We start from the raw sequence: 69,893 nt of genomic DNA, 5'->3' as shown, positions 1-69,893 counted from the left end.
TCCCTTACTTTTAATATAGTGTGCAAATCAAACTTTATTTTCACTTCAGAGTAGTAGGGTTGAATAGTGCCAAATTGCCCCTGAATCATAAAAGGTTCTCTGGGGTGCAGTGAAAAGGATAAAGTAAATATAAAATGTATGCTGACAATAAAAAATCTCTTGCCTTTTTCATAGTATTAGAAAAAAAATTTCTAATTTACCTATAGCAACATTTCAAATATATTTAAATACATATAATTTTACAAAAGGAAAATATATATATTAAAAAGAAATCCTATTTTGTAACATATAGATTTTTATTTTATATGGGTTATACAAACTGCAGGGGCAGATATTAAAAACTAAGCCAGATTTGTTTTTCTCTTTCTTTTAACGGAGGCACAATAAAACACTTAGCAAAGTTATTTTGAAACATAGGCCCACAAAATTCTTAAAAGGTATGATGCCTTCTTTCTGTTCATTTTATGACTTATCACATCTCTAAAGTTAGTATTACGAAACAGACACAAAAGAATACTGCAAGTTCTTTAAAATGATTGGTCAGCTCGACAATAAGACTCTCTTCCCATTTAAGTTTTCCATCCATTGGACCTTAGTAGACCCGCTCAGTAGGCCTGACAGCCACGCTTCATCTTAGACTAAATTAGGGTAATCGTCTCTCTTCTGCTTTCCAGTTCAGCCTGTTTAGAACAGAAGGTTGATGCCGGTTCTTGAGATATCTTCCCAAACAGTATTCTTTTATTAAGTCATTTGGATTCATTAGAGAAAATAAAAATAAAATCTAATCAGCCCGAGCAGAGGAATGAAACACACTCCAGATGTGATGAGCCCAGAAAATTAAACTTGGCCTTAGTTTAAACTTGTGTGAGAATAATGATGTCATCCTGGATGCCACAGTGTCCCTGCCCAGGAAGGAGTCATTCCCCTCCCGGGTCATTGCTCTTTCCCATTCACTCCCCATTCCGACCCACAAAAGTCTCTCCTGCTAAGCTCCGCATCACTGGGCTTCCCAATAATTAATTTCTACTCCATTAGTGGTTATTTTCCTCTCAGGAAATGAGCTCCTCACCTAGGATTTTGAGACAGCATCTTAAGAACTTCTTTTATCATCTGTCTCCCATCAAGACCCAAAGTGACCAGACTATGTAGAGATCATATGCTCCTTAGAATTCAAAATAATATTTTAAAAGCATCCTTCTGCCCCTGCAAACCTGATGGAGAGACATGAGCTAACAAGAGCTCCCATAGATATTTATGGGGCAGAGACTGTCAGAGTCAAAGAGCTAGTGGAGGAGCGTGGACCCATATATGCAGACTGCAGATGCACATTTAGGAACATTCATCCTTTCTGTATGCCCCAGTCAGAGCAGTGGTCAGGAAGATGATAGGTGTAAGAGGGAGGAAAGAGGACCCCATCCTTCGTCAAATAGAAAAGGCCTCTAACATGACCACGGGATCCAACCGCCTGAAAGCTTCCCGAGCTCGCCCCTACATTCTCTCTCCCAGGTTATATATGAAAACGTTGATATTTGAGATGAACATGGCTTTGAGCCCTCTCTGTCTAGGAAGCAAATGGATTCCCTATGACTATTAGAAGAAAACGCTTTTTCTGTGCCCCAGAATTTCATGAAGGAACAAGGCTCCCATTCTAGGCTGGGTCTAATGGCCAAGCATTCCTTTCCTTTCTAGAAATTAGCTGTTGAGAATAAGCACACAACTGCCCACCTATTGTGAGGCTTAGGCCACAGACCCCATCTCAGAGGCAGAGACACTAATTATCAAACCCGCCATCCTGCTTGGAGGAGACGGTGAAGCCCAGTGGCCTGATCTGGACAGATCCCTCTCTACTCCAGGATGCTTCTACCTAGGGTTATAGCTTCTCTATCAGAAGCAGCTGCTTTTTCACTTGATGGTATGACAGAACTTAAAGGAGGAACATTTGTGCCTGTGTTTGAAACTCCAGCAAAATAGTTTTTACCAAGAGCTTGTTTCCCCAACCCCCTGCGCCTTCCAGGTTCTTCCCCAAGTTTGCTGAGAGCCTTGCTCAATCCTATGCAGTGAAATGCTACCAACCATAACCCAGGGAAGGAGGTAAATAAAAGCCTGATAAGTCCCAGTAGTTTAATAAATATTCTTTAATGTAAGTTTGTAATCTACTCAAGAGAAAGGGAGGGAGGGAAGGAGGGAGGAAGGGAGGGACGGAGGAAGGAAGGACAGAAGGAAGGAAGGAAGGAAGGTAGGACAGAGGAAGGAAGGAAGGAAGGAAGGGAGATTGTTTTGAACTTTAGCCAAATTCCCAGTGCCAAAGGCCTTTATGTGGGACCATTCTTTACAAATATTAGAAAAGTTTGGCTTTAGCTTTAATCACAATTGACATGGCCATTTTCATTTAGATAGCAATATTGTGTTTATTATTTTTAAATACTTGAAAAAAAAAGTGTGGTATGTCTCCGTCGGAGACATAAATGGTATTGACTTCCTGAACTGTCTCAAGGACGTGAGGAAAGAAAAGGAAATCAGTTGTGTGTGTAACTGTGTTGCCTTTATTATACTGCTAGTACTGTCTCGTCACCTCAGATGGGGCTTGTGCACTTTAGATCTGAACTTACAGTGTTGCAAATCAACATGTTTTGCTGTAAAAGCTTGTACAATATATTATTGATGTGTCTTTTCCTGTGTGGTAGCCGTACTGACTTTCTGAGAACCACATTCGCATCTGTGCCCATTAACTCTCTCGCCCGCCCTCTCTCTGCTAAACGGCGTGCCCTCCACCTCAGCTCTCGCAGGGATTACCCTCGGCTCCGCTCGCTGCTGAGAAATCTCCTTTGAGAACTGTGGGATTTCACAGAATGCAAGGAGGATGCTACTTTAGTGTCTCCGAGAACAGAGGAAACCAATATGGAGGGTCACAAAGAGCCAACGTTGCAGGCACTGTCCCTGCTAAGGTTTGGAGTAGGTGCTACTCCTCAGAATATGGACCAAGAAAGCATGGGTGTAAATATTGCAGCAGGACAAGGAACCCAGGAACCTAACAGCCGGTATCATCTTGCACGTGCCCTCCTGTTTTCAAATGCTAAGTGCAAATGCTGTGTATTGATTAGTTACCTGTGCCAAAGTCCTGTTCCCAATCAGTGTTTCTGAAAGACATTGACATCTCCCAGCATCACTCCGTTACTAAAGACAGAAGTCAATAAAAACTATAAACACATGGCAACCTGTTCTTCATACCAAATATAAACTTGTGTATGATCAAAGTATTTTATGTGTTGTTTCTCTAAATCCAAATAAATGTGTAAACGTGGACGTACCTCAGGCTCTGGACGTGTATTTCCGGCTTTGCAGGCCGTGTGAGGGGCTCATTTCTAGTGAATTGCCTGCATCAAAGGCCCTTCACTTGTCACAGAGCTCAGAGCATCTTTGGGTCTTTGCTGGGAAAAAATCTCTTACTTCCACAGTCGCTTCTGCAGGATATTGCTTGACCACTCTGATTTCTCCTTCAGTCAGACCCAGTCTTTAACAAAAAATGTATGTATTATGGAGAATTTCACGTACACACAGAAGTGGGAAAAATAAGTATAATAACCTCCCACGAAGGCTTCACCCAGCTTCAAAAGTTACTAATTCGGAGCCTGAATCTTGTTTCATCCATCCTTCCCCCCCACCGTGTCCTCCCAACACCAAATAATTTTCATGTGAATCCATAAAAGATAAAGAATCCTTTTTAAAAAGTCCTCAGTACAATGATCCCAACTAAAATGATGATAATAATAATAATAATAATGCCATAATGATATCAAATATCTCATTGCCTGGATTCTCAGATCTAAAGCAAAACCCATGGCCCATGGCCTGTGCCCAGGAAGCCCAATGAGGCCCCCATGAATTTCAAGACAGCTGGGACATACTGTATGCAATGCCAGTGCTCAATGCAACGCCGTATAATGTACGTGCGGGCTATGCGTGGGCTGTTGTGTATCTTCCGTTGTGTTGAGTTTATTTCTGGACCTCTGTGGGTTGTGATTCTGGGAGGTATCACATGTTTGGAGGCTTTCCTCCCATGCTCTTAGAGGTTAAGAAGTGCAGGCAGGTTAAAAGCTAGAACGTCGGGCTTCCCTGGTGGCGCAGTGGTTGAGAATCCGCCTGCCAATGCAGGGCACACGGGTTCGAGCCCTGGTCTGGGAGGATCCCACATACCGCGGAGCAACTGGGCCCGTGAGCCACAACTACTGAGCCTGCGCGTCTGGAGCCTGTGCTCCGCAACAAGAGAGGCCGTGATAGTGAGAGGTCCGCGCACCGCGATGAAGAGTGGCCCCCGCTTGCCGCAACTGGAGAAAGCCCTCACACAGAAACGAAGACCCAACACAGCCATAAATAAATAAATAAATAAATTTATTTATTAAAAAAAAAAAAGCTAGAAGGTCACGAGGATTTAATTGGTGGAATGTATCCTGATTTGCCTTATCAGGTCCAGGCTGCCCTATGGTCTTGAGATGCCCTTTAAGGTATTAGCCTGGAGTGAAGAGATAGTATTGATACTTCAAGCAAACAAATGGAGGAGGGGGGAGGACGTAAGAGATGAAGTTTCTGGAAAATTTCAATATTGCTTATAGGGGAACCGATGGACACCAGCCAAATATAGAGGGAACACCTCGACATTCGTGCCTTGGTTTCCATTGTTCCCTCAGGCTGGGAAGAATCTCCCGAAACTCCTCGCATCTTCATGGACGTTGTTATAACAGTAATCTTCACAGGTTCTTGTGCGGCTTAAGTAAAAGGTTAGCAGTTAGTGCAGTGCTTTGTACCCAATAGCGTGCAACAAATCTCGTTATTATACTAATGCTGGTAATTGTACGTGAATTCTATAAACCAGCTCTTGCTGTCTCCTTCCATGCTCAGCGTCCTCCGAATTCCCTACTTTCTCTTGGTCAGCAGTATTCGTACGTAACAGGTTGAGGCTGGAAACGTCCTCTTCTGCATTTTCCTCTGCTCGCCCAATGTTAATCATAAGCAGAGTCTGTTTCTTATCCTTCTGTGTCATCACCCTTCCTTCCTGGCCGCCCTCCAACCACACACATGCCCTGACAGGACTCTCCGATCTCTGGTGCTGTCCTACAGGTAGAAGGCACTCCATCCATCCGTCACCGGCTCTGCCCCTGGTGTGGGACATGTTCTCCGCCAAGCCCATTTCCTCAGCTGAGAAATGAGGTGGGACTACTTGATCACCAAAGGAAAAATGTAGGTGGAAGGTGGTTTAAGATGACAGGTTTATAAACCTGGAAGGGTCCTTAGATGCATTAATTAATTCAGCTAACCTTTACTGACAGGCTACCATGTGCCAGATGTTTTCATATATTAATCCAGCGCCTTTATTTTATGAGTGGGACAAAGGAAGCTCAGAGAAGTGTAGCCATTTTCTAAAGTCAAACTGAATTCATAGCACAAACAGCACTTATATATACGTCATGTATCTAATATAAGACATATACACACCCACATACACACATATAACCACACAGATCAAAGTGTGCACACACACACACACACACACACATCCATTATAATTTAATGGACTTAGTGGTCCAACAATAAAATTCTAATTTATTTCAGTGATTGACACACAACAAAAGCAAACACTAGCTCAGTGTTCAAGTTTAAGGAGAACTGGAGGGGCCGAGTCCCTTCAGCACCAGCAGTGGTGCTACAGAAGCATCTTGTGAATATTTGGTTGGTTAACAGGCACACACCTGTTGAATTCCACCATGAAATGGAGAGGCTTGGAAAGGGGAAAGGCCAGGGCAGGGAGGCTGGGGAGGCTCTAGGGAGTAGCTCTGTGCTCCTGTCACCACCTCGTCAGCTTGCCATTCATTCTGCAACCTGTCCTTCCAGCCCCCACGTGACTGGTACACTAGCGATTTCCCAGGAAAATGTCAAATAGAAATTGCTCTAAAAGGATAAAATAACTACACATGGACAATTTTCTGCCATAGAGAGAGCAGAGGATTGCACGTGAAAGCAAAGATGGGATAAAACTTTTGACGTGGGGGGCTGAGAGGGTGGATAGAAATAGACCAAAGGCCAAGTAAGTGAATATATCAGAATATATCGGATCACCCCAGATCTGGCCTGCTCCTTCCTGAGGGTGCTATGGCCCTTTCTCACAGCTGGACTCGCCTGGTCCACTCCCAGAAGCCCAATCCAAGGGAGCTGCTCCCGTTTTCATTAGAAGAAAATACTATTCCTGAAAAGCCCTGACTCGGTTTCACCTTTGCCCCAAAGCCTCCCTCAAGGGCCCCCAATTAAATACATCACGATTCTAAGGGTTTCATCTGTGTCACCTGCCACTCACTGGCATCCCTGTTGCCTTGAAACTGTTCTCCAGCCATTTCTCATCTGTGAATCTAGTCTTTCTGTTTCACTTTGAGGGCAAAGACAGGTCTTCTGATCACAGGCTTAGAGACCTGCAGAGACTCTGAAAGATCATCCGTCCAGAGTTTTGCAAACTCTGGCCCGGGGACCCAGGGAGAAGGAAGATATCTCTAGTTTGGAGCAGAATGAGAAGTTCAGGATGAGGAAGGGGTTTTGTACAGCTGAAGCCAGTCTCCCATCGCAGATTATGCCCTTGATGCATTTCACTGTTGCTCTCATTCATCAATGCCCTATCATTTCTAAAATGATAGCAATGATATCTTGTTTGGCAAGAGAAAGAGTTAGCAACTCTGCTAACTGCATTTTTCCTATAAACCACAAATCTGAGAACCACTAATGCCATGAAATCTTTCCAGTTCTCCCCACCCCCAAACTCCATTTCATGACACTTAGCTTTTAATGAATGCTATTTAAATTGACTGCAGATTTGTAAGCTAGACTGAAAGCTTTGAAAGACTATGGATAGTGATGTAGTCTACATGTTGTGAGAAGCTACTGATGCCACAATAATATTTTCATTTTCAAATCCACACACATCCCAACATCTCTTGGCATTAGACTCCTGGTACTTGATTGCTTGCATTTTATTGCAGTTTACCCAGATGGGTGCCATCTTTGGCTCCACTCTGGCTGTGCAAAACAATGAGATTTTTTTCCCCCCCAGGGAACCACTTAAAGATATTAGAACCTAAGATCTTTCATGATGCTTCAAATAAACAAGAACCTTCAAAATTGGTCTTTGATAGATGGAGGAGAAGTTGTGACCCTGAAATATCAAAAGCATCTTTTCATTTCACTCTGTTGGCTTCAGAGGAGAGTGAGTTACAGGCTCTTTCATGATCTAGATGTTGCCCAGGCTCCAGTGATTAGAATGGCAATTCTTTTTGTACTTCACATAGTGTTTCCTGGTCCATGATTCAAGCAGATGTACAAATTTGACACCATTTGCATGGAAACTGACAATTCTCAGCAACATATATCGAAATGTCCATTGAGGAAAAAAGCACCTGGCTTAACATCTGTCCTTGTTTATTTGAAGAAAACTCTGATTAGAAATGACTTAATAAACTCAGTTCTTTTCTTTATTCTTACCTTCCCAGTTAATTCTTAGTGGAAGTTTGCAGTAGGGGATAGGTAGGGAGATGAGTAGAAGGAGAGAGAAATGAAGCTGCTATTATTATTATTATTATTACTACTACTACTACTACTATTATTATTATTTTAGGCTGTGCCGCACGGCATGTGGGATCTTAGTTCCCCGACTAGGGATTGAACCCACACCCCCTAAATTGGGAGCGTGGAGTCTTAACCACTGGACCACCAGGAAGTCCCTAAGCTGCTATTATTGTTTTAATCTCTTCATCCCAAAAGGACATCAGAGAGGGTTTTTTTTTTTTTTTTTCTTCTGGCCTTCCATGAGCTGCAATTAACAAATATCTACATCATGGGTATATGTGAGTATTTTAAGACTAAATGATGAAAGAGATTTGTTTTGACTGTAAAAACAATATTACCCCAATGTAGATGAGATTTTTGAAGATGTCCCCATTCCCATACGTCCCCTGATATTTTTTGCATCTGTAATAGTAAAGAGATTCCAATTCCCATGCTAACCCAAGCAGCATTGAAATTACCTGCCCAGCGTTTACGATAAACCACCACAGGTGTTCATTACAGAAGCAGAGGGGTCCCAGGGAAATTTCTTCCTGTCCTTGACATCTACTGAGGCACCGACTCCCATTAACTTCCTTTCCAGAGACTGCCATGGCCAAATAAACACAAATTTGATTTAGTAGGTGTTATGAGTGCTTGTGAGTACTATAATTTCAGGGAGGAGGTGGCCTAAAGGGCTGGGTTTGTGATGGCCAGGAAACCTAGGCTACTTCCAGGAAAGATGGGATCTGTGTGCTCATATTTTCATTCCTCCAACAAGGCAGCTGCTGGAGACATTGCCTGGCCTCAGATGCCAGCTCTGCCTCTGATTAGCTCTGTGACCCTGAGCAAATCACTTAACCTCTCTGAACCTCAGTTCCATCTGTAAAGTGAGGACAAAACTAGCACTTACTGCCTAGGATGATAGTGAAGATTCAGATGAGAAGAGAACCCGTGCCTGAAACACAGTGAATGTTCAGTATGTGTTCAATATATTTTGATTCTGGCCTGCTGCCCGTAAGGACCAGGTTTCCTAGGCAAGCCCTTCATCCTACTTCGCTCACCTAGAGAAGATCATCCTGAACACAGAGCGGACGTGGCAGCACGTCTCCCTGTAGAAAGCCATTCTGTGATTCATCCCTGTGGACCACAGGCTGGGGACTGAGGCGGCCTCGGCCACAGACTCAGCCTTCCCTTTTGCAGAGAAAAGAGACCCAGGAGGACTGGGCAGGGTAGCTGAGGAGAAAGGAAGAACAAGAGGAAGTGAGTTATCTCAGTGGGGCTGAATCATCCAGTAGCTATTTGAACCCGTTTCCCCAGGGAACATCCTTGCCTCAGACAGGCACCCAGCAGAGTTAGAGCCAATGACATGGGCATCAGCTTTGGCTTCACTGGAATGGCTAACATGGTCACGTCCCCAAGCCCTCCCAGCTGCCATTTATACAAGGAGAATGAATCCTTGGCCGCACACCACGAGAAGGAAGAGTGGCTTGGTCTCCCCAAGCCATTAAAGAGTTTCCAGTGCCTCAAAAAGCAAGTAGCAAAGAAGCACTAAAAGATCTGCATTGAAGGTCACCCCTGCCCGGGAGCTGCTGCCATTAGCCCTGGCCTTGTAGCACGTGCACAGAAAAACACAAATAAACACACGAAAAGTGGGATTCTCTACTTGGAATCCTGTTCCCCACTTCTGGAAAAAATGTTTGGGGTCTCGGTTACAGTGTCAGAACTGAGGCTTTTGGCTGTGAAAAAGTAATTAAAAGCTTATTATAGTTGACAAAGAAATGACATTCAAGAGGAATTTTAATTTACTTAAACACGGTAACTTTGTGAATTCCAAGGAAACTCAGTTACACAAACTCGAGAAAAGGAGAGATTCCAAGAGTTTCTTTCAATTCACATTTTAGTTGGGCCAAAGGAAATCTTGCTGCTAAGGCTTTTGCCTTCTCTTTCTTTCCTTAAATAACTGCTTTAGGATGGTGGAGATCAAGATCGTAAAGAAGAGGGATTTTCGTTAGTATTCATTTTATTTAAATTGTTGCTGGACTTCCCTGGCGGTCCAGGGGTTAGGACTCCACGTTCTCAGTGCCGAGGGCACCGGTTCGATCCCTGGTTGGGGAACTAAGATCCCACAAGCAGTGGGTGGCACCACCAAAAAAAAAAAAAAGTGTTGCGTAAGGTGTCCGTTCCCTCTGTACTGTTGAGACATGTTCTAGACGGAGAGACCACCCCTCACCGTGCATCTCCACAGCTGGCTGGGCTCAGGCTGGTGTATCTTCAGGAAAGAGCAGACGCTTCCCGTTATTCCCTAGCAGCCAAGAAGTAAAGAAAGCATTTCCTTCTTTCTGTGTATGTGCTTGTTAAAGTTGCAAAAACAAAGCATCCCTTCACTTCACTTTTTTAAAAGGGTGGATAGAGTTTCAGGTAAAATATCTCTCCAGAATGAGCATCTCTAGTTAGGCATGGGTGGGAAATTAAATTCTGGTATTGATTGATTCTCGCTGCTCCTGTCACAACAAGTTATGATAATTTATTATGAAATGATTCAGTCTAGGAGTAAATCCACTGCGTGATGGTCTCCAACCCACTGACACCATTAATCTGATAATTAGAGCAGTGTTCACTGAGGGAATCCAGGGATGGAGGAACAGGCAAGGCCTGGCTTAATTCTTTTGTCTTGGACTCATTCTGACTCTGAAGCAGATATTGCAAAATGCCACAAGCCCCTTCCATTCTTCCTGACAAATTCCCTATTCCTCAGTAATAGATTGTCTTTTCTCAGGTAAATTCTGAATGTCTTTTCCTCATCTGTAAAATTGGGTTAGTGATACTTATTGCAGGGGATTGAAAGGCTTCAACGAGAAAATATCTGTAAGGCCCTTGGCAATAGGAAGCAGCCAGTGACTGTTCTCTTCTTTCCGCAGCTCTGCGCTGTGACTGCCCTTCCTGCCTGCGGTATTAGAATCACCTCCTGATGGAATTGCTGCGGGCAAGTCAACCGGATCCACATATTCGTTATAAATGTGATTGTTTGCTACCCTGGGTAGCTCTTCCTATAAACTAAGGGGGCTTTGATTTGGGGTTTCTTTGTTTAAATAAAACATCCACTGAGACCAGGCACTTCTGCAAAAAGAGCCAGGGGTTGGTTGGAGCACACTGGGAGAAGGTTTTACTCCAGTAAACTCGTGTATAAGGACTTTATTGGATTCGATTTAGAGAAGGGCCCACCAGGGGCAGATCAGATAATCACCTATTAGCTGGCGAGCTGTAGCCACCTGAGACAGAGGACCCCAGGCGGACAGACGCCACTGCAGCTGCCTTTGCTGCAAAGCGGTGACTCACATGAGCATGGAAAGCCTCGGCAAGAAGGGACAGAATCCATGAGTCTTCGTCTCCCACACCCCACACAGCTTAGGAAGAATCTCGTTCCACCTTCATCAGCCTCAGGCACGGGCTGGAGAAAGCTGCCCCCTCACACCAAAGGCAGCAGTCACCTTCTAATTGGCTTCCCTAATTTTACACTGTCTTGACCTTTCCTAGTAAACGCATTTCAGTCTACAGATTTTCTTCTGTGTACAGCTTTCCCCCTTTTCCATAGATACTAATATATTTTCATTGCCGTTGACTTCTTAACTGTCTGTAATTTTAGTTTTGATTTTTCTTTTACACATGAAATATATTGATCTATATCGAAAGATGTAGAAGAATATATAGTACTCTTACTTTTCACGTGGTGAGTTGTTTTGGGCTATCCCCTTGTTACTTTCTAGTTGTAGTGAACCATAGTTGGAAATGGAGCCTGTATAATAGAATTTAGTGACATTTACTGTCTAGCCAAGTATATGATTAACTACATAAATATTAATGGTCACTTGTATATGGATACAAATTTCTATGTGTGTGTATATGTATGTATGTATGCACATATATCAATATATGTGCACATACATATGTAGATATAAAATTACCATTTTATATATGTACAGAATTTTCAAGGTTTATATCTGTATGTTATGTATGATACTTATATACATGAATATGTAATCTAATTGTAAAATTGCCATTTAAATCCTCTATGTTCACTGGAATATAGCTGCAATACCAGGGATTTTTGCTTATTCTTTCCTTTGCTCTAATCTTGAGCCTATAGAGCAGTTCCTGAAACATGATAGGCATCTAATAAATATTTGCTTGAACGCTAAATATCCATATAGTTTCTGCTCTGTATGTCTGTTTTTGAGAGAGAGAGATTAAAATGTCCCATTAGGGTTGTGGCTTTGTCAAAGACTGCTTGAATGGACAAAATGTTTGTGAGAGAAAGGAGCTGTCAACCTTGTTTAAAAAAACTAAACAAAACTCCTGATTGATTCAACAAAGATTTACTGTATATCTCTTGTTTGCCAGGGACAGAGAGTTTAAAGATGAAGAAGGATCCAGCGGATCCTCTTGGGGAGGCCGGGCCGGGGAGAGGGCGCGGGCGCCGAGCGGCTGGGGCAGCGGGCGGGCGCGGCGACCGGGGCCCGGGCGGGGATCCGGGCAGCGACCGAGGCGGCGGCAGCGCCCCGGGCCCGCCGCCCCCTCCCCTCGGGCGGGGGGAGCCGCTGCATGGGGCCGGGGGGTCGGCCCTGCTGCACTGAGCGGCGGCGGCGGCGGACCCCCCAGGCGGGCTGGGGCTGAGCCCGGGGCCGGGGCGGGGGCTCCGGGGGGACCATGCCCGGAGGCCGGCCGGCCGCAGCATGGCTCACGGGCCCGGCGCGCTGATGCTCAAGTGCGTGGTGGTCGGCGACGGGGCGGTGGGCAAGACGTGCCTACTCATGAGCTATGCCAACGACGCCTTCCCGGAGGAGTACGTGCCCACCGTCTTCGACCACTACGCAGTCAGCGTCACCGTAGGGGGCAAGCAGTACCTCCTGGGACTCTATGACACAGCCGGACAGGAAGACTATGATCGTCTGAGGCCTTTATCTTATCCAATGACTGATGTCTTCCTTATATGCTTCTCTGTGGTAAATCCAGCCTCATTTCAAAATGTGAAAGAGGAGTGGGTACCAGAACTTAAGGAATACGCACCAAATGTACCCTTTTTATTAATAGGAACTCAGATTGATCTCCGAGATGACCCCAAAACTTTAGCAAGACTGAATGATATGAAGGAAAAACCTGTATGTGTGGAACAAGGACAGAAACTAGCAAAAGAGATAGGTGCGTGCTGCTATGTGGAATGTTCAGCTTTAACCCAGAAGGGATTGAAGACTGTTTTTGATGAGGCTATCATAGCCATTTTAACTCCAAAGAAACACACAGTAAAAAAAAGAATAGGATCAAGATGTATAAACTGTTGTTTAATTACGTGAGAAACGTCTTCAGTGGCCAAGTAAACTGTCCATTTCTCTCAGAAAGCATATGAAATGCTAAAGCTATACCCAGACCTCTTATAAATAATGAAGCAGTTTAAAACTTGAAAGGAAAAAAAAAAAAACAAACCCTGTCCTCAGAATTCTATAAAGTTGATTAAGAATGTTTCTTAAAGGTCCAAGAAGCAACAAACAGCATCTGAAGCCACAATCTATTATAAATACTTTATTTCAACTAGAAGGTACAATCTCTCAGGGGTTTCATAGTTTAAAAAGCTACAATCACATCATGTTGTAACTACATAAAAAACAGTGCTGTTAAGTGGAACTGCCTGGCTTAGACCATATACATACATGTCTGCACAGTCTTTATGGAATCTGCACAAAGAAATATCTTCTCCCTTTGCTCCAATTAACTGTTCTTGTATGTAAGTTTCTTTCTATTCCAGTATATCCAGAGTGGTGAAGTAACAAGGCCAGCCACGTAGCCAAAGGTTGCTCCAAGCGTGCAGGAGATGGGCCATTCCTGAGGAGAGAATGTATGAGATCAAAAAGAACAAATGTTTTATTATTACTTGAGCACAAGTGTAACCTAAATATTTCTATATTAAAGCTTAATGTGCTTTCTTAAAGAATGCCAAAAGTGTAATAAGGTCATATCTGCATTTATCATGAACACTAAAAATGTACACATTTTAGTTAATGTGCATTCAACTGTAACAAAGGTTTCTGGCGATTGTAGATTTAGTTTGATGCTCCCCAAACTGCATGAGAAACATGCTGAAATTACAAATTAAAACTTTGGGTCAGACTTTGCCATAATCCTGGACTCAATTTAGCTCTCTGAACTAGTTGGTAATTTTGTTTTTCTAATTTCCACATTGGCTTGTATATCAAATGAAACGAAAAGGGTGTATGCTGACCAAACCACAAGAAACTTTAAATTGTGCTAAAGAGAAAAGACCTTCAATTCAAGCATGTTACATGGAATTTATAACAAAGCAACTGCTTTCATAATAAAACTGATTTCACCTTTCAGATATAGATATTGGAACCGCAGTAGAAGTTACAGAACTACAGCTTATGTACACACCTAGAGTATAAGTTAAATGACATACTGGCTTCCAAATACCCATTTTCTCCAGCCATATTACGTTTCACAGTATTACATCAAGCCAGAAGTAAATAACGTTGACTTACTTCATCCTCGAGCAGTGCATGGTAGTCCCTAGATTTTGAAAGGTCCTGCTTTAAAAAAATTTTCTCATGTTTATCTATGAATCTTATTTGGTATACTGGAGCCATTTCTAATCTTTCTCTAGGGAAACAGGCCGTATAACTGTGGTAGAGGTGAACCATCTTAATGACTAGTTCTGTTACCTAATTAAGCTTTCTTGTTTGGTCTGCTGTTGATCTACCTTATTCCAAATGCCATGCAACAGACAATAGTGTTAGACAAAGTTTCAGTGTGAACAAACTAATGCAGTTCAGAGAAGCATAAACTAATCCATAAAATTTTTCCCAGCCTTTCCTACATTTAAAAATGCTGTTGCCTAAATTATTATTTCTTTATGTCTTTGGTGAGCTTCTGTTAATTTCCATGACTTGAGCTTATAGCTATGTCTATTGCACAGATTGGGTAATGGAACACTAAACTTTGATACTTGAAAATGACAGCCTTAAATGCTCATAGCAGTCACAAATCTAGGATGTACTGTCTTGTATGTGAGCTTTGTAGAGATTTTTTAAAAAATAATAAGCATCATCTTCCCCATTGACGTGCAGAGAGTCTACTGGATAACTGGTCAGGAGCTTTCTCTCCTGAATTGGACAGTGGATGTCTTCTTTCTCCCAAGAAGTGGTGGTTCGCATTAAGTACCATGGCCTTATGTATGCTCAAGTGGAATCTGATGTAACTTTCTCATTTAATTTTGGTCTGCTATTTTTAGATAGAATTGAAAAGAACTGTATAACTCAATTAGTATATTAGCTAAGTTGTCCAACACATGGTATAAAGGAATTAAGACAGTAAAAAAAAAAAAAAAAAAAAAAAAGATGAAGAAGACTTCATGCCAGAGCTGCTGTTTTACATATTTACGTATTTCCAGAGGCACCGTGCACAGCATGGGCTGACTATCTCCCCCTAGCGGTGAGCCCTGCACCCTGCACAGCTATACAGTAGGGCCCTGACTCTGCCTGTCCTCAAAGGGTCTTGAAAATCTGTTAGGTGGCTCAGAGACTTGAACCCCAGGAGGGGACAGCCCACCCCCTGGCGTCAGGAGATTTAAGAAAGATGATTGAGTTAATGGGAGTCACGTGATTTAGGGGGCTGGTTTACTCTATGGGAGTCATGCGATCCAAGGGGCTGATTGAATCAGCCAGAGCACCATCCCCCCAAGGGGGACAGCACCTATGTAAAAAACTGTGTATATAACGTGTGTACCCAAAGGAACTTTGGATACACAAAATATATATACAACTGTGTACGTACTATGAGTTCACAAAGGAACTTGGTGTACACAGTGCATATACACAACTGTGTACACCAAAGGGCACCAGGGCCACCCCCCCATGGGGGACAGCCCCTTCCTTGGCTGTACACCAGGCTGTGCACGTGCACTTCAAGAGGTGCAGGTCTACCTTAAGAGGTGCACATCCGTCCCAAGGGGGGCATGTCCACCCTAAGGGTTCATGTCCAACCCAAGTGTGGCAATTTCATCCCTAATGGTGTACATCCACCCCAAAAGGTATATCATCATCATCTGATGTACACCAGGGAGTGAACGGGCACTGCACGAGGCACCCTAGCACCCCCCAAGGGGGACAGCACCCTCCCTGGCTGTACACCAGGCTGTGCATGTGCACTTCAAGGGGTGCAGGTCTACCTTAAGAGGTGCACATCCACCCAAGGGGTACATGTCCACCCCAAAAGGTACGTCATCATCATCTGATGTACCCCAAGGGGTGCGGTCCACCCTAAGGCGTACATCAGCATCCTTTGATGTACACTAGGGGGTTCACGGGCACCCCAAATGGTGCACATCAACACTAAGACATGCACATCCACCCCTAATGGGGCACGCCCATCCCAAGATGGGCATGACCACCCTGAGGGGTACACCATCATCATCTGATGTACACCAGGGGTGCATGGTCACCCCACAGGTGGCTCATCCGCCCCCAAAGGGGGACAGCACCACCTTCTCCCCCGTGCATTGCGTGTTTCTAAAATCTAAACGGGAACGTAGCATCTTCCCTCCTTGTGTTGGTGGTTGAAGGCATGGCGGTGACTGGTGGGCATCAGCCCGCAGTGGGGGCTCACAGCTGGGGGCCCGCATGTGCCCTCACTCCACCGCCCTGCCCTTGGTCAAGCTGCTGCACCCTGGGGCTGGGCTCTGTGCCGGGGTCTGCGAAGTGCAGCGCCCCTGGGAGATGCTGGTGGGGGGCGGGAGCCTGGAGACCTGGCACCTGCTTGAGCCCTACAGCCGCGCCTCCCTGGGGCCTGGGACCCTCCCTCCAGGGCGGGGGAGGGCTGTGGGTGTCCAGGGGCTCCGACTCCGTCGCTCAGCACTTCACCTGGGAATGACGTCACACTGCCACTGGTTGTCACACAGACCCCCGGGGGTCCAGTGGGAAATCTGGGTGACAATTTGATATTTCAGTGTCGAGTCTGAGAGGTGCAAGCTCCGAGGTCACAAGTGTGGTCTGTGAATCAGTGGTTCCAGGGGGGCCGCATCTGAGAGGCCCCTGGGGGCTTAGAGCCCCACTGAGGCGTGACGTCTGGCCCCGCAGATCCGGGATCTGGATTGTCAAGCCCCCCGGGAGATTCTCACAGGTGGCCAAGGCTGAGGACCCTTGCCCTGGTGTCAGTGGACAACTGCCTTTGAGTTGCCTTGAAAGCTTAACCTGTGGTTAATACCGGGAGGAAAAGAAGCTGGCCAGCTGGGCCAGTGACGATGGCTGAGTGCCGAGAGGGGGCGTCCAGTGTGGACGCTGTGGCGTCCCTGGTCCAGAGGACGCGTCTCCACACCACCCGGATTGGAGATGCCTTCAGTCAGTCGCTTATTTGTTTTAAAATGTGCTCTGTTTTTAAAAATGTACATTTTGGACCTGGGAGCTGGGCAGGGTGGACCCTAATTGTAGCAATACCATCAGAATCCTTGCCTCTACATCCCCGTATGTCACACGTGACCTGGTTCTGGTCATTTTGAGGCGTTAGCTGGCCTGGGTAACTTCAGCCAGGGCCTTTGACAGCACGAGGGGAACGAATGTCATGAAGGGCAGGGAGATTGGAAGTCTGAAGGCCCTCCTATTCTAAAATTCTGCCTAACTGTATCCTACTCCGGCCAAGGCCCTTGTGACCTCCTCCAGCAAGACGTTAAAACTCATACAAACTCATTTATCAGTAGTTCAGCTTCCTGGGGGCAGAGTGAGCATTCGTGGGCTGAACTCGCCTCCTGATAACCACGTAGGACCTTTGAGAAAATGCTCTGGGCTCTAAAATAGCTTTCTAAGCTAATTTTAGAAGAAAACCCTTCTGGGGAATTCCTTGGTAGTCTAGCGGTTAGGATTCCAGGCTTTCACTACCGTGGCCCAGGTTCAATCCCTGGTCAGGGAACTGAGATCCCGCAAGCCACGCGGCGTGGCCAGAAAAAAAAAAAAAGTAAAGTTACAAAAAGAACCAAATGGAAATCCAGGAGTTGAAAAGTACTTGGAAATAAAATTCATATTAAAAGAAAAGAAAAGAAAAGAAAAACCCTTCTGTAAATTGGGGATTGCCAAAAGGAACAAACATTTACGAAATCTGGTTCAGGAATGGGTGGAGGGCTGAGAGCGGCTCTAACCGTCGAAGAGAAGCAGCATTGCGACACACTTGGGCACGATTCTGTGCTCATTTTTTTCACAGGCATGATATCTTCTCTGAGAACTTGATTTTCCCATCGTTCCCGTGAAGGCCAATAGCTGTGGTATGAATTTAGAGTTTGCCGCCCACCCCGTGCGTCTGTAAGCGACCCAGGCCGCGAATCCTGTGTGAGCAAGAGGGGTGGTGCGCAGAGGACGGGGGGAGGGCGGGGAGGGCCGTTCGCAGCTGCGCACACCAACCACGGCCCCGGGCCTGAGGGTCGAGAGCAGCTTCGTACACCCGCCAGAACCCGGCACCTCTGACTTAGCTCTAGGTAAGAAGCGCAGCAAGGGCAGTGCCCACGGTCAGAAATGTGTCTTGTTTTCCTGCTCAAGAAAATAACATTTCTTCCCTCCCGGCTCCCCTTCCCTCCTGGGTCTGCAGCAAGGGCAGTTGAGCTAACCCTCTGGTCAGCCTGACATGGGTGACCTCACCGTTTTCTGAGGACCTGACAGACTGACCAGGCCTCCGAAGCTGGGCATTGGGAATGAAGCCTGAAGCCTGGGTTTGATTCCACTTTCAGCTGACTGGCCTTTGCCCCTGGCGGTCACTTCTTTCACAATGACCGACTGAATCAGCCTGGGGAGCGGGACCACATGTGCACCCTCAGCTTGGTTTTCTCACTTTCCAGGGTATGACCTTGAGTGGACATGGGCCTACAGAGCAGTCCTGTGTTTCATGGAGGCCTGAGTCATGATAACGTCCAAGCTTGCTTTCAGCTCTGGAGATCTGGGAGGTAGTAACCTTGGGGCCCTGAAGACCTTCCCTCCATCTACAGGAGCCAGAAGACCTCTTGAAGTGGAATTATTCTTAGGGCAACTACAATGATAATAATAAATTTTGCTTTAGAACTTTTTATTTGAGATCATGCCTTTATATACTTCATTTGATTGTAATAACCACTCACAATGTGGGTTGAATTGTCGTAATTTTTTAGATGAGGAAGTGAAGGCTCTGAGAGGTGGCTAAACTCTAATTGAAGAAGGAGCCAGGTTTTTTGTTGTTGTTTTTTGTTTTTAATTAATTAATTAATTTATTTTTGGCTGTGTTGGGTCTTCGTTTCTGTGCGAGGGCTTTCTCCAGTTGCGGCGAGCGGGGGCCACTCTTCATAGCGGTTCGCGGGCCTCTCACTATCGTGGCCTCTCTTGTTGTGGAGCACAGGCTCCAGACGCGCAGGCTCAGTAGTTGTGGCTCACGGGCCCAGTTGCTCTGCGGCATGTGGGATCCTCCCAGACCAGGGCTCGAACCCGTGTCCCCTGCATTGGCAGGCAGATTCTCAACCACTGCGCCACCAGGGAAGCCCAGGAGCCAGGTTTTGAACCCAGCTGGTCTGACTTCAGTCCAGTGATGGTTTTCCTGTGACGTGCTCCTTCACAGGGGAAGCAGGGACCATATTTTTCTCGATCAATCAAAGCAATTAAAGTAATCACTATACCAAACCCAATCATATGAAACTTTCAATTTAATCATCACAGCAGGACTGTTAAATGAATAAAACAGTAATATCTTCCTTTTTTTCCAGAGGCAACATTATAGCATGAAAGGGCACAAAACCATGATACAAGTCAGAAGTCCTGACATCTAGTGTCTCCTCCTGACTTTTCTCATTTATAAAATAGAATCAATAACACTTACTGTTGGGACTTCCCTGGTGGTCCAGTGGGCAAGAGACTGCTCTTCAAATGCAGGGGGCACATGGTACGATCCCTGGTCAGGGAACTAGGATCCCACATGCTGCATGGTGTAGCCAAAAAAATTTCTTTATTATTTCCCATTACAGGGCTTTTAAGGTACATGTGAAGGCACTTTGAAAACTGTACCATTATTTTTTAAACTTCTGAAGTCCCTTCACCCCAATTACAATTCCTTCATCAGCTTAGATGCTTTTCAAGATGTTAGAAGAAAGAGAATATATTACACTTGCTCATGGAGGCTTTAAACACTTAGCTGAAATCATTTGAATTAATGGATCTGGAAAAAGAGGTTTGGAAGAAGATGTTTTCTTTTGACAGAGTGAGATGAGCTATTGTCGTGTTGAGTCGTGGGTGTATATCTGAGCTACCTGGAATCCAGCGTGCATGTCCAAGTCTCTAAGTGAGTGCCGCCAAGTGAGCTGAGATGTTTGGGACTCAGCCGTCTACCTGGACGTTGGTGCCCTCGATGGCAGTTTCTGTGCTCTGAGACCCAGAACACAATCTGATGCAACCAGTTATCTATCTTCTTAGAAGCTTAAAAAATAAATTTTGGGGGCTTCCCTCATGGCGCAGTTGTTGAGAATCTGCCTGCCAATGCAGGAGACACGGGTTCGAGCCCTGGTCTGGGAAGATCCCACATGCCGCGGAGCAACTGGGCCCGTGAGTCACAACCACTGAGCCTGCGCGTCTGGAGCCTGTGCTCCGCAACAAGAGAGGCCGCGATAGTGAGAGGCCCGCGCACCGCAATGAAGAGTGGCCCCCGCTTGCCACAACTAGGGAAAGCCCTCGCACAGAAACAAAGACCCAACACAGCTAAAAATAAATAAATAAATAAATTTATAAAAAAAAAAAAAGTAAGATCAAAGAACATTTAAAAAAATAAAAAAAAATAAATTTTGGCCTCTTCAATATATTTTATAGTAAAACAAAAATTTTGGAAGGATCTAGACAGGTTACAAAAGAGGAAAGAATAACAAAAATTGGGCAGTCAACACGAATAACCCTGCCAACTTGATAGGTGATCAAGGAAACTCGAATTGAAAACAGTTATACACTTTTTAACCTATCCAGCTGGAGAACATTTTTCCAAAATATTCAAGGTGAGTGTTGGTGACGTGAGGTGAAACAGACACTAGTGGGGAAGTACACTGGTACAGCTTTTCTGCAAAGACATTTGGAGGTATATGTGGGGAGCCTTACAATTATTAATGACCTTAGAGCAAGTAATTCCAATTAGAGGATGTTTTCTTATGGAAACAATATAGTTATAGGTCACACAAATATTTATTTGTGAGGATATTCATTATGGTGTTAATCATAATTGCAAAATATTAAAAACAACTTAAATGTTCAATAGTAGGGGAATGGTTAATAAATTATTCAACAATATGATGGAATAGAGTCGACCATTTAAAGTCATGTTTTTGAATAACATTCTAATGGTAAGAAAAACGTTAGTAAGGATGAAAGTGGGATGCAAACCTGTTTACTTACACATATAATTTATAGGTAGATACGAATAGATACCCTCTATATCTCAAGCTGATAGTAATCATCTTTGGGCAGAGGAATTATTTTTCTGTATACTTTGTTTACCAAAAATTTCTACAATCTGAATATAACACATTTTATAATCAGAAAAACATTACTTGAAGAAAATTCAGGGGATTCAGGAATGCCTTCATTAAATTCAGATCTTTTAAAATGTAAAATAAAATTTTAAGGTATTAAAATGTAAGGTATTACAAATAAGGGTTACAGTACCATTTCAGCAAATGAATAAGTTAGGCAGATTGCCAAGAGGTTATTGATTTAAGAGACAAAATGGCAAACCACTGTAGATAATATTCACATTTTTCCAGTAGTTATAAAGAAACCACTAATTTTCTAAAATAGCAGGTACTGAGTTGGAGACTTCTAAAGGTATTTAATTTCACCACCTATTCTTTACATAGTGCCTGTATTTTAAAACATGGAAAACTTAAAATTTCAGATAGAAGGAGAAATTTGTTTCTGAATATCACTTGGAATTTTGGTGTTTCTGGAAAAGATTTAATAATTGCTGGGAATAAGTACCTGATTGATTTACTCTGAAGAGTGCATTTTCTTAATCAGCATTCTGAATTAAATGGGGCTGTTCAGATAGATCGTTTTACTTCAATTTTAAATATTTATGGTCAGACTGATGCCAGATAATATATAACATCTTGAATATGCTTATGAAACACTGAACTCCTGCATTTTATTTTACAGTGTAGCTCTCGCAATATATTACCACATCAAAAACAGGTACGTGGATTTTGATTAATTTTGTGCTAAAAACATCACACATTATCTGTTACATTTTTCTTATTGTGTTCTAGTTGCCTTAGCCTTTGAGTTTTATATTCTTAACTCATTTTCATAGAATCTCCAAAGTTAGTGTAATTTACCCACACTTCCCAGGTAAGTGCTGAACTGCTTCTGAGTCAGAGGAAACCAAATGAAGCCAGCAAAACAGAACAAAGTTTCTTGACAATGTTCAGCCTCCTCTTGACTTGTTGTCTGTATAGTTTGCTTAAACATTCTATCTTTTATAAAATATTTTAACAGTTTTCTGTGTGCAACTTACTTTTCTTTTTTTTGGTGCCAAAACCCGGGAATGAATGTGTGCAACTTTAACATGAAAAAAATGGTTATTGTTTCAGTTCAGCAGAAAAAGTTTTGTTGTAAATTTAGTCATAAACTGTTTTAATGTAGTAGAAATCTTCTCTCTGATAGGAGTCTGGAGATCAATTAATTTTAAAAGTCAATTAAAATAGGGAATCATAGAAAAATCATTTAAAAATTTACCTTAAACATTTTAATTCAACATAAAACATGTAAAAGTACACTCATTTGCCAATTTTATGCAGCATCAGGACTTTTTTTAACATCTTTATTGGAGTATAATTGCTTTACAATGGTATGCTAGTTTCTGCTTTATAACAAAGTGAATCAGCTATACATATACATATATCCCCGTATCTCCTCCCTCTTGCGTCTCCCTCCAACCCTCCCTATCCCACCCCTCTAGGTGGTCACAAAGCACCGAGCTGATCTCCTTGTGCAATGCAGCTGCTTCCCACTAGCTATCTATTTTACATTTGGCAGTGTATATATGTCAATGCCACTCTCTCACTTCGTCCCATCTTGCACTTCCCCCTCCCCATGTCCTCAGGTCCATTCTCTACATCTGCGTCTTTATTCCTGTCCTGCCCCTAGGTTCTTCAGAACCATTTTTTATTTTTATAGATTCCATATATATGTGTTAGCATATGGTATTTGTTTTTCTCTTTCTGACTTACTTCACTCTGTATGACAGACTCTAGGCCCATCTACCTCACTACAAATAACTCAATTTCGTTTCTTTTTATGGCTGAGTAATAGTCCACTGTATATATGTGCCACATCTTCTTTATCCATTCATCTGTCGATGGACACTTAGGTTGCTTCCATGTCTTGGCTATTGTAAATAGAGCTGCAATGAGCATTGTGGTACATGACTCTTTTTGAATTATGGTTTTCTCAGGGTATATGCCCAGTAGTGGGATTGCTGGGTCGTATGGTAGTTCTATTTTTAGTTTTTTAAGGAACCTCCATAGTAGCTGTATCAATTTACATTCCCACCAACAGTGCAAGAGGGTTGCCTTTTCTCCACACCCTTTCCAGCATTTATTGTTTGTAGATTTTTTGATCATGGCCATTCTGACTGGTGTGAGGTGATACCTCGTTGTAGTTTTGATTTGCATTTCTCTAATGATTAGTGACAGCATCAGGACTTTGAGCACGGGGCTTGATTACTGAAGTGCTGTCCTTTTTTAAGCCATGCCTGTAACTCATCCTTTCCATAGTGGGTTTGTTTTTTCTGGTTTTTTTTTTGGTTTTTGTTTTTTGGGTTTTCTTCTAATCAATAGCGAGAAAACGTGACATTTGCAAAACAATTGGAGTATAGAATCTTTCAGGTTTTGACCACACCTGATCTACAGCAAACTGATTTTCAGTGACTTCCTTTTATTGGGTCTTTCCAAAGCACCCTCCTTCATTTTCATGAGAACAAAGCCCCTCTCATTGCAGTTCTATTTCACTGATTAATGTGACATTTACGTGTGTTATATGAGTATAGTAACAAGTAAAACTGGTGTGAACCAGTTCTGGGAACCAGCAAGGTCACCTTCTGGCTAGCGTGGGTCTCAGCAGTGGGGACCACAGCCCTGCAGTCTGTTTTACGAAGGGGACAAGGGAGAGTTGTGATAAGCAGTGAAGTGGAGGGTACATGACAGAGCTTGTGATGGACAGGTTATGGGAAAACACAAATATCGGAAGCAAACGCCTAGAAATCTCCCCTTGTCCTGTGACATCAGCTGGTGGCTTAGCAGGGGATTAGCGTACATACGTGGCGGTCTTGCTGGCTACAGCCTAAGGGTGAGCAGTTTGGGGCCCGCACAGCAGGCCCAGCTCTGCAGACCCATTCTCCAGGGCCTGCTTGGTTGGCTGAGTCAGCCTGGGGCCTGTGGGCAGAGGGCAGACAGCTGTGTGCTCTGAGCGAGCCCCATGTATGATGATCCTGCCCTTCTCTCCAGTCTCTGCAGGTAGAAGCAGCCGTTCACAACAGGTCCGGTCTAGAGCTGGCAGAGCTGCGTCTCTCTCGGCCTTTCTCCTGGGCCTTCTCTTGGCGGCGTGCCCAGGGGGAGGCAGGGAGGCCCACGGTTAGCTCTGCCCTGCTGCCCACAAGGAACCAGGCTGCAGCCTGCCGGTGGAAGGAGCTTCCAGGACCTTCAGCCACTCGCTCCTGGCTGTATCAGGGAGCACCAGTCATGCCAGCCCAGGTGGGTCCCCCTTGAGTGGCCTGGCAGGTCCAGCCATTGCTGCACGGCCGTGAGGGCTGCCATTCAGCCCCTGGACTGCAGCCCCAAAGTGCCTCTCAGAGGCTGGTGCTCTGATGGTGAGGCCACCTGTGGAATCTATCCATTCTGACCCCGAAGACTCCCTTTTTAGGTCACGTTAGTGGTTTCTAAGGAAGTCAAAAGCTGTTGTTCAGATGGTGTCCAGTGACGAATCCAAATATCTCATTCTTGTGCTCCTTCAAATACTAGCAAATAGGAAGCGCTGTTGAGGTCCCAGCTGGCTAAGCTCTGGGTACGAGAGTCTAAGATGAACGGACCCAGGGCTGCTCTTTAAAATCCATGGAAAAATTCCAGCATCATCGGAAGTTTGGTCACATGTATCCTGGATTCCGTGAGTTTGCATTTTCTTCCTCCCCTGTGCCTTTGAGCAGTTTTATTTTGTACAGTCAACTGAATGCTCTTTGTAGCTCAGTAAGTGCTCACTAGCCTGTATTTCCTAGAGACTCCTGAGGATGGTCCTTCTTATGAAATTAAATCTGAAAATTTAATTGAGCAAGGGTGTCCTATTAGCAATGGTCTAGGGAATGGTGTTCAGAAAGAATCAATTGTCTCTTCTTTTATTTGGCAGAGAATTAAAATACCCAGGTGGGAGTTTACTAAAGAAGTTGCAGCTGAACCTTTTTATTTTATTTTATTTGTTTATTTTTTTGGCTGTGCTGTGCAACTTGTGAGATCCTAGTTCCCCGATCAAGGATAAAACCCAGGCCCTCGGTGGTGAAAGCACGGAGTCCTAACCACTGGACCGCCAGGGAATTCTCACAGCTGACTCTGAATATAGCTTCACTGGCAAGTTCTGCTAAATTACATGCTATTAAGTGGCACTTATTATGAATGCCTTATCTCCCAACATAACAAGTGCCTTCCCTCAGTAATGGAGTGTATTTTCATATCTAATTCCTTTAGTTAGCCCTAGTGGAATATCAGACATGGTAGATGCCCATTATTTTTTTCAAACATTATCTTAAATATTATCTAGTGTACCTATTAATATCTACCAACTATGGTAAAGTAAGTAAGAAGAAAATTGAGTAGCCTTCTTTTTGTACTGAGTCAATGAGAAGCTATTTCATTGGGGAGCTTGGAGAGGTCTGTGTAGCTCGTATATATAAAAGAATAGAGTCTTAGGGATCTGGGTGAAGATTGTTCATAACAGCTGCTTTAAAAAATCGGGAGTTAGGTCCAGCCTCAGTTTTCTGCTCTTAGTACAGTTTTATTGTACTTTTTTTTAAAAAAAAGAAATACTCTATTTTATTTTTATTTTTTCTTGGCCGTGCTGCACAGCTTGCAGGATCTTAGTTCCCCGACCAGGGATTGAACCTGCGCCCTTGGCAGTGAAAGCTCAGAGTCCTAACCACTGGACCACCAGGGAATTCTCTGTCACACATCTTTTTGATTCTCCCCTTGGTAGAATGAGAATAGTCATCAACCTTTGTAAAATATGTAGTCTGGGGTCCTGAGGTCGGTGTCCAGTTAAAATTCCACTTGGCCTGGCCTGGCTCTTGACCTGAAGAATTACAATTTTCACACAAATAAAAACAATGATCTAAAACATTAGCTTACTCTTCCTGCTCATTGACTATAACAAATACCATTAAAAACTAAAATCTGAAAAACTGGAAAAGATTACTGAGCTCTGTTCAGTGACCTACTTTTTCCACCAGTGGTTGTCACAAACCAATGCTGTTCCTGTCCCTGAGAGGCACTCGGAAGCGCCCACGAAGGTCCACACAGTGTGGTTGGAATGCCACGTGTCGTCGAAATGGAGAAGGACCCTGTGGTGCTTCCCCCGACCCCATGTCCTCTGCCTGCCTTTTGTCTGTGGAAAAACTTTAGCCGAAGAATAAGTTTAATCCGAGAAGTGAGAAAATGCAGAAGCAAAGGAAAACAGTCAAAGGGAGCAAATAATAATAGTTTAATCACTAAGCATAGTCAAGGACCTTTAGTTCCTCCTCAAGGGCTATGGATACTAATCTGAGCCCTGTCCTGTGAGCTGTCTTAGAGATACTGAAACCCCACAGGTGGAAGAAGTTAACTACACGATGACCAGACTGTAGCCATGACATAAGCTGCCACAATTCCGAGACCTGAGGCCAGCACGCAGGGGCCATGTCCTGACCCAGCATCGCGATGCTGGGTGCACGGTGGTGTGAGAGCTGGGCTTGGTCTTCAGAAGACCTGTGGTTTCCTAGGGGGAGAGACAGGTAGGAAGGCAGCCACGGTGCATGCAGAGAAACATAGCAACAGGGCAGAGGGGAGGGTCGCCCAGGCTAGTTTGGGGGAAATAAGGTAGACTTGCCCAGTAATGGTTTCCTGTTTCATTACCTTTCGGGAAACTTAGGACCTCTTGGCCGTTTATTGGCTATTTTGTCTTTGCGATTTGAAATATGTTAGCAATTTCTTTCTCAGGATTTTTATTTTGTCTTTAGTACCGTGCCCTGATCCATTCTGAGGAACACCTGGTATCTGAGATGAGCCATAAAAATCTAGGTTTTTAAGACTGAAAAAAATGGACTTTTCATTAGTAAAGCATTAGTAAAGCAGAACAATAACCTTTTAAGAAAAGGAACCATCATTCATGTTTACTCATTTAGCAAACAATTGAGTGCCAGCCCTCCATCTTAAAAGGCAAAGCCGCTGTTTGAGTGGAAAAGGCAGGCAGTGTGGCGGCCCCCTCTTCAGACCTCCCTGGGGCTTCACCATCGGCCCTGTTTTACAGACAGCAGGCTGGTATGGACTGGCCAAGGAGGCAGCTTCTGCCGCTTTGGAGGGAGCCTTTTTTTTTTTTTTAATTTTTATTGGCGTATAGTTGATTTACAATGTTCTGTTAGTTTCAGGGGTACAGCAAAGTGACATGGTTATACATATACATATATCCACTCTTTTTTTAGATTCTTTTCCCATATAGGCCATTACTGAGTATTGAGTAGAGTTCCCTGTGCTATACAGTAGGCTCTCATTAGTTATCTATTTTATATATAGTAGTGTATTAGTTATCTATTTTATATATAGTAGTGTATTAGTTATCTATTTTATATATAGTAGTGTATTAGTTATCTATTTTATATATAGTCAATCCCAACCTCCCAATTTATCCCTCACCCCGCCCCCCATTCCCCTGGTAACCATAAGATTGTTTTCTACATCTGTGACTCTACTTCTGTTTTGTAAATAAGTTCATTTGTACCCTTTTTTCAGATCCCACATATAAGCGATATCATATTTGTCTTTCTGTGTCTGACTTACTTGTCTCAGTATGACAATCTCTAGGTCCATCCATGTTGCTGCAAATGGCATTATTTCATTCTTTTTTATGGCTGAGTACTATTCCATAGTGTATATGTTGGAGGGAGCCTTTGACCCTCCCTCTGCCTGGGGTTTAGCGATGAAGGGAACCTGGGGAGGCTCTGGGGAGGGACTAGGTGTGCTTCCAGCCGGTGGTCTGACTGCTCTTCATCCGCCAAGAGTTTGTTTCCATTAAGGATCATTCCTCCTCCCCCTCCCCCCATTCTTTTTCTCCACCCCCTGTTCCTACCCACTCCTCCCCTGTCCCTCTGCATCTACACAGTCACTGCCTGAAGGGTCCTTGCTGCTTTGATGTTATTTTTTATCCTCGGAAAAGACCACTTCAGTTTCATAATCCCAGGTGTCCTGTGTAATTCTGTAAGCCTAGCCCAGGCACTTACAAACACCCAGCTTTGCCCTGTAGGCTCTTCTCCAAACTACGGCAAGACTTTCCGAGAGCAGAACCTACCAGATTCTGTTCCTCCCTCTCCTTGGCTGCCGCTCCATCCTCTCCAGCTGTGAAAACAGGAGAGGCTCTCGGGGCTCTTTCGCCCCTCCCTCCAGGTCCTCAGACCCAGGCCTGCGGCTTAATTCTGTTTTTACGTCAAGGACTCTCGAATTTCTATCTCGGTGCTATTTCCTTTGAGCTCCAGACTTGCACGTGCACTGCTGACGTGCATCTTCTGGGACGTCTCAGACAGAAAATGTCCAGAGTCGGGCTCTCTTCCTCAGTGCTCTGAGCCAGAGGGCAGCACCCGTCCAGCTGCCCACAGTGGAGCCTCGGGGTCTCCCACGGCAGCCCACCCTCTGTGTGTGTTAGGGTCACTTCTCAGAGACTTCTGGGATGTGCCTGCCGGCCTCCACCGTTGTGTCCCCAGTTCACGTGCTGGTTCCCTGTCAGGAATCCTCCAGTGACCTCCTGTGGCCTCTGGCTGTCACTCCCGGGTCTTTGATCTGGGCTCACCTTGAGCGCAGCCCTCTGTGTTTTTTTTGTTTTTGTTTTTTAATCATTTTACTTTTAATTTTAGATAATGACCCTGAATACTATGAAGTCAGAGAATGTTGTTTACCTTCCAATTTTTATCTTACTTACTGTACACTCATTTCATTCCATCTGGTCAGTCCTCAACCAGCTGAAGTCTGACTTTGGTTCTTTTTTTAATTAATTTTTATTGGAGTATACGTTGCTTTACAATGTTGTGTTAGTTTCTGCTGTACAGCAAAGTGAATCAACTATATGTATACATACATCCCCTCTTTTTTGGATTTCCTTCCCATTTAGGTCACCATAGCCCTCCGTGTTGAGACACTGCAGGATGGATTGGGTCCATGTGTTTGAGCCACTTCCCGTTTACCTGTCTTATCCTGGGTCTTTCTGTTGTCTATTAGTCTGCTTCTGGCATTATCCTGCCCTTCTACTTACACATTCATGTCATTTAACAAACTTCTCCCAATCTGATAATTGCTCTGTTTCCCAAGGACTTTCTAAAGTTCAGCCTCTTCCCCAAAGCCCTAGTGACATAACAGGTGTGGATTCTTCCTTTTTTTTGTTTTTTTAAACTTTTCCCATCCTATCTATGAGCATTGATATTGTTTAACTGAAAATAATCTATGTTTTATTTGTTCATTTAAACATTTTCCTTTCCATGCATGCCTTTTTAAAAAAAATTTCCTAATATCTAATACTTTACAGACATTATAAACTGTGAATAATTCTAGAAGTATTGAAGATTAGTTAAATTGTTTCTGATGCAGTAGTTTCACTTTGCAAATATATTTGATAAAAAACTATGGAAGTAACCATTCCATGGTTCAGAAAAGTGTAAAACATAACCAATAAACAGATTTTTTACAGAGAGAAACTTCAAAAGGCGTTTGTATCTTGTGACCCAACTTAAGCAACGGGCTTTGTGGGTATTTCTGATGTCTGTCTTCAAACTAAATTATAGCAATTTATAAATCCTGTAATACACGGTTTCATTTTACAACTTCAGCTGGAATTATTTCATTTAAAAATACCACTTCACACCCTTCAGGATGACAATAATGTAAAAAAAAAACCCCAGAAAACAACAAGTGTTGGCAAGGATGTGGAAACATTGTAACCCTTGTGCCTTGCCGGTGGGGACGTAAACGGTTCAGCTGCTGTGGAAGATAGTATGGTGGTTCTTCAAAAAATTAAACATAGATTATGATATGATCCGGCAGTTCCACTTCTGGGTGTATACCCGAAAGAATCAAAAGCAGAGGCTCGAACAGACGCTTGTACATCAGCGTTCACAGCAACATTATTCACAGCAGCCGAAAGAGGAAACCACTCAAATGTCCATCAGTGGATGATGGATGAACAAAATGTGGTCCGTACATACAATGGATCATTATTCAGCCTTGAAAAGGGAGGACATGTTGACAGATGCTGCAACGTGGAACATTAAGCTCAGTGAAAGAAGCCAGTCACAAAAGGACAAATACGCTGCGATTCCACCTACGAAAGGTAGCTAGGGTAGTCACAGTCATGGAGGCGGAAAGCAGAAAGGTGGGTGCCAGGGGCTGGGGGAGGGGAACTGGGGAGTTGTAATAGGTACAGAGTTTCAATTTGGGAAGATGAAAAACTTCTAGAGATAGAGATGGCCGGTGGTGATTTCACAGCACGGTGACGGTTCTTAATGCCACAGAACTATACACTGGAAATGGTTAAGTGGTAAATCTTATGTGTATTTTACCATAATAATGAAAAAAATAGGTTTATCAACACTGCCTATAAATCTACAATTACCTCAAAAATAAAAAGTTTAATTTAGAAACAACTACAGATGGAAAAAATCGGTTTCTTCCCTTCACACACTTTTGTTCTCCTTGTTGGCTCGTTGGTGGTTTGTTGAATGCCTGTTGATGTCACAGTTGGTAGAGTGAGAAATTAACCCGCGGCTCCTAGAACACGTTCCTGCCCCGGAGTCCTGAGGTTTGGCCTCATCCACACGTCCATTTACGGAGTGTGCCTCTCAGCCCATTTTGCCTCAGACTCGTTGAGCCCTTTGACTTCTTAAAACAAGTGTGATCAGGCCGTCAGCGCCAGTTTAAAGCTGAGCTGGGGAAGTGCAGTGAACAGCTGGGAGTTGGTTTGCGTGTGCTGGCGGGGGTGGAGCAGGAAAAAGGCAGGTCACCGGGCGCTGGCATGCTCGTGTCTTCCAGGTGTACCTCGACAGGCTTCTAAGGTACGCAGAGATTGACATCTGTCCGGCCAACTGGGAGCGGATTGCTCTGGGGGCCATCCTGCTGGCCTCCAAGGCGTGGGACGACCAGGCTGTGTGGAACGTGGACCACCGCCAGATCCTGAAGGACATCACGGTGGAGGACACGTGAGTGCGGCCGGGGGCCTCTGCGGAGGAAACCCGACCCTTTGTGGACGTGCACAGCGTGGACTGAGTGAATGTGACTGCATGTCTGTTGTGTGCTGGCCGAGGAAGGACACGGTTGCGGATAGGATGTGCAAAAACCTGTATTTCTCATCCTGTGGGTCCCGAACAGGTACTGGTGACACCTTCTGGTTTGTGAAACTGGTCACTGAAACTGTATTCTAGGCGAACCTTCCTTTTCCTTCCTGCTCTCCGTCTGCGGTGAGGTTCATCCCAGCTCTGTACACACTGCAAACCGATGACAGGCAGCAGATGGGCTAAAATGTTACCCGTTTCTGTTCAGTTTCAGAGAGAAGGTTTTGACTGCTTTTGTCACATTTTGCAAGTTCACCTGCTTAAAATGAGTGTTCTGTCCCCGAGGTCCCCCTGTGCCTCCTGGTCAGGCTGCGTGTTCTCCTCTCTCAGGGCACCATCCTGAGCTCACGCTTAGCTGCACCCCGGGGGCTGGGTGTACAGGACGTGGGGTCAGAGCCTCTTGGGAGAAAGGAGCTGTTTTGGAAACACTTAATCAGGTTGAACTCCTTATAGTTCCTTACGGTTTACAGGCCTTTGTGACATGATTCTTGCTAATATTCTTCTGGGCTTGTTTGTCTGGCCTCCTTGAGGAAGCTCTGAGCTGCAGCAGGTTCCACTGTGTCCCGGCCCACGTCCAAGTCCTTGGACTCAGTGACCACTATGGGCTCCTCCTCAGCCTGGCCCCCGCTTCCTGTGGTTGCTGGTTCGCTGGGCACCCCATTTTTGTGCTGCCCTGGGAGCTCCTGTTTGTGTTTTGGGTCTTTTGCCAGAGCCTTTTCCTGCTGCAGACCCGTACGACTCCTTCCTGCATCTGTCATTCTTTATTATAAAAAGTAAGACAAATAGGAAGTTTTTGATAGTAAGAAAAATAAAATAAAAATATTTAAAAATTCTTGATTATATTTCAAGGTGAAAACAGTTGCTGAGATAATTGTCATCCAGACAGTAAGTAGGTTGCTTCCACCTTTCAGCTGCTGTAAGTAACACTGTCGTGAACATGAACACGGGTGTGCAGATACCTCCCCGAGGCCCTGCTCTCTGTTCTTTGGGGTCTGTGCCCAGAAGTGGGATTGCTGCTTGGTGGCTGGTCTTTAAAGTGAGCCCATTTTTCTGGAAAAGCCAACAGGCCATTAGGTGATGAAAACAACTCTCTTTACCCCATTTTAGAGCTCCATTTGCAAGTTGCTAAATGGCATCAGTTCAGTTGGGTTTCTTTACAATGTTGAGCTAAAATATTTCTGAAATATTTTTTGTTTATTGACTTGAATTTATTTATTATAGAGCTTTACATCAGGACTATTTATTCGTAATTATCCCCTCGAGGGCGGTAAATCCATCAAGCCCGTTCTCTCTGCATCACTGTTAGTTTTCTGATGGTTTATCACATAACAAGCTGTCATATGTCCCTGGGAGATGTACTGCTGCCATTTGAAAATTCAAATTTGGGGAATTATTTTTATTTTCTAAATCTTGCCTTAGTTTGAAAACACAGCAGCTCTAAAATCTTTATTCCCCCCCAAACTTAAACAGAAACATTCAAGAAAACAAATATTCAGAAAGGCTGTTTTTTCCCTGAGGAACCCTGGGAAACCGTCACCTTGTTCCAAATCAGATTCCTCTTGACTTTAATCCTAGTTATACCCTCAACAAGAGACAGTGGTGTCTAGATACCATTTGGGGCAGGAATAGCAGACTAGTTCTCTTAACGTTTATACTAAAAGCAAGGTTTTCTTCCTGGCATTGGAGAATGGGATCTGCAGTGGCGCCTCTTGGCCACAGGGTGGCAGTCGGTGCACAGGCAGGTCCCAGGTCGTCCAGGAGAGAGCACTTCTGCCTTAGCGGTATTTTTGACACACCTTGTTAAAATCTTATCTGGGTTCCAGTATTTCACAGGATGACCTCTTAAATCTCACGTAAAGGAGGAATAAAAGTCATTAAAAGTGTAAAGTTTAGCACAACACACACATTTGGGGCTTTACTCCTTTCTCGAAGCTGCATCGAAGCAGCCCCTCCGATTAAATGACCTGAGTGCGACGTCTTGGTCGCGACGTCTTGGTCTCTCCCTCCCAGGAGCTCAGGCCTTCGATAACGACTTGCTGAGGTTTCTCGCTTCTGATCTGCCTGGGAGCTTCCGTCGGGGAACCAGCCTCCCTGCTCACCTCCCAGCCTCCCTGCCGCCTCAGTGCTCCCGCCCCTGTTGTCATAGCAGCGTTAGACAGGCTCGAACGGCTTGATGGGGCCCCTGGCCGGAAGCAGACGGGCTGCCCCGCCCCCACGCCAGAAGCAGCCCGCCCCCACCTGGCTCCTCCCCGCCGGAGCGGATCGCTTCCGGGGCTCAGGTCAGCTCTCACTTCCGGAAAGCCTTCCCTGGATCCCTCCGCCCAGGCTGAGCTTGGTCCGCTCCTTTCAGTAACAGTAATTATGGAGCACCAACCGCATGTCAGGTGCTGAGCTGGGGCCAGGCTGCACCATCAGATGTCACGGTTTCTGGCTCCGAGGAGACAAGACGGGGAGACTGTGATAAAGGACAGAAGTGAGCCCGGGGTGCTGCCCGGGGAGGTGGCCCTGGAGCAGTGCTCCCAGACAGACCTGTCGCTGAGGACGCTTCTCCCCCGGCAGTAACTACCGAGAAGTAGGCCTGAAAGTTTTCAGATGCGTATTCTGGCCGCCCTGGTTCGTCTTCATCCAGCTGGTTGGCTCCCTTGTGGACCAGGTGCTGTCGCTGAGTAGTTCTGAGCGGGCGGACAGGCCCAGCAGCAGCAGCTCGCAGGAGTGTTGGAGATGCACGTTCTCGGGCCCACCCAGACCTGCCGGATCAGACGGGTGGGCCCAGCAGCGGCTCCTCACATGCCCTGCAGGTGATGGGTGTGCGCTGGGGCTTGGGAACCGCCTCCCCTCCCGCGGTCCCGAGGAAAGCCGGTCAGCGCGTCCCCACCTTTCCTCCCGGGAAGGACGCTCCTCCGGGCCTTGGGGAAGCCTGTCCTCCAGGCTGCCGTCCGCCCTCACTGGACTCCACTTGACAGCTCTCGACTGCGTCTTCTGCCCCCTGTTTGAGCCGATGGTTCACGCGGAGAGGTGAGGCCAGAGCCTGCCGTGTATGTGCGTGTGTGTGTGTGTGTGTGTGTGTGCGCGCGCGTGCGCACACAGACGCGCTCAGTCTCAGTGTCAGGGTCGCCCTGAAGACTTTCTGGTGATCATCCCAGTTGATCAGGCCTCATCCTTCCGGGCACTGGACCTGGTGGACTTGGCTGTTTCCAGCGGTCTGCCCGGGCGGCCGCGGGTGGGGACGGCGGCTGAGCTGTGCGTTTGTGTCTTTCTCTGCAGGAACGAGCTGGAGCGACAGATCCTCGAATTGCTCCAGTTCAACATCAACGTGCCCTCCAGTGTTTATGCCAAGTATTATTTTGGTCTTCATTCTCTGGCGGAAGCCAACAACCAGAGCTTCCACTCGGAGGCCCTGAGCAGGGAGAGGGCCCACAAGCTGGAGGTAAGAGGCGTCGGCGCTCCGCGGGTGCACTGCTGCAAAGGGAGCTGTGCCTTCAAGGTTGTTCCCGCCACTGCGTGTCGTTGTAAAATAATGACGAGGTGCCTTGGATTTCATTTGTACAGCCTCATATTTTTTTTTTTTAGTTTATTTATTTATGGCTGTGTTGGGTCTTCATTTCTGTGCGAGGGCTTTCTCCAGCTGTGGTAAGTGGGGGCCGCTCTTCATCGCGGTGCGCGGGCCTTTCACTGTCGTGGCCTCTCTTGTTGCGGAGCACAGGCTCCAGACGCGCAGGCTCAGTAGTTGTGGCTCACGGGCCTAGTTGCTCCGCAGCATGTGGGATCTTCCCAGACCAGGGCTCTAACCCGTGTGCCCTGCATTAGCAGGCAGATTCTCAACCACTGCGCCACCAGGGAAGCCCCAGCCTCATATTTTTAATAACTTTCCTAATATCAGTTTTTATTTAATGTGCATTGATTCTATTTTTTTTTTTTTTAGGGAAGGATTATTTATTTATTTATTTATTTTTGGCTGTGTTGGGTCCTCGTTTCGTGCGAGGGCTTTCTCCAGTTGCGGCAAGCGGGGGCCGCTCTTCATCGCGGTGCGCGGGCCTCTCACTATCGTGGCCTCTCTTGTTGTGGAGCACAGGCTCCAGACGCGCAGGCTCAGTAGTTGTGGCTCACAGGCCTAGTTGCTCCGCAGCTGTGGGATCTTCCCAGACCAGGGCTCGAACCCGTGTCCCCTGCATTGGCAGGCAGATTCTCAACCACTGTGCCACCAGGGAAGCCTTGATTCTATTTTTTTAAATCAAACAAGTTTTTTTTTTTAACTCCTGTTTTAAAAAAATGAGTCCACACAAAAAAGTGTTTCCCAGCATGCACTTTTGTAAGGAAAAAGATACCAGATGACCCTATGATTGGGAATCCAAAAAAGGTTTAATTCTGCTTTTATTTTTCATTTTTTCAAAGTATTTTCTTCACAGCCCTGTTAGATCTGGGGCCAGCCCCATTGGTCTCGGCCTGGGTTTCGGGCCGTCATTGTTAAGCTGTGTGACTCTTACGTCTTATACTTGTGTGTAGCTCAGCTTTGCGCGTGCACCTAGCTCTTCCCATCTGACTTTTGACGGCTGAAAGTATGGGGACAAGGAGGCTCACAGGTGAGAGTTTCTGCATCTTCATCCCAGCACTGCACGGGGAGCGTGGTTCCTGCCTTGGTACCTAACGAAGGGAAGGACTGGGTGCTGGTCACGGATCAGACGTGGGAAGGAGCGGCCAGCACGAGGGGATGAGACAGCGTTCTCGCCGCGTGACAGCCTGGAAGGATCTTCTCTTCCCCTGTCAGTCGTTTTGATTGGAGATTATCTGTCCATGAAGTTAGTCAACACACCGAGCACCTGTATCTACCAGGCTTTACCCATAATGGGGATAGATCAGGACTCAAACCCGTGGCCCCTGCCCTCGTAAAGCTGTATTGCTTTGGTCTGGACAATGGTTCTGACATGACAAGAAAGTAGACACGTGTCTTTATCACGTCTGGGGAATGAAGCAGAGTCTCTGGAGAGAAGAATGTGTAGAAGGTGCTTCTTGAATGTCAGTTCATGGGGCTCTACAATCATTTAGTTAATGTCATACTTCAGTAATTTTTTAGTATCTTGAAACTAATGTGATTACTACCAGGAAAATCTAGGAGAAGCAACTGGAAAATGGTTACTAAGAATTCTAATGGATGGCAGGTACAAGATCACTATACCCAAATTGATAGTTTTCCAAGTCACCGGCAATAACCAATTAGAGAATATAATAGAGAAAAGGTGCCATTCAAAATTGCAACAAAGTATAAGCAACCGAAGAACACAAGCATTGTCCTAGCAATGTGCCCAGCGCAACTGAAGCACTTAGCATACGTTTCTCTTTCTTTCTTTTTTTTTTTTTAGCATATGTTAACTCACGTAATCTTCACCGTAGTCTGAGGGGGTAGCTACTATGATTATTCCCAGACAGGAGTGCGTAGGCTTGGAGAGGAGAACAGCCTTGCCTGGGCCCACTCACAAGGCTGTAGAGCCTGGAAGCCAGGAAGCCAGACCGTAGAGCTTGTGTTTAACCACCACACCCCAAGGCCTCCCAGTGCCCCTGCTCAGGGAGAAACCTGTCAAGAAAAGTGCTATAGTGTCTGGGTCTTCCCCCCGCCGCAAATTTATTCCAGTCTCAGACCTGCAAGTGTGACCTGTTTGGAGAGGGGTATTTGCAGATGAGGTCGCACTGGATTAGGGTGGGTCCTGAATCCAATACCAGTGTCCTTCTAAGGAGACGGAGACCGGAGACATGGGGACAAGGCCACACGGTGACAGCAGAGACTGGAGTGGGAGAGGCAAGGAAGGGGGTCTTCCCTGGAGCCTGGAGAGTACGTGGCCGGATGCCTTGATTCCAGATTTCCAGCCTCCAGAACCATGAGAAAGTCAAGTTCTGCTGTTGGAAGCCGCCACAGCTCCAGGAATCTCAGAGACGTGCAAAACCTAAATACAGAAAATGCTCAGTGCTCCTTGGAAAAGGACCGGACGGGATGCACCGTGTTCCTGATGTAAACACATCCGTCTGCACCCCCTTTCCACTGCCCCCTCCATCCAGGGGATTCCTGTCACCCAGTCCTGTCCCGACTGAGGACCTTTCTCTGAGCTGTGATTTCTGTCTGGCACGTTTTCCCCACGGATTTGCATGAGAAACTCTTCTCATTCCGATGCCCCTCAGATGTCACTTTGTCCCAGAGGCCTGCTGTGGCCACCCCGTGGAAGGCAGCCCACCCTGCTGCCCTCGGCGCCTCAGCTCCCTGGCCCCTGTCTTCACATCCCTCCGCACCCCGAGTGTGGCCCCGGAGGGAAGGAGGGAGGTCAGAGAACCGAGACAGAGCCGGCCTTGAGGGTGACTTAAGGAAAGGAATGTGTGTGGGATCTGGGTACACATAGAGAAGGAAAGGGGATCCACTCAGGAATCCTGTCCCTCCTCCCCGTGCCTGCCCTCCCCATCAGCCCCCTCCCCCCCCCCCCCATACCTCCTCTCCCCGCTCCTTCCTTCCGTCTGGGCATTGCTGAGGCCCAGCGCTAGGGAGACGTTCCCCTCGGTAGAGATGCACATGCAAACATGAAAGAAAGACTTTGGAAGTCAACCAGGGAAGTCTGAACAGTATCTCAAACATAGCTTTTCCCCCAGAAACATAACGCTGCTCCCTCATATTAGGTGCTTCCAACTCACAGAGCTTTCTTCTCACCCATCCCCTGGGCAGCTCCCTGATGGGATGGAGCAGACCTGGTCCCCACAGTTTCCAGATGGGCTGAAGTCAGGAGGGCAGAGTGACTTGGTAAAGGTTGTAGCATCAGCCCCAGCCTGTCTCCAGCTGCCCCTAAGACCGTCTCGTGGGCAGGTCCCACCCATCACCGGCATCTCCAGAGCATTGTCCTTGGCGGGGAGACAGCTGCACTCTTTGAGCCTTTTAAGAAGGCTTAGCAATACCTACCAGCGTGAGCGGCATATAGGACTGTTACTTTTGTAGCTGCTAAATCCAGATGCCACACAAATGGCGGGCCCAGTCTGCTCACAGCATCCTGCGGGCTCCAGGCATGGCTGTTTCGAAGCGTTGGCTCGGCTTCCAGTGGCGCCCTTCCCATCCGGTCTCAGCTTGAGTGCTTTAGAGAGTCTGGACTCTGGGGATTTCATAGGTGGCCCCAGCTGTCCCCTCCCCTGAGGCCACGGCCTGTCCTCTGGCCTGCAGGGGTCCTGCTGGACCGTGGTTTTCTTTTTCTGTACTTTCGAATTCTCATTCTTAAGTCTGAGGCACATTTTCTAGCTCAAAATATGCCCAGGCTATGGCTGTCACTGGGTGTCTCAGTCTGGCTGCTGCTTCCTCATGATTCACGTCTCAGCTCAGAAGTCATCCCTTCAGCGGCCTTTTCTGCCGCCTCCTCTGGAATCGCACTGACCCCTCCCTGCCACCTCAGCTCGCTGCTGGCCTTCATGTTTTGGTCATTTCTCTGCCTGCCATCGGCTGAGAGCACCCGCTGCTTCTGTTGGGCTTAGAGCCTACCTCTCCCTCCCGTAACAGAAAACGGAACTTGCTGCGCTCGGGAAGGGACAGCTGCCAGGGGGCGTCTCTGAGCAAAGGGGATCTTGCTGGGGTGTCAGAGAGCGTGGGGCTCAGGGATTTCAGTCCTTCTTGACCGGTGAGAATGGGTCCTAAACGAGTTCTGATGAATCCTTGCTGCTGTGGCCAAATAACAACCAGAAGCTGTTCATCCCCTCCCCGCTGTGAGCTCTCTGAAACAAAGGACCTTCTGTCTTGTCCGCCTCAGCACTGGCGCCAGCTTCTCCTGTGCTGGGAGGGCCTGGGGAATTGAACTCTGAAGGGTTGAGTGGAGAAGATGGACGGTGGGGTAAGTGCCACCCGGGTTCCAGAGGGTAGGGCCTCAGCCAGCGGTCAGGGCCAGTTCCACGGCCGGGGGTTTCTGCTCAGTCTAAGGAAGACAACCTTGAAGGGTGACGGCCACGTGTGGAAATGTCAGCCCGGCCGTGGATTTGATGGGGAAGAGCCTGACTCCTCACCAGGTGAGCAAGGCCCTGACCCTCGGAGACCTGTGGGCTGGAGACAGATTTGCTTTCTCTCCTGAGCAGGTGCCTGCCCACCTGCACGTCTTCCCACTGTTGTCATCAGAGTGGCAGAATCAAGGCCTCTGGCACCAGCTCCTATTCACCGTTCGCAAAGACACTGGTAAGAAGTGTCCCCCCTCCTTGCCCCAGGCCTCGCTGCCAGCGTCAAAAGGCCTGGAGACCAGGGACTTCCCTGGTGGTCCAGGGGTTAAGACTCTGCGCTTCCACTGCAGGGGGTGCAGGTTAGGTCCCTGATCAGGGAACTAAGATCCCATACGCCTCCGGACGCAGCCCCTGCATGCTCACGCCAGCTGCCGTCCACTGTAAACGACCTGTTCCCCCCTCCTCTGGGTTCTGCTAGGGATTTCAGAGGAGCCCCCGGCCTGGACGCCGTGCAGCTCAATTCCCAGGTCCCGAGCACCGGGTGCTCGTGTGGACGCGTGCCGTGTGTGTGTGCCGGGGACCTGCTCCACATCTTCTGCGTCGGTGCTGGGCCTGGGTGCAGGCAGGGGAGTGGGCGTTCGAGCACAGAGTGGGGTTCGGGTGCTCGGGCCGAACCCCACCTGGGAGGCTGGTATTGCTCGCTGTCTGGAGCCCATAGATTCTGTCCAGGTCACCCACTGGCGGCGACACAGTCTTGACAGAGCTAGTGGTTTGGTAGCAGCACGTCGTCCCTCCGGCTTCCAGGCAAAGGTCTTCCTGCCCCGTTGGAGCATTTACGTGTCTCTGAGCCGGGTCTGGGCGGGCGGGACGCACAGATACGCTGACACTGACCCGCCGCCCTCCTGGCTGAGGAGAGAAGCCGGCCGGCTCCATCCTGTCCTGGGCCAGACCTGACCACCTTCCCCCTTAGCTGCTGTTCTGCACGTGTGAGCATAAAACAACCCTTAGGAAGGGCCTTAGGGAGCATCTTGTCCAACATACACACTTGACAGATGAGTGACTGAGGTCACGAAACTCTCTGGGAGAAAACTAGGATTGATTGATTGATTTCATATGCAGTGTTTATTGACAATTTTAAACTGAATCTTCCCATTAAAGGGGTTGAAGAAATTTACAAAAAGTCATATGCGGTAGGACTTATAAAACAGAAAATAAATAAAGTGCACAGAGAATATAGGGGAGTTGTTATCTCAGAAAACTAGGCTCATATGGTTACTACATTTGAGCATTAACTTCACCTTTTTTCAAGTCTTGGTTAGATAAAGGATATATATATATATATATATGCACATATATAATAATAATTTTTTCCAATTTTTAAAAATTGAAGTGTAGTTGATTTACAATATGCTAATCTCTGCTGTACAGAAAAGTGACTTAGTTATACACATATACACATTCTTTTTTCCTATTCTTTTCCATTGTGGTTTATCTCACGAGATTAGATATAGTTCCCTGTGCTGTACAGTAGGACCTTGTTGTTTATCCATTCTAAATGTACTAGTTTGCATCTACCAACCCCAAACTCGCAGTCCATCCCTCTCCCTGCCCCCTTGGCAACCACAAGTCCGCTCTTTATGTCTGTGAGTCTGAAAACTAGGATTTTGATGGTTTCAGACACACCCCATCCCCGAGCAGCACTTTGCCTGCTGAACCACAATCAACTTCAGTTTGCACACGTGGTTGTGAGATGGAGGAGAGTGCGTCTGCGATGTCTGTGGTCCGGGGGCGGAGGCCTTCTCCGCGTCTGCCAGCTCTCCTGCCTGATGCCCTGGGGCCAACGGGCTGGGGCCACCAGTGTGACCCATGTTTCAGTACTAGTCCCAGCTGCCCTGTCCCTGCATGCTCATGCTAGGTGGGCACGACAGTGGCTGTCACTGTCTAATGCCAGCTGCATGGCCCTTTCCCACGACTCACTCCTCTCTGGAACCCCAGTGTATGTGGGACGGAGACACAAGGATGGGTCTGCTTTAGTGGAAGACATTCCACCCACTTAGCAAGCCCTGAAAAACCGCCATCAGACCTTAAGGTTCAAAGAAACAAGTTTGAGTATCACGTCTTGCACAATTTTTCAAATTCCTCAATTCTCCTATGCAGTGCTATTATTTCCCCCAGTTTCTAGTTGAGGAAACTTAGATGAAGAGAAGTTTGTGAACTTGAGGGTGATACAGCAAGGATTCAAAACTCAGGCTGGTCGGATTCTTAAATTCTTGCTCCAAATCTCTCTACCCTCAGGAATTCCCTGGCGGATCAGCAGAGAAATGCAGTTTGGGGTCCACAACCATGGTGAGGTGTGTGCAAGACCCTGCACAGCAAAGGAAGGAGGATGCTTTTATAGGGAGGAAAAGGAAGTGGGTGTGGCGGCTACAGTAAACAAAGAATCTGTGGCTTCTCATTGGCTGAGCCCTGCCAGGAAAGAGGCGGAGTCTTTCTTCTTCTTGTTGGGATCTGCTATCGTCGCTGGCTGTGAGAGCTCCCCCTGCTGGTCTCCTGATTCCATTCGATTGAGGCTTCTGTTATTTATTAATTTTTTTATATTCTGTGTGTCCTAATCTCCTTTCTCATAAGGACAGCAGTCAGATTGGATTAGGTCCCACCCCAATGGCCTTATTCTAACTTAATTGCCTCTTTAAAGGCCCTATCTCCAAATTCAGTCACATTATGAGGTCCTGGGGGTTAGGGCTACAACATATGAATGTCTAGGCTGGGGTGTGGCGGGGAGCGGACACAATTCAGCCCATAACACTTTTCTTAACTTCATTACTTTTGCTCTTTGATGTCTGAAGGCGTTGAGACAGTGACTTCTGACTCCTTTCTCTGTCTATGGATGCTGCCTGAGAGCGTGTGCCTCTCTCTCTCTCTCTCATGAGGTTATAAATACTTAGATGGCACTGCCCATGGTGTTCTCTTTCTTCATGTATTTCCCCACCTGAAGATACCACCCTCCCCTTCCACTGTCAGCTGCTGGTGTTGCCACTGGCAAGGTTATCCCAGCTGGCTCCTCTCCGCCTTGGACTTCAGAATGGAAGTCAGGAACTGAACGGCGCTTATCAGGGCCTGAGCCCAGCCATGGCGTGGCCGCTGTGTGCTCCAGCTCCCCCAGGGCACAGGCATCATTCTCGTGAGGGTGCCACCGGTCGCAGACGCGTTAGAGACAGGAGGCACCGGCATACCCCTGCTCTCTTCAGATCCTCGTTCTGAGGGTATGGATCAGAAAATGCACCCACCCCCGCAGGTACAGACCAGCTCCCACATCTTCAGTGATCCCAGCCTTAGTTTAGAATCAATGAGTTCTCCCTCCTTCCGAGCTGCTCTCACTAAGGAGAGGGGTGGACCGACCAGGAAGATCCAGCAAACACACGTGTTGGTGGCTAAAAGAAATTCTTGCTTGAAATTGTCCTTTAGGGAAGGCTTTTCTTTTCTCAGCTCCAAATAGAGGAAGCATTCATGTAGCTAATGTCAGAAGCTCATGCATGTATTTGGTCACTTAAACTGCTGCCAATGGCCATGTTGAAATAGCTGTACTTTGAGACATCGTTTCACATCTTCAACTCCTGGTCTGCCTTAGTGACCCAATTTAACAAAAAAGGAGAAACAAGAAACAACTAGTTTTAGATTTTGCTTGTCCCTGAAAAATGGTAGAAAAACACTCCCAGGAAATTCCCTGCAATTCCCAGACTGTTCAGTCCAATTGCTGAGGCTTTTTACCGAAGAAGGGCACTTTTTCCCCCCACTAAGCCAAAAACAAACAAAAAACTACAACGTCAACAAAAAAAGCACATTAAATTTCCAGCTGTCTTTTGTCAGAGGAAAATACCATCACTTTTGATAACTAGCATAACTCTAGCAACTTTGGCAACAGTATGGGTTTTGTTTCCAAAGAGCTAAGTCTGGAATGCAGGTAAGAAATCAGAAATACAAGTAAGAAGGAATAACTCAATCCCTGTTGTCTTTTAGGATGGGTTATTTACTGCTGTCGTAAACTACACACAGTGAGCCGTTTTTGCTACAGAAGCTGAGAGGAGCCATTTTGCCTTGACTATATTATTCAGCGCAGCTAGAACACTTACTTAGAAACAGGCTCAAGTTGCAACCGATGTCTCCAGCACTCAATACCTCTTCACTCCAATGCCAAAATCCGTTGTCTTCATTTGATAACTTTGCATTTAAAAAAATTTATTAAGTTAGAATATTTTCACTATCACTATCACATTTCACTGTCTTATTGTAAGGATTTCTTTTATTTATTTATTTATTTTTGGCTGCATTGGGTCTTCGTTGCTGCACGCGGGCTTTCTTTTTAGTTGCAGAAGTGGGGGCTACTCTTCTTTGCGGTGCACAGACTTCCCATTGCAGTGGCTTCTCTCGTTGCAGAGCATGGGCTCTAGGTGCGCGGGCGTCAGTAGTTGTGGCACACGGGCTCAGGAGTTGTGGCTCGCGGGCTCCAGAGCGCAGGCTCAGGAGTTGTGGCACACGGGCTCAGTTGCTCCGCGGCATGTAGGATCCCCCCAGACCAGGGCTCGAACCCGTGTCCCCTGCATTGGCAGGCAGACTCTGAACCACTGCACCACCAGGGAAGCCCTGTAAGGATTTCTTACCATAAATATGCCCTTCCTTGCAAAAGGGAGAAAATGCAATGATCCAGAAGACATATTTTGGCCCCTTTTCTAGCCCCTACTGCTCACAGCAATCCTGGTGAGCCTCAGGGCTGAGGCATAAGTGTTCTTATTCTTTTGAAAAACTTAATTCATGGAGATGTAAAGTTCTTGTTCTTTTCCTTGTCTGTTCTTCTTTTGTAATTTATTTTCCTCCTCTTTCTCTTCCCTTTGCTCTTCCTCCTCTTCATTCTCTCACTTTTCATATCTCTTTCTTCCCTAAGAGTACACAGGTCGGCTCCCTAGGTGGTTATACCCAGGTTTATCTATCATTTTCACGGCCTGGTTAGAATGCTTCAGGTGAAGTTGTTTGCAGAGCCCTGACAGCAAGTACACAGCTCCATATAGCAAGAATAGATGAAAGACTAATGGGAGGAAAAATCTTGCTGTTTCTCTGTGTCCTCAGGGTAAAGGGAAATTGGGGTCAAGGTTGACACAGACCATTAAGTAGGGTTTTTGCCCACAGTCATGACAGAATAAATGATACTGGACTAGACCACTCACTGTAAGTAACTTAAAAAACTGGATGCAATAGGTGAAGTAAAAGCTTTCAGATGTTGAAAATAGACAACAAAGGACTGTGGTCCCTGACGTAAGGGAAACAAATGAAGTCACCCTGATGATTCTTCTAGCTTTTTGTCTGGAGGCAGTTTTTGGACAGCTCCCAGGGGAAACCTAAGCAGATCATGGAGGCCTTACTGAGTTGAGAAGACAGATTAGAGGAAGCTATATAGAACCCCAGAAATGTGCATAGAAGTTCCCTGAGTCTTTGACTGAATACTGAGCTCTACATGTAAAGAGAAAAACTCTATACAGTCAGGAAATAAGCAACTTCAAGGAAGCTTTTTAAGGTGAACAATTCCTAGGTCTCACATAGGATAGGAAGACATTTAAATTCCATCCAGCCAGAGTGAGGATACCTTGTTAAACCCCTGGGTAATTCAATAAAGACTCTAGAAATGTAATACCTTAGTAGTAGGGCCAAACTGAATTCACTCTAACAAAGCTTAAAATGAGTCTCAGAAGGAGATATGGGGATATATGTATATGTATAGCTGATTCACTTGTTATAAAGAAGAAACTAACACACCACTGTAATGCAATTATACTCCAATAAAGATGTTTAAAAAAAAATGAGTCTCAGAAATATCAAGCTAATCCTCAAACAACTCAACTGTCAGTCAAATCAAAATTCAACATTTTTGAATGAAGATAAAATCCAGACATCTAACAATGTAGCATACACAATGTCCAGCATTCAATAAAAATAACTAGACGTGTGAAGAAGCAGGAAAAGGTGTGACTCATAATGAAGAGAAAAACCAGTCAATATCAATAGACCCAGACATAGTAGTTCCAGAAGATGGAATTAGCAGACAAGGACTTTTTTTTTTTTTTTGACATGGAAAAGGTCTCCAATTTATTATTAAGCAAAAGAGCAAGATACCAGAACATGAAATTTAGTGCAAATCTACTTTTGTTAAAAATTCAACATAGATGGAAGCAGCACAGTGAAGAACTTACGGCATGGGCTTGTGGAATTCTGTTGACCTGGGTTCAAATGCCTCCTCTATGGTTGCTTGATGTTTAACCTTGAGAAAATTGCTTTCTCTCTGAGCCTCTATTTCCTTCTCTATGCAACATACTTAGGAAAATATAAGTTCTCTTGCAGTTTTGTGTGAGACTAAAATGGAAAACCCCTGAGATACACTGAGGACCATGTCCGAGGGGTCTCCCTATGTTGACTTGGAGCCCAGTGGAAGGGCCGTGGCCTGGGCACCAGGCTGACGTGGGCTCAAGGCCCGGGTCCAGCATTGACAAACCTGCTGATTCTGGGAAGGCCACTCCCTTCCTCTGTTTTGGTTTCCTCTTTTATGAAGCATGATTCCACTTTTCTGTGTCTGCTGTGAGTTTTAAATGAAGGCACAGGCTTGTCAAGGACACAGAGTGAATGTTGTGATGGTCAGAATCAGTGGAACCATTTTATGTTGACATTTGCATTAACTAAGACCTGGCAGGATATAACAGCCAAAACTTACACAGAAGCGTCTGTTCGCCACACACACTCTAAACATTTAAAAATTAACAACACATTTAATTTTCACCACAGCCCTCATAAGGCATTATTACTTATCCATGTTTCTAGACAAGAAAACAGAGGCACAGAGATGTTTAGTAACTTTTCCAAAGTCAAACATGGTATAAATGATGAAACTTGGATTATGAAGCCTGGCACATTGGTTTCAAAATATATTTATGCCTTTAACCACCTTACTAGATCACCTTTCAATTGAAATGTTAACACCGCTGGGAAGGGAGGAGTGCCTCATCTGTCTGCCTGGGTCTGGGGTCAGCGGTGGGGGGAAGGGAGAGGACAGGCAGGATTAGCTCCCACATCAAGAATATAATCTTTTTCTTTCTTTTCTTTTTTTTTCTTTAACATATTTATTGGAGTATAATTGATTTACAGTGTTGTGTTAGTTTCTGAGGTATAACAAAGTGAATCAGCTATATGTATACATATATCCCCATATCCCCTCTCTCTTGCGTCTCCCTCCCACCCTCCATGTCCCAGCCCTCTAGGTGGTCGCAAAGCACCAAGCTGATCTCCCTGTGCTATGCAGCTGCTTCCCACTAGCTATCTGTTTTACGTTTGGTAGTGTATATATGTCCATGCCACTCTCTCACTTTGTCCCAGCTTACCCTTCCGCCTCCCCGTGTCCTCAAGTCCATTCTCTATGTCTGTGTCTTTATTCCTATCCTGCCCCTAGGTTCATCAGAACCATTTTTTTTTAGATTCCATATATATGTGTTAGCATACGGTATTTGCTTTTCTCTTTCTGATTTACTTCACTCTGTATGACAGACTCTAGGTCCATCCACCTCACTACAAATAACTCAATTTCATTTCTTTCTATGGCTGAGTAATATTCCATTGTATATATGTGCCACATCTCCTTTATCCATTCATCTGTCGATGGACACTTAGGTTGCTTCCATGTACAGACAAGGACTTTAAGACCAGTTATTCTAAATATAGTCAAGAATTTAAGAGAAAACAAATACAATGAGGAGAACGGCTATATTAACACCAGAAAAATATATTTCAGGAAATGGAATATTACTAGAGATGAACAGGGACATTTCACAGTGATAAAAGGGTCAATTCATCAAGAAGACATAAAAATCTTAATATGTATACATCTGATAACAAAATTTCAAATTACATGAAAACAGTCAACTAGGAAAAAACAACAGTTGTAGTGGCTGTTTTAAATTAAAAAGGAAAATACTACACAGCTATTTGCAAGGTCATCTTTATCACCATAGATTGATTGAGTAAGGGAACTACCCTGGGACGTTTTTGGGGTGACAGGAAAACAGCTTAACAGATTTGACCTCAAAGAGCTCACAATAGGGCTGAAATACAGAACACATACACACAGATTAAAATATTAAGAGGTATGTCTTATGTATTTTCCTTAAACTTCTGCCTTTCAATTTTTGAATCAAATAAATCATTAAGTTCTTGTTGGCTGTTTTCCATCTTGAAGGATTAGTGCTTGACCTTACAAACATCATAGTAACTGCTTAGTCATCCCGGCTATGCCCAAGTGGCTACATGACCATCCCCTCCCAGGTTCAGCTAGAACCCACAGAACTGGAGAAGGATCACTGTTAACATGACATGAGACCAGAGATCAGCGCTGGGGTCCCAAGAAGGCTTGTGATGAGCTACTGCCGGCCCCTTGCTTTCAGCTCTTCTCGAAGCAGGCTGTGAGGCATCAGTGTACTCCGATAAGGAGAACAGTTATCAAAAAAGAAAGAAGATTCATTCTCAGGGTGATTCACACTCATTATGGTTAATTAAGCCAGTAAGGGCCCCACTTAAGATGAGACCAGAGCCACACCTTGGGAAAAATCATTTTTTTTTTTTTTTTTTTTTTTAAAGTATCTTTTTTTTTTTTTTTTTTTTTTTTTTTTAAATTTATTTATTTATTTATTTTTGGCTGTGTTGGGTCTTCGGTTCGTGCGAGGGCTTTCTCCAGTTACGGCAAGTGGGGGCCACTCTTCATCGCGGTGCGGGGACCGCTCTTCATCGCGGTGCGCGGGCCTCTCACTATCGCGGCCCCTCCCGTTGCGGGGCACAGGCTCCAGACGCGCAGGCTCAGCAGTTGTGGCTCACGGGCCCAGCCGCTCCGCGGCATGTGGGATCTTCCCAGACCAGGGCTCGAACCCGTGTCCCCTGCATTAGCAGGCAGATTCTCAACCACTGCGCCACCAGGGAAGCCCGGAAAAATCATTTTTAAAGATTCACTTTGTACACACAACTCAATCTTTTCAAGGAAACTGCCTGGAGGTAGTGCTGGGATTAGAATGGATTACCCCCTAAAAGAGCCTTTCCAGAAATCCCAACTCAGCTAGCAGGAGGGGCTCTTTGTTGCCTTTTAATAAATGATTGAATTTATTTATGCCACTTCTTTCCAAGAAAGATGAAAGTAGCTAACCAAACAAAACTTCTATGAGCTTAGCTCGTTCCAGAAAGGAAAAGCAGAGGCCCAGAGAGATGTCGTTCTGGGCTCAGCTGAGAGTGAGAGCTTCTCTTTGGATCTTCCCCAGTTTCCCCAGTTGTTCCCAGCTCTGTGTCACATGGAAACACCAGGGACTTTGGGGTCAAATAATGTGGGATGGAATCCCAGCCTTGCACTTACACCGTGTGGGCTTAGGCAGTCATGAGATGTCACAGAACCCTATGTTCTTCATCTGTAATGTGCCTCTCTCTCTCTCTCTCTCTCTCTCTCTCTCTCTAGTGTGTGCGCACACACGCACATACACACACACACATGCACACATTGCAGATATTTGTTTTCTCCTTCACACCCTCTTTGTGCCTCTATTACAGGCCCATCATTCATTACTGTTACTTGACCATGTCTTAGCTCTCTTGGGATCTGGAAAGTTGGTCGCTATTCTTACGGGTAGAAAAGTCCTTGTCTCTGTCCTTGAAGGAAAGGGCTGTGTCTTACTCACCTACATCCCTAAACCTGGCCCAGTGTCTGGCACGGAGTAGATGTCAATATCTTATTGTTGGATGAAACCCTCACTCTTTTTCAGAAGGACTCAACAAGCTCTCTAGTACCTTCTTTAGAAAACAAAACAACTGCTCCAGCTTCCTCTCGTGGCCCCTCCCAGAATCTGTTCTATCCTAGGCTGAGGCCATCGCACCTAAGGGGCGAAGGGCGAAGGGCTTTGATATCGGGCCCTGTGTTGAGTTCCAGCTCCTGCACCCACCAGCTGGGTGACCTTGCACCGTCCAGTGAGGGAATGTGTGCCCTGGCCGGGGCGGGCCTGCCTCCTGTCTCTGTGATAACTCCGCTCCTACCCGGATCACAGCCTTAGATGTAAAGTGGTCCTTTGCCGTCCCATCCCGCTCTGCTGTATCTCCCATCACTCTGTCTACCCTCCTGTCCATTTTCTCACACTGACTTTCTCTGCTTTGTGGTCTGGCTTTGCTTTCACAGGTGAGTACAGTGTGGTCATGGCCTGACCGGCTTCCCCGGAGGTCCAGGCGGAACCAACCACACCGCAGCTGATGAGACGCATGTTCCCTCCTTCCTTAATTTCTCCCTTAGGAGAAAACTTGACCTGAAAACACTGTCTGGGGAGACCCCTGTGTCTCGCATAGCTGGTGGGTGGGGAGGACCTCGGCTCAGAGCGGAGTTCCCTGTGTCGCCTGCCTGTCCGGGCACCGCTGTTGGGGGCTTCCGAATATATCCTTCACTCAACAGACAGGTTCAGCACTCGTCCCAGATTAAAGTGCTTTGAATGCTTGGGGGTTAGCGTTCAACAGTTGTTGAGTTTTAAAATAGATTGAATTCCTTCATTCCCCCTCCTAGCATTTCATGGTCGAGAACAGGCAGAGACACGCACAGAGGGGAATGGGGACGGGTTTGTGCTCCTGACAAGACTTGTTCATCTAATCCTGGACGCACAGTCACAGCCACCCCGTGTCTCCCTCCCTCCCTTCCTCCCCACCCCCACCCCCATTACCTAAAACATAAGAGGAAAATACGAGCGCTAACGAACCTGAACTGCTTGGTAACGTGGCAGCGTGTTTATGACACTCTGTTGACACCTCTTCCCTAACCGAGGCCCTCACCTTCACAGAAAAGCCCGCTTCCAGGACCGGTGCTTCTGGACTCACTCTCTAGTGAAGGTGACTGGTGAGGATTCATGTGTTGCCTCTTCCAGAGGCTTTCATTGTCATCGCTTGTAGAAGCCAGAGGACGGCAAGCATTTACCATGTGATACTGAACAAGAGGTAGAGGTGTCTGAGGCAGGAGGTCCTACTCAGGGCCTGAAACTGCCTCTCAGTTATCCAGAGAGAGAAATCATTAACACAGCTATCTCTCTCTCTCTTTCATCTACCTTTATTGGAGAAAAACAAATGTAAAAATAAAACAATTAAAAATTCGTGACTCAACTACTGAGCCCGCGTGCTGCAACTACTAAAGCCCACGCGCCTAGAGCCCATGCTCCGCAACAAGAGAAGCCACCACAATGAGAAGCCCGCGCACCTCAACGAAGAGTAGCCCCCGCTCCCCGCAACTAGAGAAAAGCCCGCATGCAGCAACGAAGACCCAACACAGTCAAAAACAAATAAATAAATAAAAAAAAAAATCGTGACTCAAAATGTTTTCAAAGACAAAGCACACACTTGTTCCAAACCCAGAGACAAGCTGGTCATCTGTGGGACATTTGGGGCCCAGTGTGGTCAGACTCTGCCTTACATGCAGGTGGCGCAGACATAGGGCTGGGTCAGCATGCCTTCTGGGACAAGTCTGCTCCACACAGCGGGGCTTCCAGTGGTGTCGGGGGAACCTCAGGGCACAGGATTCTGTTTTCTCAGAGAAATGATGCAATCCACAGTGGCTCTGGGCCATTAGGATCCGGACAAACTTCAGGAGCCCTAAAGCTTCTGCCCTCAACACAGGAAAGTTGGGGCAAAATAGTTCATGCCAAATGTCTGATCCCAAGGAAAATTGAGTCAGGAAGAGCTCAAAGTGAAAGACACAACCTCTGGTGTGTGGTGAGTCCCCCTGTCACTGAGCAAAGGGAAAGAACCCCTCTGGCTTGTTGGCCACGCCAAAAAAGGGCCAACCCTTTACGCAGAAGATGGACGATTGAGAGAAGTAGGAGAGGCAAGAAAATGTGAACTTTGAGCTACCATTATTGACTGTTTCCACTGCGTCAGGCAGTTTACATGGTTTAACTCATTTAATTTGATTAACGACATGAGAGGTTGATGCTATTATTACCTCTGTTTTACAGCAGAGGAAATAAGACCCAGCATCAGTGATGGGACTAAGACTCAAATCCACATCTTTTCTTGTGTTCTCTCTTCTGATCCTTAAGGTGAACTGACTCCCAGCCCAGAAGCAGAGGGTAAAGAAGGCTCAATGGCTGGCATCTGGCTGTGTCTGCCGGGCCAGGGTGGTGATGGCGGGGCTAGGGAAACCAACCACTGATGATGTCCAGGGTCCCAGCCACGAGAGGAGCACGGATGCCATGTGTGCACCCACTAGGGCACCGACCCCGATCTCGGCGAAGTAGAAGGAAGTCTCTGGAAACCAGCCAGAGAGGGTAAGACACCCCGAATGGAGGCAACAGCTGTGGCAGGTCTAGAAACAGCAGAGATCCCAGGAGCTGCCTGAAGGGTGGGATGTGGGAGTGGAGCAGGCCTCTGGGGCTTGGTGGGCACAGCTGGACCTGGTCCCAGAGGCGATGGGCCACTGCAGAGGGAAAGCAGTAAAAAAAAAAAAAAAAAAGTGTTTCAAGCAAGTTGAGCCCTGGGATTTTGGCTCGGGTGAGATGGATCTTGGTGTCACTCACCCAGAGAGAGAACTGGGGAAAAGCTCGGTCTGTTGGGACGTGTGAGTTTGAAGTGTACGCTCTCCAGGTCTGTCCAGAACGGAGCTCCTGTTTTCCTACCCAGCGCCTGTCTGCAAATGCGCGTTCCATTCCATATGGGAGAGATCAATACCATCTTATTGTTCCTGGAGTGTTTTAAAAAAGGAATCCCTAAACATATTTTGTGTTTAATAGGCCCTTCTCATCTTGATCTTTCTCCTCTAGATTGAACACAGCTAACTGGCTGAGGTCTAAGTAACTCTTGGTGGAGGCCCGAGCATCTCTCTGGTTCTCCCCAGGGACCCCACCTCTGGCTCAGAACTTTACCTCTGGTCACTGTTGTATCGCTTTCACTTTCCAATTTTCCACTAACTTTTCCAAAATAATAAGGGCAAGTCATGAACTTGGGGAGGAATTTGGTGACTAGCCTCACAACCTGCTTTCAGATCCTGGCTACTTGGCTTCTTCCCCCACCTCCCCCGGGGTGGGGGTCTTCCCTGAACCCTGGGAGTACAGTGCCCTCTTGTGTTCCCCCAAAGCAGCCCCCATCACGGTGCACTGTAACTGCTCCTTTACTGCTTATTTATTTTTAATTGAAGTACAGTTGCTATGCAATATTATATGTTACAGGTGTACAATATAGTGATTCACAATTTTAAATGTTCTACTCCATTTACAGTTATTATAAAATATTGGCTGTACTCCCTGTGTTGTACAATACATCCTTGTAGCTTATTTTATACATAATAGTTGGTACCTCTTACTCCCCTCCCCCTACTTTGCCCCTCCCGCATTCCCTCTCCTTTCCTGCATTTTCAAATTCTCTTTCTGCTGAAGCAGGAGCACATCACGGTATAATTGATTTACAGTGTTGTGTTAGTTTCAGGTGTACAGCAAAGTGAATCTGTTATACAAATACATATATCCATATCAAACTACCACTGGCATTTTTCACAGAACTAGAACAAAAAATTCACAATTTGTATGGAAACACAAAAGACCCCGAATAGCCAAAGCAATCTTGAGAAAGAAAAACAGAGCTGGAGGAATCAGGCTCCCTGACTTCAGACTATACTACAAAGCTACAGTAATCAAGACAGTGTGGTACTGGCACAAAAACAGAAATATAGATCAATGGAACAGGGTAGAAAGCCCAGAGATAAACCCACACACATATGGTCACCTTATCTTTGATAAAGGAGGCAAGAATATACAGTGGAGAAAAGACAGCCTCTTCAATAAGTGGTGCTGGGAAAACTGGACAGCTACATGTAAAAGAATGAAATTAGAACACTCCCTAACACCATACACAAAAATAAACTCAAAATGGATTAAAGACCTAAATGTAAGGCCAGACACCATCAAACTCTTAGAGGAAAACATAGGCAGGACACTCTATGACATAAATCACAGCAAGATCCTTTTTGACCCACCTCCTAGAGAAATGGAAATAAAAACAAAAATAAACACATGGGACCTAATGAAACTTAAAAGCTTTTGCACAACAAAGGAAACCGTAAAGATGAAAAGACAACCCTCAGAATGGGAGAAAATATTTGCAAATGAAGCAACTGACAAAGGATTAATCTCCAAAACATACAAGCAACTCATGCAGCTCAATCTCAAAAAAACAACAACCCAATCCAAAAATGGGCAGAAGATCTAAATAGACATTTCTCCAAAGAAGATACACAGATTGCCAACAAACACATGAAAGAATGCTCAACATCATTAATCATTAGAGAAATGCAAATCAAAACTACAATGAGGTATCATCTCACATTGGTCAGAATGGCCATCATCAAAAAATCTACAAACAATAAATGCTGGAGATGGTGTGGAGAAAAGGGAACCCTCCTGCACTGTTGGTGGGAATGTAAATTGATGCAGCCACTATGGAGAACAGTATGGAGGTTCCTTTATAAACTAAAAATAGAACTACCATACGACCCAGCCATCCCACTACTGGGCATATACCCTGAGAAAACCATAATTCAAAAAGAGTCATGTACCAAAATGTTCACTGCAGCTCTATTTACAATAGCCAGGACATGCAAGCAACCTAAGTGTCCATCGACAGATGAATGGATAAAGAAGATGTGGCACATATATACAATGGAGTATTACCCAGCCATAAAACGGAACGAAACTGAGTTATTTGTAGTGAGGTGGATGGACCTAGAGACTGTCATAGAGAGTGAAGTAAGTGAGAAAGAGAAAAACAAATACCGTATGCTAACACATATATATGGAGTCTAAAAAAAAAAAGAAAAAAACATGGTCAGAAGAACTTAGGGGCAAGACGGGAATAAAGATGCAGACCTACTAGAGAATGGACTTGAGGATACGGGGAGGGGGAAGGGTAAGCTGGGACAAAGTGAGAGAGTGGCATGGACATATATACACTACCAAATGTAAAATAGATAGCTAGTGGGAAACAGCCGCATAGCATAGGGAGATCAGCTCGGTGCTTTGTGACCACCTAGAGTGGTGGAATAGGGAGGGTGGGAGGGAGGGAGATGCAAGAGGGAAGAGATATGGGGACATATGTATATGTATAACTGATTCCTTTGTTATAAAGCAGGAACTAACACACCATTGTAAAGCTGTTATACTCCAATAAAGATGTTTAAAAAAATACATATATCCACTCTTTTTTAGATTCTTTTCCCATATAGGCCATTATGGAGTATTGAGTAGAGTTCCCTGTGCTATATAGGAGGTCCTTTTTAGTTATATATTTTATATATAGTAGTGTGTATGTCTCAATCCCAATCTTCAATTTGCATTCTCAAGACTCGACAGAGTTCTCAGGAGGGGCCTCAATACATTTGGAAGGAATGAATCCTCAACTCCGTGAAGAGAAGAAAACAAGCTCAGATGGGTTAGTGTTTGCTCAGGGTCAAACACTGGTATGTGTTTGGAACCAGGTCGGAACCTAGACCCTCTGATCCGGAAGTCTGTACTCTTTCCCTAATGACCTCTTTGACTACCGGCGACTGTTTTGATGACGAATTTTGAACGGTTTGGACATGATCTGGAAACAAAAACCCCCCAGGTGCATCTGTGGCAGGTGCAGCGACCCCGTGCTGGATGCTGGCGAACAGCTCCACTGCGTCCCCGGTCCCTGCTCTGCAGTGTGGTCCCACTGCTTCACCCTCGGACCCACATGTTCAGTGAGGTCCTGAGAGGTTGCGCTGTGTAACATGGTGCATACACAGGCCCTGGAAAGGATTGGGGGCCATTTAGTAACTTCTGCTACGTAGGCGTGGGTCTGGGCAAATTAGAAAAGCGAGTAGGGATTACGAGGACTCCCTCCCTCCCCTGCCTCAGCCTTGGTTCAGATGTGCCCTCCTTAGCGAGGTTGTCTCTGGCCGCCCCGCTACTCCTGGACATCCTTTACTCCCGTCTCCACTTTATTCTCCTCTCCAGCACTTACCACCATCCGATTAGTAATTTACTTTGCTGAAGATACTTCTCTTGTTCACTGTCAGTTCTGTCCACTAGAATGTAAGTTCAACGAGGGCAGCAATTTGTTTCATTCTCTGTGCCGAGAACAGTGCCTGAGACATAGTAGGTGCTTAGTAAATATGGACTGAATTGTGTTTGTCACACTAGCAATCATATTTTAAAAGGCACCCATAAGTCACAGCACATCAATAGTAACGAGTAAGAGGATGCCTCCCTCCTGCCTGGATGGTGAGAACATCTGTTGGATTCCATTTCAGCTGATATCACAGTGTCTTATTCCATTTGGGCTGCTATCACAAAATGCTATACACTAGGTGGCTCAGATACAATAGAAATTCATTTCTCACAGTTCTGGGAGAATAAGCTTTCTTCGGCCTCTTTCAAAAGGGCACTCATTCCATAAATCACCTCCAAAGGTCTTACCTCTGAATATCATCACCTCGGGGGTTGGGATTTCAAGGTATGAATTTTCGGGGGACACGAACATTCAGACCACAGCACTCAGGAAGGGTGTTCTGACTGACTGCCCGACACCTGGGAACAGAAAGCAAGCTGGTGGTGGAGACTCGTGGTTTCTTCATAAGGAAAGCCTGATTCTAAGTGACCGCTGGTACCCGGCCATCCCTTCTACCCACATTGTCCGTCCTGCCCGTCCCGTCTGCTTAGATTCCAACGGTGTCTTAGAAAGACTTCCATGAAAAAGTTAAAAAAATACAATTTCAAATACTTGAAGTGCTAACATTGTACTATGCAGATAATTGAATTTCTTTAACATTCTGGAGAGTTGAAAACTTTTTTGTACTTTTAATGTTTCACGGATCAAACATTCTCTGGCCAGGGCAGGGACACCGAATGTCATGTAAGCACTCTGCTGAGGCTGGTGGTCTGGGCCATACCTTTAATTTCAAGATTAGAAAGTTTAGGAAGGGGGCTGAGTGGATTTTAAGGTATTTTCTAAATCTGCATGAATCGGCAAGTCTGTGGAGAATGGAATTTGGGGGGTTTTGTATTCCCCATGGGGACCAGTCTGTGCTGTCTTGTGGGTGATATGGTTTAGTGGACAGATGCACATCTCAGAAGTCAGTATGGAAAAAGGAAAAAGAAAAGGAAAAGAGGGAAGACAGAAGTGTCCCTGACTCCTGCTGGGTTTCTTTTCCACTGGGCCGAGCACAGGACTCCCCTGGATATTCGTTCCACCCCACAGACACACGAATCAGAGTTCCCCGTCGATTCTGGGGTAATTTTATGGAGGGAGAGGTAGTATCTGATGCTCCAGTTACAGCCCCTCCTCTCTGTCCCCATCTTGTTTCTGGCAGCCACAAGGGGTTAGTATTTCCAGGAAAAGCAAGAATGCCCTCTAGCAGGAGAGGAAACAAAGCAGAAGAAGAAAGACAGAATGGGGACCAGGTAGACTTAGAGGAGGGAGGGCAAAGTGATGAAGGAGGGGGAGGGGACAGGCAGCCCGAAGATGCTGTGGGAGCAAAAGGAAAGGCTGGGGGTGGGACCCAGAGGAGCAGACCCTGAGATGCACCACCAGCCACTCCCATGCGTAATTCTTTGTATTTGTAAACCATTTTCATGCCTATGATCTCACTTTGCATGTCACAGCCACTCTGTGGAGGTAAGAGGCACATTTTTTTTTCTACTTCACTGATGAGAAAACAGGCATGAAAAGCCCTAGTGATTTGCTCAAGGTCACAACATTCTAATTGAATCCCCATGCAGAATAGGCTATTTATATCATACAGCAAAATTCAGTCCTTGCTTTCCTGGTCTTTCCATTTTTAAGCCAATAACCTGAACGGTCTATTAGGAAGTGAAGATATTTTCCTTTATTTTATACTTGAACCCTTGAAACAAATACTTCAAAATTTTAATGTGACTACAGTTTCTCTAAATTTCATTGTTCGTGTCAAAGCGTTTGACTAAAATATAGCAAAACTACTGTTCCTTTCAAGGGGGTCAAAATGTTTTCTGTGGGTGGAAACGTGTCCTGTGCATGAAGATGAAAGCATCTTTGTTGTACTCTTCCTTGGGGACTCTTTCTAGGGTTATTACTAAAGTCAAGAATAGATCAGAAATGGAGAAAAGGTAGGATATCAAGAATAGCTTTCATGGAAAATTGAAATCATTCCTTTTAAAGTTCACAAATTCCACTCTGAGGATAGACCCCCAGCCTTGCAGGATGGGCTCTTCCCAGATAGAAAGGTGGCAGCCACGAGAGGATTTTGATGCAACTGTGATTGATGTCAGCAGGTCCAGGCGGTGATATTTTATGACAAATTTAATGGACATTTGTTAAGCTGATTCAACGGCACCAGCCCTGGGCTCGATGGGGCCGGGAGATACAAAAGGAGGACATCATCTATGAAGGTCTTTGGGGCCAGTTAGGGATGGAAGTGCCACTGATTCGAGTTTTGCACACCCTCTGCATGCTAGGTGCTCTTAACACCATCGTTTCATGTCTGTCTCCCACAAACCCCACTGCAGGACAAGGCTCTCGGGAGATTCAGTGACTCCTGGTGACCAGGTGGCTGCCCCCAGTTTTGCATCCAGGTCCTTTGTCTCTGCGTGAAGGGCTCTCGTCACTAAGCCAGACAGGAAGCAGCTACGGAATGACTGTCACAGCCTAACGCTGGGACACGCATCCCAGGTGCAGATTCCTGCTGGCACCCATGGTATAGGAATTCAGAGTTGAGGACAAGATCCTTTGGGGCTCGAGTTATGGTGGGTTATGCTTCATAGAAGAGACGAAATATGGACATTTTAGCGCTTCTTTAAGCAGTGAAGAAGTGCGTGTGGAAATGTTTTCAAGGAGGAAACGCCTTTTTAATAGAGACTTGGCTGGTTAACAGAACTTTTCTTTCTTGGGATGAACGTCATTGCTTCTCTTATATCCTGAAGCATCAGTTCTCCTGGTGGAGACACGTGAGCACTGCCGAGGGCCTGGAATGTCCCAATAGGGTAAGAATAGCCACGATGAGAGACGGCTGCTTCTGGCCTCTGGGCACTGCAGTTGTCAGGAAGGCTTTGCCTCAAACAGCTCGGCACCGTCTCAACTGGAGACAGAAGAACGACCTTGTGCTCCTGGGCTTGAATCTTCCCTTTTGTATCTCCAGCTCTCACCTGGGAGTCTTTTGTAGCTAAGATACATTTTTTCCTGCAAAGACTTCCCACCTCCTTGGAGAACGCAGGCTCTGGAAGTCTGCAGCCACCTTGTCTGTGACCCCCTGAAAGCATGGACCAGCTGGACCTGCTGGGGTTCCTCGTAATCACCCTAAACTGCAATGTGACCATGGTGGGTGAGTAGCGCCAACCCCTGCAGAACACTTGTTCTGCCTTGGGTCACTTTTCCTGGCCCTCCCCAATGAGTAAGGCCTGCCTATCCCTGGAGGACAGGGAGCCATGGCTCAAGCTTTCCTCTAATTCCCCATTATTTAAGGAGGCTCCCCCATCCTTTAAGGATGTCTTGGGAGTGAGCGATGTTTCTCTCAAGGGGAGTCTTTTTGCTGACATTCGGGGGCTGAGCAAATGGGAGGGGTATTTTTGTGTAACTCTTCTCTGGCTATGTTACTAGGAAAAGGAACAATACAGTCAAAGTTAGAGAAATTTATGCCTTGAGTAAGCTTTCTTGTTCATCTTTTTAGGGTTTATCCTTGAAGCTCCATCTATAAAGATTAGTAAGTTCTCTGTGCACTTTAAACCAAATCCCAATTTTAGTTTAGTTTTTATTTTTTTGACAAAGAAAGTAATACGATTTCTGAGTTTGGTGTAGCCAAGTTAAATTTTCAGAGAGGTATGGGTATCCTAGTAAAGGGGATTGAGAAAAGGATTAAAATATGTCTGTGAAGTGGTTGATATTTTTCTTCTTCATTGCTTTTTAGACGAAGCCAACTTGGTTTTAAAAGTTTGAGTTAATGAGTTTATCACGTAATGGTCACACAGTCCTTGAGTTGAACTGCCTTAATTTATAAGAGAGTTTAGTTTTTCTGAAGTCAGGTGATGATTTCTGTATCTCCTCACAAAACACAATATTTACAGATTATTTTGACTGGGTCTTCAACACACTCCAAAATAGTTGACTCATGAAATGAAAATAGGACTTGGAAGTTATTTTGATTTCTATGTTAGCCTCATTTATTCATGATAAATTGAAGAAAGACAAAATTCAATTCATAATAGCTGGAATAGAGGGGAAGGAGTTCTGAATTATTGAAGAGTCTAAAAAACTGAATGTTCGTCAAGAAATTCGATTTCAAGGGCTACAGAGCAAAATGAAAGGGCTACAGAGCCCACCGATTACATAAAGATCGTGTGGACTCTTATCAAAGAGAAAACTCACTGAAATTAGTAGCTTGTATTTGCTCTACACAGTTACAGGAATGCACTAACATCCTTGAAAAAGTTCACTCTTTTTAAGAGGAAGACTTTATTTACAACCACCCAATTTTCTTTCTAGAACTTTCAGCCCAAACTCTGAACTAGCCAAACTAGATTAAACATTTTAGTATCCATGCTTCTTTAAATCTGCCAATTTCAAAGCATTTTACAAACACGTACAGGCATACCTCGTTTTATGGTGCTTCTCAGATACTGCTTTTTTTTTTTTAACAGTTGAAGGTCTGTGGCAACCCTGCCTCAAGCAAGTCTATTGGTGCCATTTTTCCTACAGCATTTGCTCACTTCATGTCTATGTGTCACATTTTGGTAATTCTCACAATATTTCCAACTTTTTCATTGTTATTATATTTATTCCGATGTGCTGTGATCAGTGATCTTTGATGTTACTACCACCAGTGGCTGAAGGCTTAGAGGATGGTTAGCAATTTTTAGCAACGAAGTATTTTTTACTTACGGTATGTGCATTGTTTTTTATCATGCTATTGCACGCTTAATAGACCAAGGTATAGTGGAAACATAGCTTTTATATGCACTGGGAAACCAAAAGATCCGTGTGACTCGCTTTTTGGGGGGTGGTCTGGACCTGAACCCGCAGTATCTCCGAGGTGTGCCTAGTTGAACACACTGTCCGACACGGTGTAAGTGCTCGTTAGACATTCGTCCAGTGAGCTAACAGGCTGATACCGTTGCTGTGACTAAAACACATGCTTACACACTTAGTTCTCCAGGCTCAGCACCAGTAAAGATTTACAGCTGTTGCTGGGAGGAGATGTGCTTGTATGGCTGTGATGGTGCCCTCCCCGTTCCCTCTTTCCAGGGAAGATCTGGCTTATCTTCATGGTGCTGCTGAGGATGGTGGTGCTCATCCTGGCCGGGTCACCGGTCTACCAGGACGAGCAGGAGAGGTTCGTGTGCAATACTCTGCAGCCCGGATGCGCCAACGTTTGCTACGACATCTTCGCCCCCGTGTCCCACCTGCGGTTCTGGCTGATCCAGAGCGTGTCTGTTCTCCTTCCATCCGCGGTCTTCAGTGTCTACGTGCTGCACAAAGGAGCCGAGCAGGCGGCACGTGGATCCCGCTGGCTGGGTGATGACTCGGTGGACCACGACGGCCCCGAACTGACCCCTGGGGCCAGGCGCTGCCTGACGGTGCCGGACTTCTCCTCGGGCTACGTGGTCCACCTCTGCCTCCGGACCCTGACGGAGGCCGCTTTCGGTGCCCTGCATTACCTCCTCTTCGGATTCTTGGTCCCCAAGAGATTCTCGTGCACGCACCCTCCTTGCACCAGCGTGGTGGACTGTTACGTCTCTCGGCCCACGGAGAAGTCCATCCTGATGCTTTTCGTCTGGGCGGTCTGCGCGCTGTCCTTTCTGCTCAGTGTCGCCGACCTTGTCTGCAGCGTGCGCTGGAAGACGCGCAGGCGACCCGGCGGGGCCCGGAGGAGGCCGTGTCAAGGGGCGGGGGGTGCGGCGCGGGAGGGACACGGGGCGCACGGGGGACGTGGGGCGCGCGCTCGCCGGGGCCTGCGGACTGGAGGGCAGGGCACGTACAGCCCCGCAGCGGAGCCCACCGTGCCGGGGCACCCGGAGCTGCCAGGGGAGGACGAGAGCGACTCGCTGTCCTCAGCCAGCGACCAGCCGCGCGGGGCCGGGCCAGGAGCGGCGGCCCCGGGGTGGGAGGAGCGCCCGTGCGCGCCGAGCGCCCCGCTCCCGGGCCCCAGCAAGTCCGAGTGGGTGTGAGCGGCCGGCGTCCCGCCCCGGGAGCGAGGCGACCCGGACCGAGAACATCGACCCGCGGAAAGGTGAGCTGGCGGGACAGACCGACTTCCCGAGAGGCTCCGGTGCAGCGCAGCAGGGATTTAATTTAGATAAAGCCTTGTGGGGAACACTGCCCTTGGCGTTCAAATGCGGATGGAAGCTCCAAGGATTAACCGGAGAGCGTCAGGTCCATGAGTTTGTCGCCCTCTAGCTCTATTGTCTTATTTTACCGCAGTATGGGCTTGAAAAGCACGTTCTTTGGATTTACAGAGCTCATGAATATTTTAATGTTTTCGGGTGAATTATTTTGACGGTTTGTTGTTGTTCGTTTTGGTTTGTTTTTCTGCTTAGCCAAAAAGGGCATCTGTTATGCTCGTCATCCATACAGGGATATTAGTTTAACTTCTCCAAACCCCTTTAATAAAAGTAATGCTGATTGCGTTGCCATATCATACTTCCTACTTCACTGTGTTAAAGGAGAAACCACAAATGCAGGAAATATGACTAAACACTTTGGGGTATTTCGGGGGGCATCTTGGGTGGTTATTGCACGTGGGTGTGAGGTGCACAGGATGAAGGTGGCCGCTGGCCTGCTTTAGTGCCGCTGGGTGTGTTGGCTGGGTGGCTGTCCTCACTGAGCAGAGGGGAGCCCTTTGGCTGCTGATGACAGGCCTAGAGTTGCCACACGGCTTGCAGTGCCGGCTCTGTGTCCCTGAGACAGTCATACAGTGAGGGCTGCCCTGATCGTCTTCATGCCCCAGGGGAGCAGTGAGGAATGCTGCGGGCGTTCCAGCCTTGTGGTCTGTGCTGATGCTCTGCGGGGCGGGGGGGGGGGGGGGGGGGGTACCCTAGAGGCACGACAGCCTCACCTCTCAGGGGAGCTCCTCTGCTCTCCTCCGCTCGCCCTGGTTTCGGTGCAGGTGCTGTCCAGCTGGAGCGCGCGTCTGTTAGAGCTTCCGTGCTGCCTTCAACTGCCACGCGGAAGACACGGTGCAGCAGAAAGATGGGGCACGCCTGCCCTTCTTCCGGCGAGGAAGAGCCACTGGGTGTCCCCCCAGAAGGGATGAAGAACCTCTGGTCCCCAAAGCCCCAATGCTGAGGAAGAGGAACTGCCCTCCATGCCAGCAAATAGTAAAAAAAAATGTGAACCAAGGCACCCAGGGAACCAGTGGGCACTTTTAACTGTTCTAAAGATGACTGACAGTGAAATATCAGCCGGGATGGGGAATGACATCCTCCTTGATCTATCTACAGAGTGTCAAAGCCATTGGTTAAAACTTAAAAAAAAAATCATCCAAAATTGGTTTTGGCATAAAGCTCTTTGAATGAATGTACCTGTGTTTAACATATGCAGTAAATCTCTCTCCCACTCTCTGTCTCTGTCTCTGTCTCTCTCTCCTCTCTCTCTCAGTTGCTCCTCAGTCCATCGATAACCGCGAACCATGACTCAGACCCCTTCCTTCAGTATTTGGATTGATGTCTGGCACAGAGCCAAGTGCTCAGTAAGTGTGATTTCTGTGCCTGATATTCCTGAAGTATTCAGGGCCAAATCTGCTTCTTGTCCCTTGCAGCATGCAGTTCTGGTGGACCTCCAAGGTTGGCCACAGTCTTAAAGACATAAGAATTCTCTAGGGGCTTCATTGCTATTTTAAAAATAAGTTCCATAGGCCCCTCAATACCCCAATGTGAGCCTTGATAATGTTGAGTGAAGAAAAGAAATCAAATTAACAAATATTGGTAGGTGTGCCCATGCAGGGCTCCCAGATGACAGCTAGGAAAGGAAGGTGGTGAGGGCTGAGCGGGGACTCCCTCCCAGCCATGGCCCCAGAGAAAACTGGGCCCTATTCTCCTATGAGTCTTATGAGTCCATGCTTGGGTTTGGGTTTACAAATGGTACCTGTATTTGGGTGGCACTGGGAAGGGCTGCTTTGGCCTCTCTGCTGATGTCCCAAATCCCACTATCAGAGGATCAGAGCCTTGAAGTTTTTTCCATGGAAAACTGTAAAATCCATTCAGAGTGATGGAGGCCAAGAGAGAGGGAGAGGTGTGGAGTCAAGGATAAGACATGTGGGTTCTGCCCCCATGTGCATCATTTCTTGGCAGGTCACTCCCTTCCTTTGGGCCTCAGTTTCCTTCTCTAAGGGATGAGGGCCCAGACTAGATGCTTCCTTAGTGCTCTTACATGGTTAGGAATCCACCAGTGGTGGGTGCAGCTGTCAGTCCTTTTAATCTCAATAGGGGCTGGTTTATTAGGCCTGTCCATCCTCTACCTGCCTGAGCACAGGTTTCCATAAATGAAAATGGTCAGAACAGGAGAGACCTGCTTGTCCCGGGGAGAGCTGCCATGGTAGAGAGATGCGGACCTCATGAAAGGGGGCTATGAGGACGACTCACCAGCTCCCCACTCTGCTGAGAGATGGCAGAGGCCGCGTGGACAGACGTGGGGTCATCTGCTGTGAACCCTCACTGTGAGAGCAAGGTTGCAGAAGAGGCTTCAAGCGTTCTGGAGCGTGGTTGGCCGTGTCAGCATGATGGTGGCCACCTTGTCAGAACACGCACAGGGGGTGACCCTCCTCTTCTCTTTGCTCTCACAGGCCACTGTACATCTCCCCTGGTTCAGAACTTAGGTTTTGAAGCCTTTGAAGATCTTTTCTTTCTTTTTTTAAAATAATTATTTATTTATTTGTTTTTGGCTGCATTGGGTCTTTATTGCTGCGCATGGACTTTCTCTAGTTGTGGCGAGCCAGGGCCACCCTTCGTTGCGGTGCATGGGCTTCTCATTGCGGTGGCTTCTCTTTTTGCGGAGCACGGGCTCTAGGCACACGGGCTTCAGTAGTTGTGGCACATGGGCTCAGTAGTTGTGGCTCGTGGGCTCTAGAGCGCAGGCTCAGTAGTTGTGGCGCACGGGCTGAGTTGCTCCGTGGCATGTGGGATCTTCCCGGCCCAGGGCTCGAACCCATGTCCCCTGCATTGGCAGGCAGGTTCTTAACCACTGCACCACCAGCGAAGCCCAGAAGATCTTTCCTAGTCATCTAAGGGGAGGGGAAAAAAATCTCAGACTGTATCCGAAAGGTAAAAAACAGCGAAAATCATGTGGCTATCATCCTCCTTTCCAAGATTTCGGTCTGCCTCTCTGCATCTTTGGCATGCTGGGTGAATGCAAGATGGTTCACGGGCTTGTGTTCCTCCCACAGAGTGTTACTGAGTCACCCACTGCCCAAGGTAGAGGCAGCAGGAGTTAAGGTAATTGTAGCTGCTGCAGCAGGTCACCCCAATCTTAAACATTTAACACAGAAGTTTCATAAAGTACAGAGCCAAGTTTTCTGATTGATGGGCAGCTTTCCTCTGTGTGATGACTCAGGGATCCTTCCATCCTAGGCTCTACCATCTTCCATCTGCTGTGGAAGAGACCAGACTGGTTCCAAGGCCAGGTCTGGAGAGGGCACAGGGCACACCTGGCTAGAACTCGGTCCTGATTGCTTGGAAGGCTGTCAAGGGTGGCCTACTTATACAGCTGGCCCTCTGCATCCGTGGATGGATTGAATTCAACCAACCATGGATCTAAAATTAAAAAAAAAATCCAGAAAGTTCCAAAAAGCAACACTTGAATTTGCTGCATGCAGGCAACTATTTACGTAGCATTTACATTGTATTTACAATTATTTACATAGCATTTATATCGTATTAGGAGTTACAAGTCATCTAGAGATGATTTAAAGTGTAAGAGAGGATGTGCTTAGGTTATATGCGAATACTAGGCCATTTCATATACGAGACTGGAACACCTTCGGATTTTGGAACCAATTCCCAGCGGATAGTGAGGGATGACTGTCCGGGAAGAAGGAGGACAAGTTGGGGCCAACAGCTGGCCAGCATTTGCCTCAGGCAGCACCCATGCCCTGGGTACCTGCCCCGTGGGAGGGATTTAATGCATTCTCAGCGGCCCACGAACCAGTCTCAGGAGGGAAGCTAAGCGAGGACGTTGGCTCGGGTCCCTGCACCGGATGCACTGGGCCCGCAGAGAGGAGAAAGGAGGTGACGAGGATGAAGAGAAGTCACGGGAAAGGGCCTGGGACCCAAGTCTCTTGTACTGGGAACTGCCCTCTTAGATAAGTGCGTTTCAGACGAGAAAGGATCTTCTTAGTGGGTGTAAGTGCACAGCGATGGTCTTTGCTCAGTATGAATGGCTCGTTAGATGCTGTCTAAGTCTAGCTTTCTAGGTTAGGTTTCCAGAAATCTTCCCGGCGGGTGTCCTGGCCGCTGTGGGCACCAGCTGGTGGAGCCCAGGTCTGAACCACCACGCCTGCCCCTGGCTGCCCCTGAGACAGATGCGCAAGAGAGCAGTGAGCTGACGCGCTCGGCCGAGAGAGGGATTATTTACGGAATGAGTAAACACGACTCTTCTTTTGTAGGATGCTAAAATCCACTGCGAGAACCTACGTCGAATTTTCTGAGTGTGAATCTGGTTTCTGGCAGGAAGTGAGGAGGAGGCCCGGTGCTTTGCAGTGAAGGCTTGTCCGGGGTCGCCCCCTGCCGTGGAGATGCCGCCACCACTAATTCGGCATCCCAACCGCAGGGCCCAGCTGGCAGCCGAGCCCCTGAGCCCTGCCAGCTGTACTTTGGTTGCTCCGTGGGAGAAATGTTTCCTAGAAAGGAAACAGACGTCTCTCGCCCCCTCCCCACATTGGAAATAGATGAATGTATATTTTTCCTCCCTCCTGTCATCATAGGGTGATGGGCGACTTTCCTCAGGCAGCTTTCTCCTCTGCGCTGTGACCCAAGAGAGAGATGTGAGTGGCAGAAAATCGAGCCGAAAGAAGTGACTAAGTTTTCTCAGAAGCTAACTCGGATGAAATGCGTTTCATGGAGAATTCAGGAAATTCAAAATCAAATGCAACAACTAGATTTTAGTAAGAGTCTCCTCCTTCCCCAGACAGGTGGAGCACAGAAGTACATGACCCGTGTAAAGGATGCAGCGATTCTGTAGCATGTGCCTCTGGCCGACTGGCGTCCACATCCCAGGCTCCCAGCCAATCGCCCTGCCCAGAGGTTGCTTGTTGGGGGGGGGGGGTTCTTCTCCCTGCAGCCCTCCCTCCCTCCTCTGGCGGGTGCTTCCTGCTTTCCACACAGCCCCTGTGTGTGCTTTATCAATAGGCTGAGAAATGAGATTTCAAATCAATGGAGCTACGTCGATTAACCAGTATTTATTGAGCATCAGCTCTGCACCTAGCATTTAATCTCTTGGTTTTGTTTCTTTCTATGAGGCTAAGAGAAAAAAGAAAATCAGCTTATCACCTGAGAGGCCAGCAAACCGATGGGAAGAGTTCTAGCTAAAGGCCATTGTTCCGGTTCAAATAACTCCTCCAATTCCTGTGAACTTTGATTTTCTCTGCCCTGAAAGGAGCATGTAAGGACTGCCTTACTTTGTGGGCTTGTGGGGAAGTTCAGATGAGATCGTGGAAGTGGATGCCCCCCGGCAAGAGAACAGTGCCGTGTGTAAGGTGTGTCCGGGGCGGTGGGTTCACCCATGCTTGACAGATGACTCTAAACGGGTCTCTCCAGGAATTTGTGCTGATACGACATTTGCATGAGGAGGAAGATGTCCGCAGACTCAGGGATGCACCCAACCTCCTCCCCACATCCTTTCTGACCAGCAGAGGCCTCTCGTGGACCATATTTAGGGTGTAATATTTCTTTCTTTCTTTTTTTTTTTTTAAATGAATAGCCCAGTTTGCTTTTTTTTTTTTAAAGAAATTCACGTTCTTTTATTTATTTATTTATGACTGTGTTGAGTCTTCGTTTCTGTGTGAGGGCTTTCTCTAGTTGCGGCAAGTGGGGACCACTCTTCATCGCGGTGCACGGGCCTCTCACCATCGCGGCCTCTCTTGTTGCGGAGCACAGGCTCCAGACGCGCAGGCTCAGTAGTTGTGGCTCACGGGCCCAGTTGCTCCGTGGCATGTGGGATCTTCCCAGACCAGGGCTCGAACCCGTGTCCCCTGCATTGGCAGGCAGATTCTCAACCACTGCGCCACCAGGGAAGCCCGGGTGTAATATTTCTAAGCACCAAAATGGTAATTTATTTCTGGTGCCGGTCTCTTGACCATTTTCACTCTGTTCTGTTCTTGCTTATCCCCGCCCAGAAAGAGCAGGGTTTAAGAAATCTCAGCAGCAGATCTGGGAATTGTATTAGGTTAACTTTGGAGAACAAGGGGTGAGAAATCAGGGCTAATGGAGAAACTGTGGGCACTCTGGCCTCCTGGGAAAGAGATAATTCAACAAGACAATGATTCATCCTCTTGGGGTTGAGAGTCAGCCCCTTATTTCTAATTTATTTTTGCCTACGGTGTCTGATTGTCCACTTCCCTGGCTTTCACGTGATCAGGCTGCAAACTGCAAACGTTTGGCCTGAGATGTGGATTTGTAGTAAAAGATGACAGCTGAGACCCTCAGCGGTGGCGTTCAGGGCGGATCCTGCAACCCTTGCAGTGTGACTGCCCAGGCAGCTGTGTAGTGGACGTGCCGACAGATGCAAATCTCTCTCTTCATTTACTCTTCCTCCTTCCAGCTGCTTGCTAAACAGCCACAGAAATTCCCTTGCGGCTGTAACTTGTCAAATAAGGTATCTGCAAAGGTGCCTGAGGTTTTTTTCCCCCTGGGTTTAGGAGATGATGTGTTATTTTGTGTTTAAGGATTTGTTTTCCTTTTCTTGTGCTTTAGAAGGTTAAAGTGCTTTTGACCTCAGAAATAGTATTTGAGAGGTAATTAAATGTCTGTAAATTGGTCTTCTTCACCTGGGATATTTGATCCGAAAAAAGCCTCACGCATTATTAAAGTTTACACTGAGCATATCTAGGGCCATTTCCTTCAGAAATGAAAATTCAGTCATTTCGTAGAGGTGGTTTGCGGGATTGGCCATTAGAAGGAAATAAAGTCTTATGCTAAAGGAGGTTCATCAGATTTTGTTCTGTGCCCGGAGTGGTTCTTCAGAGAGCAGTTGAGAACATCATTAAGCCTGTACTCCAAGGACAAGGAAATGTTTCCATTCTCCCACCAGCTGAGGGCTCTGGGAACAGTAGCTTTTTTTGTTTGTTTGTCTTTGTTTCCTCATCTATTAAAAAAAAAAGTGTCACCTTTCAGAAGTAAGATAAATGTAAATATGGAAGATGACTTGTTATGTCCACGTATTTATCGAGCATCTTTAATATGTCTGGTACTTGTACAAGGCAAGAGGTGAGTTACAAGAGAAAGATAAGGAAAGACCATCCTTGATTTGGAGGATGTCTTTTGATGAGACAGTTGAGGAATAAATGCAGGCAACATATGCTTAAAAATTAAATTTCATGGTTCAGACTTGGATATTTCATTATAAAATTTCTGTTGTTTATAAATAAACCACCATTGAGCTGAATGGCAGAACTTCTCAAAGTAGAGGAACTGGACCACCTCCCGTTACTCACGTGGCGGCTGGGCCTCAGGTGTCAAGCTACCGCACCTTCCTGGGCGCTTCAGGTGCCCCTCCCTCAGGTACTTGCCTCCTCACTGCCCTGCTGGCCGTGGCTCCTCACCTACACTGCACCCCCAGGAGGCCTCCCAAGCCCATTCCCTCCAGCATCTGTCTCATCATCTTGGAATCTTCCATCTGCCAGGGGCCTTAGTGACTCAAACTTAACGAGCTAATTTTACACCTGGGTAAATGAAGGTCTAGGAAGGTGAGGTCACTTATCTAATATAATCTGGCCAGCTGGTGGCCAAGCCTTCCCACTCCCAGCTGGTTTTGGTCCTTCCATCGCTCCGGGATGCCTTCTTGAAGGCAGTCAGACAGAAGGGGTTATCGTTCACAAAGCTGAACGTTGACAATAGTGTAGGCTTTCTAGGAGGTTAACAAATGAACAGAGGGTGCACGGTCCCCATAGAGTGAGTCCTACATATATATATTCACACACACATATGTATATACATATTCTTTTTCATATTGTTTTCCATTACAGTTTATTACAAGATGTTGAATATAGTTCCCTGTGCTCTCCAGTAAGACCTTGTTGGTTTTGAGTAAGTCTTGAATAGTGGTATTTGAGGCCGTATGAGAGGTCTACAGTAGAAGAAGAATGCAACTGGTGTCTGATTACAAGTTAGAGCGGCAGACATTTCTTGAAGTTAAAACAGTTATAATGGAAATATAAGAACATAGAACTTTTGTAATAATGCCCCTAGCCTCCCTCTATAACACAACATCATAATCTGTTTGTAGTCTTAGCTTCTCAGGTGTTAAAATTTATAACTGCACTTGTAATACTCTTATTCTGCTTTTCCCCCTTGCTCACCAATCATACACATTGTTCATGATTCTCTGATCTTTATCAGCCGTTTGAATGGGTGCAGAATAATCCACCAAGTGACGGTGCTGATCATCAACCCCAGCCTCTGCTATGGAACATTCAGATTGCTGTTGAATGAAGTGCTTCTAGCTTTTTG

The 69,893-nt window shown here is 46.3% G+C and overlaps 3 protein-coding genes across 3 annotated transcripts; all 3 read left to right on the top strand.

Annotated features, from left to right (window-relative positions):
• The first annotated feature begins 12,226 nt into the window (after positions 1-12,226).
• Positions 12,227-13,572, top strand: LOC132360245 (rho-related GTP-binding protein RhoQ). The gene has a single exon (XM_059915291.1). The coding sequence runs from the start codon at positions 12,312-12,314 to the stop codon at positions 12,927-12,929; it is 618 nt and encodes a 205-aa protein (XP_059771274.1). The 5' UTR covers positions 12,227-12,311; the 3' UTR covers positions 12,930-13,572.
• A 16,676-nt stretch (positions 13,573-30,248) lies between these two features.
• On the top strand, positions 30,249-51,335 carry LOC132356222 (cyclin-Y-like). Its single transcript, XM_059909125.1, has 4 exons — positions 30,249-30,269; positions 30,926-31,092; positions 34,489-34,651; positions 51,297-51,335. Exons 1-4 carry the CDS (start codon positions 30,249-30,251, stop codon positions 51,303-51,305), a joined length of 360 nt encoding a protein of 119 aa, XP_059765108.1. The 3' UTR covers positions 51,306-51,335.
• A 7,165-nt stretch (positions 51,336-58,500) lies between these two features.
• On the top strand, positions 58,501-62,327 carry GJD4 (gap junction protein delta 4). Its single transcript, XM_059915290.1, has 3 exons — positions 58,501-58,564; positions 60,481-61,465; positions 62,298-62,327. Exons 1-2 carry the CDS (start codon positions 58,501-58,503, stop codon positions 61,401-61,403), a joined length of 987 nt encoding a protein of 328 aa, XP_059771273.1. The 3' UTR covers positions 61,404-61,465; positions 62,298-62,327.
• The last annotated feature ends 7,566 nt before the right edge of the window (positions 62,328-69,893 follow it).

This window comes from Balaenoptera ricei, chromosome 2, assembly GCF_028023285.1.
Source record: "Balaenoptera ricei isolate mBalRic1 chromosome 2, mBalRic1.hap2, whole genome shotgun sequence".
Taxonomy (NCBI): Eukaryota; Metazoa; Chordata; class Mammalia; order Artiodactyla; family Balaenopteridae; genus Balaenoptera; species Balaenoptera ricei.
This window is presented reverse-complemented; position numbering and strand designations above follow the sequence as displayed.

Bases quoted from the DNA above. Each gene is read 5' to 3' on its own strand.
- LOC132360245 (XM_059915291.1), top strand. From the start codon at position 12,312: ATGGCTCACGGGCCCGGCGCGCTGATGCTCAAGTGCGTGGTGGTCGGC.
- LOC132356222 (XM_059909125.1), top strand. From the start codon at position 30,249: ATGGAGGCGGAAAGCAGAAAG. The intron at 30,270-30,925 runs GTGGGTGCCAGG...CGTGTCTTCCAG, and splicing joins TGGAGGCGGAAAGCAGAAAG to GTGTACCTCGACAGGCTTCT. The intron at 31,093-34,488 runs GTGAGTGCGGCC...CTTTCTCTGCAG, and splicing joins GACATCACGGTGGAGGACAC to GAACGAGCTGGAGCGACAGA.
- GJD4 (XM_059915290.1), top strand. From the start codon at position 58,501: ATGGACCAGCTGGACCTGCTGGGGTTCCTCGTAATCACCCTAAACTGC. The intron at 58,565-60,480 runs GTGAGTAGCGCC...CCCTCTTTCCAG, and splicing joins CTGCAATGTGACCATGGTGG to GGAAGATCTGGCTTATCTTC.